At 34.2% G+C, this 70874-nt stretch overlaps 3 protein-coding genes across 3 annotated transcripts; 2 read left to right on the top strand and 1 right to left on the bottom strand.

Annotated features, from left to right (window-relative positions):
* Positions 1 to 15017: 15017 nt before the first annotated feature.
* LOC125837676 (ylmG homolog protein 2, chloroplastic) lies at positions 15018 to 17914 on the top strand. The gene is made up of 3 exons (XM_049516760.1): positions 15018 to 15391; positions 16514 to 16713; positions 17503 to 17914. The coding sequence occupies exons 1-3, from the start codon at positions 15107 to 15109 to the stop codon at positions 17771 to 17773; spliced, it is 756 nt and encodes a 251-aa protein (XP_049372717.1). The 5' UTR covers positions 15018 to 15106; the 3' UTR covers positions 17774 to 17914.
* Positions 17915 to 18226: 312 nt separating this feature from the next.
* On the top strand, positions 18227 to 19497 carry LOC125837684 (uncharacterized). The gene has a single exon (XM_049516765.1). The coding sequence runs from the start codon at positions 18583 to 18585 to the stop codon at positions 19108 to 19110; it is 528 nt and encodes a 175-aa protein (XP_049372722.1). The 5' UTR covers positions 18227 to 18582; the 3' UTR covers positions 19111 to 19497.
* Positions 19498 to 19666: 169 nt separating this feature from the next.
* LOC125837664 (uncharacterized) lies at positions 19667 to 32002 on the bottom strand. Its single transcript, XM_049516745.1, has 6 exons — positions 29335 to 32002; positions 26375 to 26808; positions 26099 to 26260; positions 21102 to 21177; positions 20658 to 20813; positions 19667 to 20121 (listed from the first exon to the last, which is right to left on the bottom strand). The coding sequence occupies exons 1-6, from the start codon at positions 31783 to 31785 to the stop codon at positions 19975 to 19977; spliced, it is 3426 nt and encodes a 1141-aa protein (XP_049372702.1). The 5' UTR covers positions 31786 to 32002; the 3' UTR covers positions 19667 to 19974.
* Positions 32003 to 70874: the final 38872 nt, after the last annotated feature.

Below are 70874 nucleotides of genomic sequence, written 5' to 3' on the forward strand. Positions count from 1 at the left end.
GGAACGTGAGGTAAAACGTTGTATCACCACTTAGTTTCATAGTGGTGGTTGTCTGTTAGAGAAATTCCCACAGCAGTAGAAAGTGCATGGTTGCTCGAGAAGTTCTGCTTAGTGTGGATGGGGGTATGAGACTTCATTCTTGCATTGCACAAGTAGACTTTGAGAGGAAACATGGTATTTTTATGATATTATAAATATGATTTTTAAGTCAAGTTTTAATAGTGTTACAAGCTTTATATCTTGCATATGTCTTATTGCTTTATATTGTGTTCAGTTATTCATGAGTTTGAACAGAGCCAAGGTAAGAGTTCCTTCGTACTCCTTCCGAGCTTAAGTTGTGGTTTAGCTTTCCAGCTCGCATACTCGTACATTCAATGTACTGATGCCAGTTGGCCTGCATCTTATTATGATGCAAACACAGGTACCCAGGGCCAGCATCCGGGTCTCCGTTGATCCAGCTGAGTACTTCAGAGTTAGTGGTGAGCTTCTTTGCATTTCGGAGGACTCAGTTATTTTGTTCTCTTAATTTTGTTTTATTAGGATGTCGTGGGGTATGTCCCAACATCCATCTCAGTATTTTAGAGGCTTTATAGACAGTCAATTAGTTAGTTTGGAGTCTCTCATCTATGTATATATGTAAATATTCTATTTGGGACTCGAGTTACCTTTTTGGCCAGATTTTATCCGCTAACTTGTTTTATGTCCTTGCATTGCATGGAGTTTTTGTTGAGTTAGGTTTTCGCTGAGTTAAGAAACCCAAGCCAAGGGTTCGCTTGGGGCCAACAATGGTCTTCGAGTGCCGGCCACGTCCAGGGTGTAGGCTCGGGGCGTGACAATGTAGATGTAATGATGTTGGACTCTCTTTGAACTCTCCAATTTTTGAAAATAAGAGCCTGCACTTTTATATATTCCTAGTCAGCTCATCGAGCCTTTACATGTTCTTGTCCAGCATATCTCCCTGAGCACTTGATTTCTTGTGATTATTGACTTGTTTGAATACTTTCAAGTGTAAATATAGATTAAAAATATATCTTTAGGAATAAATAAATGAAACATACAAACGTAGATTAAAAGCCTAAATTTGAGGATGTAATGATGAAGGGTGTGAAATGGTCATAAAAGAATATAAAAATTTGATCTCCTTCTAAAAAAGGATAATTAAACTAGGATATTAATGGTGAAAGATAGTAAGTAGGATGAACTTGATGAGTCTGAGATTTGGATTTATTTGAGGCTTTGTTTATATAGATTTAGTGTCCTCAAATGCTTAATTTGTGCCATAAACTGATGTTAAAGCCTTGATTTTCAGGTATACGGATTGAGGAACAAAGTAAGGACACTAACAGGCAAAAAAGAACAAAACAAACTGAAGAAGTGAAAAAAGGCGAGCCTGAGGATTGCCAAGAGCACTTGGCGTATCGCAGAGTGGCTACTTTGACCGCCTAAAGTTCCAATGTGCCAGCCATGAGGGAAGAAACCAAGTCGGTAATTAAAAAGGGGCAGTCGGCGAATCACCGAGCAATTTCACTATGCAAAGAGAGATCTCCCAAAGTTACAGGACTTGAGGATTCTAAATGTCAAGACAAAAAGGCGATACAAATGAGCATTGGGCGGTTCGCCGAGTGGTTCGACGAACCCAACTTACTTCGCCTAATGGCCCTTCGTGGCTTATTTTTGGCACCTATAAATTAGATTTTGAACAATTAATTTAGAAGGCTGACTTGAGCTGAATTAGTCTAGAACAATTTTCTCTTGAGTTTTTGATAGTTTCTTAGTAGACTTGACGACTTTTTGAGACTCAATTTGGAGATTTTGCAAGTGAGTTTCAAATTTTCTGCAAATGGAAGCATTGTAAAGACTAAATTACTCTTACCCAGTTGATGGCTAATCGATTTGGTACCCGTTTTCACTCTTTTATAATGTTTGGCTAAAACCCCAATTCTTGGGGTGTGATCATGTGATTATAGGTTGAATTACTTTATGGGTATTGTTAATTACTAGTTTAAATGTTATATTAAAGTGTGTTTAATCATTAGCTGAGGTTTAATTTATGAATTGTAGTTGCAAATGCAGTTCTAATTTTGTGTTCTTAGCTTGCTCGAGAGAGAGGTTTTAGAACCAAAGCTTTTGATTAATGGTTTGTAGGTATTGGGTTGATTTGGGTTCAGCTTGAGAGACTGAATCCTAAACCCAATCCTACCCATCTTGCTTGAGAGAGAAGATGTATTAATGTTATGGGTTGTTCTTAATTGCTATGTTTGTTGATCTTCGAGAGAAATCACTTGAAGCAAAATAGTTGTTCGAGAGAAAGCTATTTCAATTATAGTCTAGCCTACCCACTGATATTTAGCTATTTACTAGTAGTTTTAATTACCCATATATCGAAATTTACCTATAATCGATCACATCCCAAAAATTCCTCTCCTTATCGTTATTTCAAATTGTTTGTGACTGCGTTGTAGTTGATAATTGCAATCCAAAACCCCCATCTGACATTCGTGTCACCCCTTTTTATTTGTTTTATGTATTTTTTGATAATTTCTATTCCTATATCTAGTTAGATCACATTCGTACTTCTTGATTGAATTTGAACACGTACCGCTCCCTATGGGATTCGACCCCAACTCAATTGTTGGGTTATATATTGCTTAACAATCATTTATACCTAGAATTGGATTAGGTGTGCTTGAAACGTTATTAATCAAAGTGGCGCCGCTGCCCGAGAGTGGTGTTGTTTAAAATTCTTTTATTGAAGTTGAGTGATCTTTGTAGTTATAGTTGAATTTACTTATTTTAGTTTTTGGTTTTGTGTTGCTTGTGTTGAACAGATAAGGAGATGCGCATTAACGGAAGTAATGGTAGCCAAGTGGGCCACCAAGACGACATTGGGAACCTCAATGATGTCAATGACCCAAACGTCAATGACCTAAACCAAGTGGGTGGTGTTGGTGCCATTCGTTTACCTCCAGTGGAAGGAAACTCGTTTTTTCACATCACAAGCACAATTCTTCAGCTCCTACAATTGAAAGGATTGTTTGGGGGGTGGCTCATGAGGATCCCAATGAGCATATCACGAACTTCATGCATATTTGTGGGCCGTTCTCATTTAAGAGCATATCACAAGAATCGGTCCGTCTCAGGTAGTTTCCGTTCTCTTTGATGTTGAAGCTATTAAATGGTTGGCTGAGTTACCGTGGGACTCCATCACCTCATGGGATGAGCTGACCACAACATTTCAAGTGATATTCTTTCCCCTATAAAAAATGATGACTCTAAGGGATGGCATCCAAGGTTTCAAACGCTTGGAAGGTGAACCAATCCATGAGACATGGATGAGATTTAAGAAGTTGGTGCTTGAGTGCCTCACTCATAGACTTCCAGATAATATGCTTCTGCAATATTTCTATAGAAGCGTCGATTCGATAAACAAAGAAGTGGCCGATCAAATTTCTCGGGTGTTATAATGCAACAACCCTATGCAATAGCATCCCAACTCCTTGATTGCATGACCAAGATCAACAGGGCGTGGTACACTCGTGAAGACCAAGTCTCTCCATTCACATTCAAAATGACAAAAGAGCATATCGAAAAGGATAAAGAGAGAGACCAAAACATGGCGAAAATGATGATCCATCTGGATATATTGGCTAAAAATTTCATGGGTGCTAGTGTAAATAGTGTTAATGTTGTGGGTGTTGGTGGAGTGAATCCCGATGAAGCAAGGTTTGAAGTGATGTACAATGAGGAAGTGAACTTCCTAGCCAATCAAGGAGGAGGTTATCGTGCAAACTACCCAAGATCGGGTGGAAATCACGGATGGAATAGAGATGAGGGTTGGAGAGACCGTGACAGAGAATGACATGATCGTAACGCCACTTGGAAAGAAAGAGAGGGGGAGAAGGATAGGTATGTTCCTCCCCATGAGCATCAAAAGACCAAGGAATCTGAAGGTGGCCGGACATAAGATATACTCTCATGCATTCTTAACAAAGTTGAAGGGTCCGACAAAGTGTTGAAAGAGATGAAAAAGGATGTCTCGACTCTCAATCAGAAGGTGACCTCTCATTCAGTCTCTATTAAGCAGTTGGAGACCCAAATGGGTCAAATCTCTTCACATTTAAATCTAAGAAAACAAGGGGGGTTGCCTAGTGACACAATGGCAAACCCTAAAAATAAAGCTTCATTTGGTACTTTCGTCGTGCCACGACGTTAACTAAGGCTCTTCTTGGGTGGCAACCCAAGTTTGTAATGCTTTAGTTTTGCTTTTGAATAACGGGTGTTGATTGTGCAGATTGAAAAGTGAAGTATGTTTGAAAATATGAAGTTTGGCGAGCCGAAGGTCCAGCCGGTGACTTGCCAAAGAGGTCGGCGAGCTCGACTTGGACCGTCGTTGGACCTACAAAAACTAAAGTGGAAGTCTGTAAAACTCGGCGGGCCAATTGCTTAATCGGCCACTCGCTGAACAGGTCGGCGAGCTAGATTTTGTCCGCCGTTTGAACCCCCAAATTCCCTGGAGGTCTTGTAAAACTCGGCGAGGTAAAGTACCACTCGGCGCATCACCAAGAGGTTCGGCATGGACGACTTACTCCACCGAAAGGGCCGCGAACTTAAAAGTTTTAAAGGCCAAATGGTTTAAAATTTCAAAATATTTCATAATCTCTCATTCTAACCCTGTGCACTCTTACCCACACTTTAGATATTCCGTATTTTTGTTATTTTATTCGCTTTTGTGTGTGATCTTGAATTTGGAATACTTTGTCTCCTAGCTTTTCAATTTCTCAATTCGGCATACAAGTTGGTTTTTCGAACCCTGTAACTTAGTTTAGTGGTTAAAATCAAATGCAATCGGTAATTGGGTATTGATATGTGTTGGGTAATTGTTTAAATGGTCTTTTATCTGTCGGATTGTCCGTATTGTGTTCCAAATTGTTCCTAAATGCTTAAAAATATGATTTCTCGTGTTTTGTGCGATTGGTCTTAAATTGTTGGGTTGCGGTTATTTTGGGTTGGGTCTGGTTGGGTGAAGTCCGAGTAACCCTAAATAATGCCAAATGATGTACTTTTCTCAATGATGGATTGTTTGACGTCATTTTTAAGGGCAAAAGTTATCAAATGGCCAATTTTGACCAAATTGGGGGAAGTCTGAGTATCCCGAGGGCATGGGTCATACGGGTCTAGTACTAATTACATGGTGTGTGTGTTTGATTTTGAATTCGGGGGATGTGGGCTTGATTTTGGGAAATAGGGTTGAAATTTGGCACGTTGGGCCATTTGGCGAGCTGCGTCGAGCTCGCCGAATGGTTCGGCGGTTCGCCAACGTCCCCCTTTGATCGCCCTTAATTTCTTGATTTGGCTTAAATGAGTCTGTAACTTTTGGCGGGAAGCCTGAGCTCGCCGAGTTCACTCGGTGAAAGGTTCCTTTGATCTCCTTTTCTGCTCCCCTAACCCAAAAAATGCACTGTAATATTCGGCGGGCTAGTCTAAGCTCGCCGATTGGTGTTGGAAATTCGCCGAAGGGCCCTGAGCATCGCCGACATGCCTTAATTCTGGAAAATTTTCAAGCTGGTCCTTTCGGCGAACCCGATTTGGCTTGCCCAAGCGACTCGGTGACTCGTCGACTGGTTCAGTGAGTCTTTCTGCAACTTGATTTCTGCCACTTTCTTGAATTATTTCTAACACTTTTCGATGTGTTTTGCAGATATGGCTATAATCAATTTGGATGAAGTGGTATGCCGCCCCGAAAAAGGGAACGAGGTATTGTGATTAATGAGGAAGCAGTTGCTTCCACCACAAAGAGCAAGAAAGTACCTCCGAAGGGAGGCAAGGGCAAGAGAAAGGCGCCCGTAGATGAGAGACCGGAGTACAACTCAGGCAGTGATGGGGAGTCCTTCGATTCTCAGGCTTCATTCTCTGAGCTTGAGGATGATAAATTGCTCCAGACCCGGCGAGCAGAGATTCGTGCCAAAGCTCATCCAAATCCATCTAGGATTCCAGAGTTGACCCCTCCTGCTACAGATTCAGTGCCATCTCCAGCGCACGCGGTGGTTCCAGCACCACCAGTTTAGGGTCTTTCTCCCTGGTTACTTAACTGGTTAAAAGCCGAGGGATTGAGGACCATTCTAGAGAAAAAGAGGTTGTCCACGGATGGTGTAGTGAACAGATACCCACATGTGTGGGACACTCTCCGATTCCATAGGTTTGAGATCTTCACCAGACCCCGTGGCCCATACATTCTTACATGGGTCCGGGAGTTTTATACTACTTATAGTGACCTTGTACCAAAGGGAAAGAAGAAGGACAGTGCTTTTAGATCGGTAGAGTCTATGGTGGTCCGGGGGAGGACAGTACGATGCGACAACAATAAAATAAACACCGTATTTGATAGGGCCACATACATTGAGCACGTATATCAGAGTATGATCACTTCACAGACTCAAAGGTTATGAGTTGTTCTTAATTTCTAGCTCCCCTCATTTCTGGCACCATCCCGAGGTGGATTGAGGCATGAGCACCTATTGACAAGAAGGATCTGAACATAGCAACACGGTATTGGTTTGGGTTCATCAACACCTCAGTCATGCCGTCACAGAACGAGTCCATTCTCCGTCACCCAAAGGTTGCCTATCTCGAATCTATCATTGATAAGAATCGGCTGAATCTGGGGTTGATTATAGAGCATGAGATGACCATGAGGGCCAAACAGCGCCAGACGTCCCTTCCATTTCCCGTACTCATTACAGAATTATGTCGTCGGGCTGGAGTTCCTCATGACGAGAAGAAGGATTTTGAGGTTACACCCACATTCTCCACCGACATTCGGCGCATAGAGCCCGAGTACACGTGGGACGAGGCAGATAGGAGGAGAGTAGCTCCGGTGGATACATCTCTGGAGGTTGATATTGATTCTTTACCTGCAGATAGGAGGAGGACAAATGCAGTTCTAATTTTGTGTTCTTAGCTTGCTCGAGAGAGAGGTTTTAGAACCAAAGTTTTTGATTAATAGTTTGTAGGTATTGGGTTGATTTGGGTTCAGCTCGAGAGAGTGAATTCTAAACCCAATCCTACCCATCTTTCTCGAGAGAGAAGATGTATTAAGGTTATGGGTTGTTCTTAATTTCTATGCTTGTTGATGTTCGAGAGAAATCACTTAAAGCGGAATAGTTGTTCGAGAGAAAGCTATTTCAATTATAGTCTAGCCTACCCAATGATATTTAGCTATTTAATAGTAGTTTCAATTACCCATATATCAAAATTTGCCTATAATCGATCACATCCTGAGAATTCCTCTTCTTATTGTTATTTCAAATTGTTTGTGACTGCGTTGTAGTTGATAATTGCAATCCAAAACCCCCATCTGACATTCGTTTCACCCTTTTTTATTTATTTTATGTATTTTTCGATAATTTCTATTCTTATATCTAGTTAGATCACATTCGTACTTCTTAATTGAATTTGAACACGTACTGCTCCTTGTGGGATTCGACCCCAACTCAATTGTTGGGTTATATATTGCTTAACGATCGTTTACACCTAGAATTGGATGAGCTGTGGTTGAAACATTATTCATCACAACTAAAGCTAAATTGATAGAGGATATATTCCGAAGTAATCAAGTCAAATATTTTACATCTTTCATCATCCTTACCCACAAACCTTAGTTGATCCTGTGCCAAATAGTCTAAATTAGTTAAGAAATACATAATGAACAAGTTTATGATACTACATGTGCACATAAGAATATTCTTTCTGAGAGTGAGTATTTTGTTATGTATTTGATATCCCAAAGAATTATAATATTGTTGTGGGAGGAATTCTTTTCGTGAGTAGGCGCATTAGATTGAGCAGGATCAATTGTTAATATTGATTAGGTGTCATGAAATAAGATATGTCTTAATGTTGATAACTAAGTTTGATAATTTTCGTGTCATAAATTGTGGTGTCTATGATCCAACGTGGGTGTCAAATCAAGTTATGTGTTAAGTAAATGAATTAAGTCTGAGTCTTGCGATGTTGAAGTATTTGTATTGCTTGAGGGCAAACAATAGTTTAAATTTGGGAGTTTTCATAAGTGAGTAATCTACCTACTTATCTAGTCCCTAAGCTTTTATTATTGTGTGTTTTCAACTGAAGAAAGGCGAAAGTTATGGAGTTTTAGTCACAAAAGACACATTTGTATGAAGTAAAACAAGATTAAAAAAATACAAAAAAAACCCTGAAATTAAGCAAATAATTTATTGCCATAAATTGATGTTGATGCGCAAGAAGTAATGCGATCGCATGTCCACATGCGACGCTGCATCACTAGTTTATAGTCTGCAACCCAAAGTAGAATGATTGCTAAAAAAGTCAATTAAGATCGTATGTCATTTGTCACTCAATACAAATTGAACGTAAAGAATCATCGTGCTAAGCATTGTGTCAAGATTATTGTTTAGTACAATGATTCTTGACGCAATGCTTAGCACCTTAAACACAACTTCGCGTATGTGTTGCATTGATTGTAAGATGATAAGAAAACTAGGTCTTTTAAATTTTACTTTCTAGATTTTTTTTTAGAAATAAAGACCATTCATTCTAATTACACCTAATATTAAGGAAAACTACATAAATGGGTCATAAAATCCAAAATAATTACATGTTCATACCCAACCCAAAGTAATTCAAGAAATACCCATTCTCTCATAAATAATTACAACACATACCCTCTCCCTTCATTAAGACTGATAATTTTCTCTTAACTGATACTCAGTATCATATACTATATTGGTATCATTAAAACTGATAATTTTATTTAATTGATACTAAATCAGTATATATATAATGTATTAGTAACATTAAGGTTTCTTGTTCAGAAATTACTCATTAGTCAATGATACTATAAGAACATATGTATATTGTTGTGGTATCATTAAGGTTTCTTGTTCGAAAATTATTCATTAGTCAATGATACTATAAGAGTATATGTATATTGTTGTGGTAACATTAAGGTTTCTTGTTCAGAAATTTCTTATTAGTCAATGATACTATAAGAGTATAGTATATATATAATACTTATTTAGTACTCCCTCTATTTAAAAAAGAATGACCTAGTTTTCTTTTTAGTCTGTTTAAAAAAGAATGATCCATTTCCTTTTTTGGCAACACTTTAACTTCAATTTTCCACGTGGCATGTTTAAGGCCACAAGATTAAAGAACATTTTGGTACATTTGACATAACTTTAATTTAGAACCACAAGATTAAGAAGTCTTCTTTGTTTTCTTAAACTTCGTTCCAAGTCAAACTAGGTCATTCTTTTTAAACAGAGGGAGTATCAGTTAAGCAAAATTAGTTGGGGGTATATAGTGTAATTATTTAGTGGGATATGAATGTAAATTGGTATATGTTGGTAATTATTTTACTTTTATAGGGTATTTGCTTAGTTTTCCCCTAATATTAGTGGCGTAAAAAATGAGCCCAAATATAGGTAACCCGCCCATAATTTTAAGGGTTGAGCTCAAGATAATTTGAATTGGGTTCAATCTCAACTCATTCAAGTCTTAATCCATTTTAATAGAATCTTCAATTGAACCCAATTTAATCTCTAATTTCAACCCATTTTAAGACTCTTTATTTACATTGATGTAATGTATGTTCCTATATTGAAGATATGAATTACTATCTATTTTATATCTTATAGGATTTATCCATTCATTTGGAACTTTAAAAAAAATATTTTTGAGTTGAAATTTAAATTATGGATATAAAAGTTAAATAACAATATGTTAAAGTTATTGATATTAAGCGGGTCAAATTAGGCGGGTCTTGACCTAACCCGATTTTTAGCCTAAAGTAAATTTGGGCGGGTCAAGACCCAACCCAATTTCTATTTCAACCCATTTTAGTATCCCTAATTTCAATCCAACACGTCCATTTGACACCCCTGCCTAATAGTAATATTCTCGCCATATCTTTTTTTTAAATTCGACCCCAACCTTGTTGCTTTCTATATTTGAACAACGATTGCTTTACACTTCATTGAAAGGTGTAATTTGAGCGTATCAAATAGCAGTGAATGAGAGCAAATGTTTTGGGGCAAAGTGATTCAGGGTGAAGTAATATTATTGGCAAATAGTCGCACGTGTAAAACAAATTAATGCATTATCAAAATCCGATATAAAATTAAACAATCTATTCCCAAATTGATAACCCATTATTTATAAAATTTAAGGGAAAATTAGCAATCAAGTCATAATACCTAACATAATTAGTCAAAATAACAACACTTTAAAATATTTATATAAAATGTCAGAATGGCAATATTTTAGAAAATAATTTGTATTCAGATTTTATTATTTAAATTTCTTTTATTTATTAAAACAATCCTATATTGGATCAAATTATAAACCACTAACCGTTTAAAAAGAAAAAAAACAATTACACCACACCACTACCCATTACCCTTATTTCCCCACCTTTCAGGTTTTCTTTCCCCCACCTTTTACGTTTTCCAGCTTCTCTTTCTTCAAGGTTCTCACAAATTGTTCAACAAAATCTCTATTTTAATCAAGAAATTTCTCGATTGTTAAACTAAATCTCTATATTAATTCAAGAAATTTCTCGATTGGCAAAGGTAATTTCCATTATTTATTGAGATTTATTTTTTATTTGCTTTTTAAAATCACCGGTTATGGTGTATATTTCGGATTGTATATATTACGTATTTTCAATCAATTTTTTTGATTTTTCTGTGATTTTGTTTAGATATTCATCAAATATTTATGTATTTCAGATTTTTAGTCTTTTAAACAATTTTTTTTGTGATTTTGTTTTAATTTTTCAGATTTAGTAGAATCTAAAAAATCATTTATATGTTTATTTTGTTTGATTTTTAATACATTTATATTTGATAATATCGAAATTTACTTTTAGGGTTTTTGATTTTGGGGAAAGCATCTGATTGTCTACAATGACTGAATCAATCAGAATTACTAGAGGTATACCGAATAATAGAATTTCCCTCATTTGATTTGTGTATTACCCAAGTTTTGGAGAATTTCCCTCAAATTTTGGGGAATTTCCCTCATTACTGTATTAGTAAGACATTTTTTGTATTTTAATCATATCTGTATTAGTAAGATATTTTTTGTATTTGATTTTTTTGTAAGACATTTTTTGTATTCATGTGTATACTCTCTGCAGTTTTAATCATAAATGTATTAGGAAGACATATTTTTGTATTTTATTTTGTTAAAGCAATATAAGTTTGATGAAAACATTATATATAAAATTGTGATGAATACTTTATAAGAAGGGAAATACAAACTTATTTGGTATTCATTTGGCATTTGGAATACAAAATGATATTGAAATACATCCTAATTTTTGGAATACAAACTGATATTGATATACATCCTGATTTTTGGAATATAAACTGATCCAGAGAAATAGTAACTACAATTTTAAAGTGAAATAATAATAATAATAATAATATAACAGGACTGGATATAGAAATATAAATACCATTTAGTTTGAATAAAACTTATTCTATGTTTTATGTTTTCACCAAAAATGTATTTTCAATATCATTTTATTTTACTACTAATTTGTATTTTTTTTTTCTTAAACTAGAATGCCAAAAGAGTTGTATTCATTATAATTCTATACCAATAATTTTTTGTATTTTAAGTTATACATATCTTTAGGTATATAGAATGTATTTCATTTTTTATATAATTTAAATTTGTGACTCATATAATTTTTCAATTACACTTTAAAGTAATTACACGTTAAATACACAAAAAATAAAATAAATTCATAACATGAATATGAATACATTTCGGTTGAACACATATTCAAAGAATTCCAAACAAGTAAATATATAAGATATAAAATTCAAGAATCATTAACTAAACAATACGCGGTCCATTCCTACACGAACGCCTATTGTGCCCCTTAAACCCACAAGTATTGCAAGAATTCTTGCTCTTCTTCCCATATAGCTCGATGTACGCCCACGATACTTATTGGATGGCCTTCCAGGTAGCTAGCTTCAAAAGAAAAAATATCGAACACACACTCAATACATACTGATTTGTATTTACATACAAAGATTTCACCTTTTAGCTCAACTACAACAAATTGAATCCAATATTTAATTGTATCCAGAACTTACTACAAGACAACAAATATTGGTATACAATTCTTAATTACTTTATGATTTTTAATCCCTAGTTGTACTCTGTTCAGTATATCACATAATTTTTATGACTCTATCCCTATATTGTTGCTATTTACATTAACTTAATGGGATACAAAATACTCTATGCATTAAAAAAACAGCTTCCAAACTAAAAAAAAACAATTTCATTCGTTCTACATCATAATTTGGATACAAAACATCCAAAAAAATGGGATACGAAAATCTCATATTGTTACTGTTTACACTAACATAATGGGATACAAAAATATTGTATGCATTCAAATAAAAAGAAAACAGCTACGAAACAAAAAAAAATCACGCACTTTTAATCGTTCTACATCATAATTTGGATACAAAACATCCAAAAAAGCTGAAAATATCAAACCATACAGAGATTTCACCCATTTCATCAGAAAAAAAAAAATCAACCCACTATTATAGTCGAGATATACGAATATATCATCCAAGCAAATAAAATAATCGACAAAAACAAAAATACCTGATGTCGAAACTCCTTGAATTCAATGGAACTGATGAAATTATAGTCGTGAATTTTGAAAACCTCCGTTTCAAGAATATGTCAAATTCAACTCGAAGAAGCTTTGAAAATTATCAATTGAATGATTCGGAAGACAAAACTATTTTTTGCAATTTTTTTTTTTGGAATTCTTAAGAACAAGACAAAAAAATGCTCGAAAGAAAAAATGGCAACATATGCTCTTTTCAAAACATAACTGATTTATATTTAAAATCTTTTTTTCCTTTTTGAGATTTTCTGTTCCATGATTTTCTCTATTCTGTTATTAATTATTTGTATTCTTTCAAATTAATCAAAATAAAATAAATACATAACTCATCCCTTAACAAGCTAAAATGTTTTCATTTTAAATAAATAGTGAAACTATTGCTAAGGAGTCCCATTAAAAACTAAAATATTGTTGTTTTGAAAATTTTCCCAAAATTTAAGTCACTCTTAAACCGTATTCAATATGTGCAGACTACATAAATTTCACTAATTTAGGTCATAATTACTAGGATTCACGATAGTTTGAAATATTACTTCCTATACCATATTTCGGCCTTTGGATACATGTATCAATCCTCGCTAGATACATGTGTCCGTCAGTTTTAAAAGTCGAGATACATGATTTATAAATTTGAATTAAAGGGGTGTAACTTATTTTCTTAATTAAATGAGTAATTGATGATTAATTAACAACTCAAAAGGATTTACAACATTCTTTGCATATCCATTGGTACATGTTTACTTAAGCACGATAACTAAAATGCTTAATTTAAGGAGGATATCACTCTTTTAACAAAAGTGAACAACTTCTTTCAGAAATTAAATTTTGTTTCTTTGAATTTTGTGATTTGTTTCTTCTTCATTTTTTTCATTTTTAGAGAACAATGTGTATCTCGCACTATGTATCTGATTCATGCACCGAATTTCATTAAATGTATTTCATTAGATGTATCTTCTATATACGTATATATGATCCATAACATGTATTTGAAACTTGTTATGTAATTGAAGTATGTATCTAATCTTTTCAATGGAATTTGATTTGATAAATGTGCATTTTGGCTTTGGTGGGTTTTTATTATCGCTAACTGCGCCAACAATGAATTTATGATTGTCGTAATTCCATAAAAGTGTGATCTACAACGATCTCTTGAAGTATGACTAAATACATAACAAAACTGTCTCAGATACATGACAGAACCGTCTCAAATACACTAAAGAAAACACACTAGATCATGATAGAAAGATCTTAGATACATAGAATAACATTCTCATATACATGACATAAAACAACTCATATATATCTAATAGAAAATACATATATATATATATATATATATATATATATATATTTAATATATAAACAAATATATAGAATAAAGATATATACATAGAAGAAAGAGAGATACGTAGATGGAGGGCAAATACATAAAACATTTAGATATGTCTAACAAACATTGTATAAAACATTTAGTTATGTCTAACAAACATTGTATCTCTACAAACTCATCGTAAATTCACCAAGTCCGGAACTGAAATCTAGCGCTGATATGGCTCTGGATCTTGCCTTTCAACTTTTTTTTTTCCATTCTAACAACCTGTTTTTGATTTCGGTAGTTGTTGTACTATCCATCCCCGTTTCCGACGATGAAACACCATCGCCAGTTAAGATTGAATTGTTCCGTTTTCAATTCAATTTTTGATGGTTTAGTGAAGAAGATCTATGAGGGTGGAGGAAGTAAGAAAAAGAATGAGAAGATAAACTTGGCACAGGAGATTGAGGATGAAGGAAGAAAAATATGGTAAAGGTGATGGAGAATGTGGGGGTAGGGGAGATATACAGTTCATAAGAGTTTTGGGGGGGGGGAGAGGGGGGGAGCTGATGATATTATTGGACCATTAATTGGGGAAATGACTTAATAGATGTGAGAGAAAGTAGTTTAAATTGTTAAGATTCTTTTAATCAAGGAGTTTAAATTTTAAGATAACTATTCAATATTATATTTAATGAATTTGTGTATCTGATTTAACTTTTTCAAATATATGGTATAATTATTATAAAGTGATAATATGAGTAATATTTTTAAACTATATATGTATATATGATAGTTAAGTATGTTTAATTATGTAGTTTTTTCATTCAAGGGCATATCCCAATATCAATAATCCAATAATAATTTTTTGATTTGAATTATTAATTATGATTCAATTTTAGTCCATACGTAACCCCATAGGCCATATGTCACCTTGGGTGGATTTGTGATTTTAAAAAATAAATAACCGAGGAATAATTGAAAAAGAATAACAAAGTAAATAAATAAAACTAAAACAGCGTTTCTTATCTTGTTTCCTCTAAGCCTAGCACTGAAGATTAAAGAAGAAGAAGAAGCTGAGTTCAACAATGGTTGCTCAATCTTCATCGCAATCAATGGCTGAAACATCGAAGCAAAATTGTGTAGTGTCAAACTGTTTAATTTCACTACCTTTCTCATTCTCAACCCCTCCATTCTTCAAACAACTCCCAAAATCAAATCTACAGTTGGCACAAACTTCATCAAATGCCTTTCTTCATTTTCACAACTCCTTACTCTCCACAGCTGAGAAATGCTTCACCTTGCTGCATTCTTTTCTTGCCTCTCAACCCCTTTTCAACAAAATCATGAACTTCTCTTCACATTTCTCTCAGGTACCTACTCTTCTCTCTTATTTCAGTTTCTATCTCCAAATTTATTCAACTTTCATGTTATGATTTCTCTTTCAATTAACTTTTACTCAAATTTAATAGCGTGTGACCTAATCGTCATGTTCAAATCTCATTAGAGATAAAAAAAAATTCTAGGTGATTTGTTTTCGTCTGTTCTAGACTGATAAAAAAATGATATTTGTGATTTTGCTTTGTATATTTGTTGCAATGTGGGTACACTTGAAAATAATTATCCTATTCAAAATAGAGATATGATAGTACTTGATAATGTAACACTTACGGTAAAACAATTCAAAGTGTTTATCACAAAAGATGATATTTTTTGTAAATGTATTGGGTGATATTCCTCAAGGGATTGTAAGGAATTAATATTGTACTGTATAGACTCACTACTACTGTAAATGTTTTACATTTTTTTATAAAAGCATATTCTCAGTTTGGCAATAGGAACTAGGAGGAAAATTTTGTGAAATGTGCATTCTCTCAGTTGTTTTGTTGGCTTTGTTGGACATATCCGTCAGTTTCTCTGTCAAAGAAATTTCCAGTTCTTCTTTCCAAGTAAAAGAAGGTTATATAAAGGCTAGTGTGGATTCTGTATACATGAGAACCTCTTGATGAATGACACTCATTTCTCCAAGCATTGTTAGGACACACTCAGAAGTTCTTACCAGTAGCCAAATCTTAAAGGAGAAACAGTTAAAAATCACTGATACATAAGCTTTTAGCTGATCTGGCAACTTATTATTGTTTAACCCCAATTTTTAGAAAAACGAAATTGAATCTTGAAATACTCGACTCATTGCAAGTTCCCCTCAATTTGCAAATTCACAACTCCTGGCTGATTCCTCTTGTAAAAACGTGTGAGCTGTATCGTAAAGTCTCTAAGTTCTCTGATGAAACGTTATATTCATTGTTCTTGAAGTTTCTAAGTTTGTTTCATGCAAATATTCTAATTTCTTTATCTTCTCATGTCCCTTCCTTTACTTACATAACAATTTGACCTCTTGTTACTTGAGAAATGATAAGTTTCTCGGCTTGTTTTATTGCCTTATATGATTTTATCTGTGTAATAATTTGAGTATCCTCAACTGAATTTACTTCCAGGTACAGTGCAGGACTTACCAGAACTTGGGTAATCTGTCCCATCACAATTTTGCAGCTGTCTTGCCTGGTGACTCAGTTGCAGGAATTGTTGTTGCAAATGGAATTATAAATTTCTTGAACATCTACAATTCATTACTGGTTGTCAGACTTGTTTTAACCTGGTTCCCAAATGCTCCTCCTGCCATTGTCAGTCCCCTCAGGTATGCTTTATAGTTCAACAATGTCTATGATTCAAATGATGCTTTATTATAATCAATTAAAGCAATGACAACTTTGCATACTAGGGACATATATGCTGAGGAAATAAATTGATAAAGTTTTAAATAGTGATTCGTGACAATCCTCAAAATTCAAGCATCAAAATGGCATCCTCTTACTTCAATGAAACTGATGGCTAATTATCCATGAAGAAAACGGGAAAAGAAAAGACACTAATAACCAAATTTTTATTGGTAGCTCGAATGTGTTTTGCCTCACTCAATTCACAAATTCTTGTATTGTTTTTTATTTTACTTTTGAGACAATATCAGCACATTTTGTCTTCTGTTTGTGGCTTTGCATTGATGAATCAGATTGAAGGATTAGGAGTTTCAGTGTTATATAAATAGTCTTCCCAGGCCTTATTAAAAGAAAAACAATAATAGTAATCCTTGGGCAGATTGTGTGTACTTGTTGCTCAGTTGACCTGCTTCTTTGTTATAATATTATGGGTCAACATCATGCAAAGTATTTAGAAAAGCTGAGCTGTGTATTCTTCTCATTTGAGCATTCATAAACTGTGGATAGTGTAGTTTTCAGGACTTCCTTATTCTAAGTAATTTTTAACCACTTAGCGAGGCTGGTGTCAGTCAGGTGAGTATTCCAGAATCCCACTACTTTAATATCTGGCTCAATTGTGTGTGAAATGGATACATTGTTAAGAATAATGGCTCAATTTTGTGTGAAATCTGAAACGCGTACATTGTTAAAAATGTTGTATTCCTTGTCAGCACTCTATGTGACCCATACTTGAACATATTCCGTGGGATTATTCCACCACTTGGAGGGACTCTGGATCTTTCACCTATATTGGCATTTCTTGTTTTGAATGCCTTCACCAGCACTGCATCTGCACTTCCTGCTGAACTTCCATCCTCGACTGTGAGAGCATCATCAGATACTCCACACGGTGCACCGATATTTCATCTTACTACATCGCAGAAGAAATGGATGAGGAGACTTTCTGGAAACAAGTCAAAGACTTCCGATGATGAAAGTTAAGCTGGTTTCTGCTCATCATTCATGTATTCACCAAATGCTAAGCCATACTCTGTTGACACTACAATTTGACATTAAAATGTAAAAATGTACTACAAATTGGATTTATTTTTTTCATGTAAACCAGAAAGCTTTTCATCACTCTCATGTAAAGAATTTCGTCAGTTAAGTAGCTTTTATATCTTAAAGAGAGGTGATACTAATAATCTTTGGCTCTGTTCTCTTCTTTTTGGATAGGAGGTTATGTCACTATCAAGTGAATATGTTTTTGCTGGAGGCTCCGATAACCTAGTAGATGACTTGTCTAAAATCTTTCTCTTTAGTTCTGGTAGCTAATTTTCTGTAGGTTACATGCTTACAGCATCATCCCAATTCCTTTTATGGGAATCTAGTTCATAAACTGCAACTAGTATAGTTTTGCACTTATGTGCAACCTAAGGATGTGGCAATTGTCAATGAAGCTGGTGAAATCATGGGCTCAAAATAAACAAAAAGAAAAAGTTCCCCACTAATACTTTGTAAAAATAGAGAGATTCCAGGTTCATGCAGCCAGAATCAGATGCCAAACTACACAACACCACTTGTAGCTGCCTTATCTTCCAAAAGAATATCAACTTTTTCACTTTATGGAAATATCCTCAATCTAAAGGGTCACTCTTTTTTCTTCTAAAAGGGTTACTTTTGATGCAAGGATAACAAGGGATGGGAATTCACTAGAAAAAAAAAAGATTCTGAGAAATTAAAAACAATTTAATAACCAATGGCCCTATCAAAGGTCTAAGTTGAGGAAGCATTGGTGACTACTATATTCAATGGAGCAGGAATCTTTAAGCAGGAGAGGCAGGTTTCCTACAAATGATAAGAGGTTTTTGGCCATAGGCATTGGACTTGTGGCTGTCATCTCTCCTCTATACATTGACAGTAGAAAAAACACTACTGAACCCCAGCTTGAAGAACAAACCATCTTTCCCTATCTTCCACTGCTCTTCTTGATCACCCTCATCATGAGCATAAGTATTTCTCATCAATTGGCCCGGTTCTCATCCTATGATCATAGGCTTCTAGCCATAGGTCTTACACTTGTTGCCATACTCTCACCTCTGTACATCGACAGGAGAAAGTTAGTCGATCCAGAGCTTGAAGAGCAATCACTTGGCATATCTTCTTACTTGCCATTGCTCATGTTGTTTCTCATCATTGCCATTGCTATGTCATGCTACTTGGATCAGAGCTTTACCAGGTTCGATCCTTACTGGATTCACAGGGTTGGTGGTTCTTCCACTGGGATTCTCATATTTCTCCTTGTTCTTGCATTTGTTTTGAAGTTTAAAGCTCTCTAGCATGAATAAAAAAAGGGCTAAAATATGTGCCTTGTATGTTTAGTGTTCATGCGTGGTTTGGAAAAGGGGGCAAAAAGACTTTTCGGACTAAAGCATCAACAAAATTGAAGTAAAACCAACTCAACACTTGATTTCACCATTGTCGTTCTTGACCGTAAGGAATCAAGCAATCATGTATTTGATAGTTGCTACATCCATAGATAATTACTTCCTCTCTCCCAATTTGTGTAGGTGTTTGATCGGGTACAAAGTTAAAAATGTGAGGAAGACTTTTGAAATTTATGATCCACAATAAGCCATAGATATTTCTGTGGCTATAAATCTCTCATTAAGGTGTAAACTGACTAGTTTAAAATTAGACAGTTACTCGTTCTTTTTGTGACCGACCGACTAAAAAGACGAGTATCACATGAATTGGGGGACACAGGGAGTAAAATGTTACCCACCCCTTCAATATAGAACTGGTTAGTTCAGCAGCAGCCACAAATTCATAAGTTGAATCGAGAGATCTACAAAGACATAATGCATTTGGAAGTGAGCACCAAGCAAATCATGATGACTTGAAGAATGATTTAGCAATAAGGTGATAACTTTCATAGTAATCAACTCGATGTAATCTATTGTCAGAAAGAAACAAGCTATAACATCGAGGACAAGAGATGTATTGCTATAAGCCTATGTAGCCAGATTTTGGCAACCATTTGTAGTCTAGTGATCATGTATGACCTGTAAAGTAAGGAAGAACAGGCTGTTCCAAAGAAAAGATTACAACTAAAAAAAACAATTTCTATTTGTTCCAATAGGTGCAATGCTGTGCATTGAGGAATCTTTAGATGCATCGTCAATCATCATGTCAAGTGTCCTTCATGAATTAGAAGACATCACTACTGGTGAATATTTCAACAGAGCTTCCACGCCATCAAACCTGCTAATATCAAATATCTGGGTCATACCCAATCCAATGATCTGCACTACAGTGTTTGAGTGGCCATTTTTGAATACATCTGTTATCTGCAAGAAAAAGCAAGATTTTGCAAATTATCAAACACTCTGATTCTTAAATGCTACCCCAGTTCTAAGCTCAGTGAAACCTCAGAAAGAGATCGTAAATATGATAAGGACTTAAATCAGAAAGGACCAGACGACAGTGAAAACGGAGAATGCACAATAGAGAACTGGATGAGGTAAGAAATGATGGATGACAAGTTCCGCTCATAGAACTACCACCTTTCTTATCTGTTCCGTATCCCTTTCACTTTGTAGATCATAATTGCAAAAGTGACAGTTGGCCAACTGATGCTGACACCAACTAATTGGAACAGGAAACCCCAGCATAGAGAGCCAATAAATTTAGTGAATTCAGAAGGTGTGCCGCTAATTGAAAAGATCATTCCAGAACCATTTCTTGTGATATAGCTATAGCAGACAGTAGTGTAATACATGGATATGAGCCAAGAAAATGATAATGTGCATCAAATAGGTAAACACTTGAAAATGCCAAAAATGAAATTGAAAAACTTGTTAACTATTGGGTTGCCCAGGCATACCTGTGAACAGCCAAAGAGTTTGAGTAGCTTGAGCGACAAGCAGCTGTCTACAATCAGCCCTAGCTCGTTGTCACTTATTCTGCGACACCATGATAGGTCCAAATGCAGTAACTTTCTTGAAAGTTTGGCTAGTGACAAGGCAGTGCTAGTGCTAACCTGTCAAAGATCACCAGTCACTAACAAAGCAGGTAGTACCAAAAAGAAACCAACACTTTTTAGGAAAAGTTAACTATATGACTTTCCCCTGCTATTTACCAATTCCCAAGGAATTGATCTCTCTCTCTCTTTCTATTGTAAGAGAAGACCACACATGCAGGCCAACAGCTAAATCTTGTGTACAACTCAGGAATCTAAAACTATTCAGTAACTCTACACAGAAATATATTAAGAAACTAGCAATATCATTGGGCTTAATAAGCATATTTGAGAGTGGAATAAGTATACCTTAGAGCAATTATTCAGTGAAAGTTCCTCCAAACATGCTCCAGAAGCTTCCAAAAATGCAGCAATCCCTTCATCACTAACATGCAAAGTACATATTAGATCGCAACTTGCATAATAAGGAAACCAAAGATGATGGTGCGAACAAATTTTTGATTATCCTTAAAACTGCCACAATGCATATAAAATTACATTAAAAGCTCTCCTATGTCAGAAAATGTTGAATATTTGCTTTAGAATTGCAAGCTCTTTTTCTGCAGTAATCTTATTAAGATAGATCTAGTCAACTAATTAGACCTAGTATTTACTAGTTGATTTCTATTTGAATTTTGCATAAATAGCATTTTTAAGACTTAAGAAGTTTGTTATTTTCAACCGATTTTTTTTTGCTTATCTTTAGATTTTGAAGTTAGTATTCTATTATAAATTTGTATTATATTGCAGTAAAATAATATCGAACTTTCAACTTCATTTCATAAGTTCTTTTTTTTGTTGTTCTCCGTTCTTACTCTTTCGTTACTCCTAAATATTTTCCTGCAATTTCTTCTCTTTCAAAACAAACCATTGGTATCTAGAACTATTTTTCTTGAGGGACAAGTGAGTGACGAGATGGATTTTGAAAATAGTTTTTTCACAAATGGCTCCTCCTATTTCAACGGTGAAAATTATCAATTATGGGTTGTGCGAATGAAAACTTACTTGGAGGCCCTTGATCTTTGGGGACTCGTGGAAGAGAATTATGAAATTAATCCGCTACCAAATAATCCCACAATAGCCCAAATTAAGAGTGACAAGGAAAAAAAAAAACCCATGAAGTCCAAGACGAAAGCAACTCTGTTTGTTGCTGTTTCAACAACTATTTTCACGAGAATTATGTTTCTCACATCACTATAGGAAATTTGGGATTATCTAAAGAAAAAATAAGCTAGAGATGAATGAACACGTGGGATGCAAGTATTGAATTTAATAAGGGGATTCGAGTCCAGAGAATGAAAGATTCTCATACAACCAAAGAATACTCAAACATATCACTTGGCATTATTAACAAGGTAAGACTGCTAGGCACTAAATTTAAAGATTCACGATTTGTCGGAATTTTTTAATTTTGTAACAGTACCCGAATGATGAGTCATGTATAGACCTTGGGAAACACAAGATCTGTCCAAGATTACCTTGGCAAAGTTGATAAATTCTTTCCAGGCACAGGAGCAAAGGAGACTTATGAGGCAAGATAGAATGGTTGAAAGAGCCTTAGCCGACAGTCACAAAACTCAGAGCAGGGGTAAAATTTAAAAAATTACCCACCTTGTGAGCACTGGAAAAAATGGATCATCCACCACTCAGATGTTGGAAAAGGCCGAAAGGTGAAGTGCAACAAGTGCCATCAGCTTGGTCATGAAGCAATGATTTGCAAAAATAAATCTAAGAACCATGAAACAGATGCACGTGTCGCCAATCAAGAAGAAGAAGAAGACCATCTTTTTGTTGCAACATACATCTCAAGTAAGGTTTCAGCCAAAAAAAAAAAATGGTTAACTGATAGCGGTTGCACTAACCAAATGACTTACGACAAGAGTTTGTTCAAGGAACTAGCCTACTGAAATTCCAAAGTTTAGGATCGAAAATGGAGACCAAATTCTTGTTGAAGGAAAAGGAATTGTCATCATCAAAACAAGTTGATGTAATAAGACAATTTCAGATGTTCTATATGTAACCTCATATTGATCAGATTTGTTGAGTATTTGTCAGTTGGTAGATAAAGGATTCAAAGTATCCTTTGAGGATAAACATTGCTTCATCAGTGATGATACTGAAAAAGAAATGTTAAAAATTTAAGATGAAGAAAACATTTCTCATTTGATCCAATGGAAGATGTTCCTGTAGAACATGCAAAAGATCAAAGGCAGAAAAAAATTAGAAGATGATCTTCCAATTGAAAAAGCACAAGCAAAATGTGAACCTGCTAGGCTTAAAGAAGCTTTCAATGTTCCCAAAAGAATTGAAGCAACGGAGGAGTTGTCTATGTTCAGGAAAATAAAATGGATAAGTTTAACGTGAAGACGCTAACGGAGAAAGAAGACATGCCAAAAAGATTTAGTAGTCAAGGGTTGCATTCAAGTCGATAAGTGAATTTAGATCACTACAAGTCCAAAGAAGAATCTGCAGATTTAGCGACAAGGTCACTTTCGGTTATCAAGTGTGAAGATTTCAAGATTGAAGTTCAAAATTTTACAGTTGCTAGCAAGGAAGAGTGTTGAATAATTGCTTTAGAATTGCAAGCTCTTTTACTGTAGTAATATTATTAAGATAGACTTACTCCACTAGATAGACCTGGTATTTAAGAATATTAGTATTTCCTGCAATTCCTTATCTTCCAAAACCATTAGAAACAAAACCTTGTTGCTGTCTACTGGTACATCATGAAGATATAGGCAGCAACTCTTCAAGTAATCCATTGCAATAACGGATTAGATATAACATTATCATGATGACAAAATATATGACTTGGAATAGTCGTCATGCTAATTATTTAATACATACAGTTTCATTTATCCAGGAGTCAATTCACCAGCTATAACCATGATATCAGAGTGAAAAAACTGAAAGACTAGTTTACTCAAGGTATATGTTATTGAAAAAGGGGGAGCTAATAAAAAGTGGGAACAACATGCCAGTATAATCCACAAGTGGGGTCTGGGGAGGGTGGTGTGTACGCAACCTTACCTTTACCTTGTGAAGGTAGAGAGGTTGTTTCTGAAAGACCCTCAGCTCAAAAATCATAAATCAAGTATGTAAAGAAAATACAATAGGGAGAAGTCATGCAGAAAACAATTAAGAAGAGAATAAGTAGCAACAACAAATAATACGGTAACTAATGCAAAGGAAACAACATGTAGTACTAAAATCGAAGAGTAAGATAGGAGAGTAATAATAACAATACTAATGAAGGAACTAGACAATGCTCGACTACTTCCAAACCATTTACCCTAATCCTCGGCCTCTAGATCTTCCTATCTAGGGTCATGTCCTCGGTAAGATACATAAGGAACTAGACAGTGCTTGACAACCTCCAAACCTTTTACCCTAATTCTCGACCTCCGTATCTTCCTATCTAGGGTCATGTCCTCGGTAAGATACATGTGAGTCATGTCCTGTCTAATCACTGCTTCCCAAAACTATTTCAAAAAACCTCTCACACCTCCTCGTTGGGCATCTATGCATCTTTTGTTCACATACGTGAACCATATCAGCCTCCCTCCTTCATCTTGTCCACCATGGAGGCCACTCCCTCCTAGCCTCGAATAGCTTCATTCCTGATCCTATCTCTCCACGTATGTCCAAACATCCATCTCAACACCCTCATTTCTGCTACTCTGATCTTCAGGACGTGTGAGTTCTTGATCGGCCAATATTCCTTCTCATACAACATAGCTTGTATGGCTAATCTGACGATCACTTTATAAAACTTACCTTTAAGGCTTGTGGCACATTCTTATCACACAAGACACTGGATCAGGTTTTCATTTCATCCACCCCGATCCAATACGATGTGTAAGACCATCGTCAATTTCCCTATTTCCTTGGATTATTGACCCCAGATCTTGAAACTTCCTTTCTTGGAGATGACTTGTGTATCAATCCTTACTTCCACATCTACCCACGTGTGTTACGTCAATTAACTTGCACTCCAAGTATTTTGTCTTAGTCTTGTTGAACCTTAACCCTGACAGGGTCTGTCTCCAAACCTCCAGCCTATTGTTAAACCTTTATTAGACTTATAATATTAAGTGGTAATTCTTCTACTTTAGTTGGAAGATATGTCATTAAAACTGATGTGGAGGCATAATTTGATCGACTAATAACCAAGGCCAGGGACCACTCACTCGCACCTCTCTCATACACCCATTCTTTCCCACTGATAAATGATAAGTCTCTTTTCACCACTACATTGACTGAAAGAAAGTCTAAAAGCAATTGCTTAAAGTTAAACATAGGATAATAATGAGTTGTTCAACCTTAATTGTTTCACGTCTAACCCCATTTCCCAAGGGGGTGTCAAAACAAGGAACTACTACTAGGTTCCTGCCTGACTCCTAATTCTTCTAGTGCCTCTCCTTTTCTATTGATGACAACATGCACCAATAGAAATGATTCTTGTTGTCTCCCTTATTCTGGTTGTTTGTAAGGCTCCCGGAAGCTAATCTTACCTCTAGCACCTTTATTCACGTGAAAGGCACAACAGAATAATATATTGCGGGAGCCTGTGTAAAAGACCCCTCAAGAAGGCCCTACCTTATATGTTGAGACCTATGTTGCTCGGACTCTTAATTATGCTAATGGTGTGTGCCAACTCTTCAAAATTAGTGCATTTTAGACAATCCGACATGAGTGCGGCTACGTTTTTGGAGAGTCTAAGCAACATAGGGTGAAACCAATCTCTTCCTTCTCAGAGCTGAGCTCTCTTTCTGAGCTTCACTACCCTAAGGAATTAAGAGGCTTCTACCAATCATAATGCAAGTTAAATACGCAGGGTAGACATGTTCAATATATCATAGCGCTCGTCTGCAGGAAAAGTCTACGCATGCTGCAGCATGTCAAAGTATGGCCAATTCCAGGACACTGCTTTCTTCTTGGTTTTTTCCTTTAAAGTGCAGTCCAATTTCTCTGAAGAACTTTTTAAAGATGCTTCCAATATTGAGAAATGGAAAAGAACACTATCCACAAACAAGTAATTACAGAAGTAAATTGATCCGTACATAAAGTACTTTTTGTTTTGTTTTGTTCTGAGCTTATCTGGTATAGAAATACCATCTCAAAGTTGCTTCCCATATATATATGTCTATTCCTTTTAGGGGTATATGGACAGCGAAAACTTGATTTGTTCTGACTAAGGAAAATGCTTGGCGACAAAATCTCAGTGAAAGAGCCATCATTATTGCCATTAAATATAGTAGCATAACTGAACATTTCAAGAAGCAAACTGGATATCAGGACCAAACCTGAAATTATTACGACAAAATATGAGTTTCCGGATTGATCGACAACCATTCGCGAGAAACTGCAGTCCAACATCTGTCAATTCATTCAACTCTGAAATATTTAATGAATGCAAGTTAGCACATGCATCTCCAATAAACTTCAGGGATTGATCAGTCAGATTCCTGCATCCAGAACAGATGAGGTTAAAAGATTAAATTAAATCTAAATAATGTGAGTATTTAATCTTCACCAACTGTGTCATAGTAAATCGAGAAGTGGAAGTAATATTTACTTACGGGCAGCGGGAAATATCAAGCTCTTTTATATTTTGACCACGTGCTGTAAGTAACTCGCTTACAAACTGATCACATACACTATGAATTCCAGCTACCGACAACAGTTCCAAATGCTCCATCTTCTCCAGTGAAGGTAATATATGTATTGCATCTATGCTCTGGCAATCATCTATACAGAGCTCCTTGAGAATTGATCCCAATGAGTTGGCTGTGATACCAATACTAGCGTGGGTCAAAAGGGAGCACTGACTCAAATCAATGGATTGTAGAGAAGGTGCTGATGTAACAAGTATTTCCAGAGCTCTATCAGACATCCGACAAGCACCCCTCAGTGACAAGATGGCTAAATTAGGTAAGCTATTTGAAGCCGTAGCAATGGTTGTACCCAACACATGATCAAGTGTGGGTTGTCCGCATAGATCTAGTTGTAGCACCTGCTTCCAAGCCAGAAAGGTATAAGAATCATATCAGCTTACAGAATCATCAAAATAAAGTAATAGCAGTAGTAGTAACGACAACAATAACAATAATTGTATATCTAATATCAGCTCCCAACAACAAGGTAGAAAAAGAAGGTATAGAAAATTATGCAGTCTGATAAAACAACATTAGTGAAAATAAAGGCAATCTTAGAAATGCATGAGTCTACACTTCCAAATTTATCAGCAAGTAATGAGGACATCAACTTGAGAAAACGTCTATCAAATTCATGTGTATCAGCAGCGAGAAACAAAACAACCAAAGCCTGTTCTTGGGCTACATGTGTAGAAGTATATACATCAAGATGTTTTGCACTTCACTTTAGGGCTTAAGCGCGCATTTGAAAACAGTGATAGCACCAAATGCCTCCTCCACTAAAGGAGTTCATATCTTCATGGTGAGTTGTCAGCCAACTCTCTCAATTGAATTCAAATGATTTCTACCCATCCCACAAAGACTGCCTTCCTTTCTATTTGGTTGATAATGAAACTAGAGAAGTTAGATAACTTATTTATCTTTCACGCCACCATACACTAGGCTTAAAGTTACTTTGAGAATCAAATCACTAATTCTGCTATCAAAACTGTACATGAGAGGGTTTTCTGGCATAGTAAGTGAAATCTGTAATGGAAGGTGGTAATTCAGAGAAAGAAGATCTAATTTTGTTTTTTGGTAATGGATGTTTTAAGTAGAAGTCTGGAAGGATCAGTGAAATGAGAGAGGATTGGTCCATGAATGATCAGAAATGGTTTGGGGTGTGCCGAAATTCAAGAGAGATGTTATACATTCATTCTCTACCCAACTGGCTCCTAGCCTCCTACTAATTAAGCTTCTCAAACTTTCCCAAATAATTTCCTTACCATAATATGTTAATTCTATGTGCTACATTTTGATCTATCGTGTCATTCTCCTGAAAACCGAATCTAGGGTATCTAAATTGTCTGCTGCATTTAGGCATCAGAATCACATCCAATCTCACTAGACATTCGTTATTTTTATGAGAACTAAACTTATCATGCCATACTCTACTTATCCAAACACTCGTACACTTTAAGGTGCTTATTCATAGTTGCTACTTTTGATTAACAAACTGTAAAACAACATTAATGAAGTAAGGCTTACTTCGACATTGCATAACAGTTCACACTTCAAAAGTTACCAGAAAGAATGAGGACATCAACTGGAAAATTTCTAGCAAAATCATATCAGAAGCAAGTAACAAAAAACCCAAAAACCTGGGTTATATGCCAATGATTTTGGGTTACCATGAACTACACACAGGCTTTTCTCCATTTATCTCCTTTCAGGAAGTACTTTATGTAGTAATTCTTCTATCTACCTCCAAAAGGAACAATAAGGGAGTATAACAAGGTTAATTATTCAGATGAAAAACCACAGGGCCGACTCTTTTAGAGTCCACCAAAACATACAACTTCATAAGGTCCAACAAACCATTTCACCAAGAAGCTAACTACTTCACTGAAATTGTGCTACGGCTGTCCATGTTGCAAAAGGAATGTCGGATTGTTGGGAGAAGAAATTAACTTGACTAAAGCAACAGCCCTGTTTAGGGATAATGTTTAAATCCTTTAGCATTCTCAGGAGACGGGAGGAAGTCACAAATGATTTTTTCTAACAATATGTGTAAAGAACAAAGGCAATCTTGCCAGGACGAAAAGAAGATGATGAGAAAAGAATGTAGAAGTAGAGAAAAGTCACAGGATGGTGACCAGAAGTCAGGTTGAAATGTCCCCCTCCTTTCCCAAGAATAAAGGTATTAATATTATAACATATGCACCAAAAGTAGTACTCCATGAAGCATGACAAAACAACCTACTGAAAACACCCTCCCTAAAGGTCTGCTGCCCTCTTCTCTGTCATCCCCACACCTTGGAAAAAGTAGAATATATTTTGTAAATCTTTAGAATAACACAGTTTTTGAGACAACAGAATAGAGTAAGAACCATCCAAACAAAAGTATATACTGAACAGAGAACACAAATAAAGGAAAGTAAAGCTCGGCAAATGTTTTTAACAGATGACACTATTCTGTTGTCATTCTACTTACATGCTCTGTTATCTCTCTACCAACCTTTGTGCAAAACACGGGAAGAAAAGTTCATAAGAAACTCTCAACACTAAGAATTATCTTCTGTATCTTTTCTCCTGTGGTAGGAAACTTGTGTCATTCAAGAAGTAGAAAGAATAAATCTGTTGCTTGATAAGTATCCTTGCGTCCTTGACTGCTCTTTAGTTTTTCCCTAGCCTTATAGTGGTTGTAAGTAGCCCCACAAAGGTTTCTAAATGTATGCAACAATAAGATTACTCCAATTATCCAACTGTATAATACTACAAATCACACTTTAGCTCTACCTTCTAGTAACCTAATCATAATTTGGCAGAAACATTTCAGAGAATAATATATGCCACATTAACAAAAAACAATAAACTAAAGTTTAAAATGAAGAAGCATAGATTACCATCAAGTTTCTTCTATCAAAGTCTCTAAATGAGTTGCAAAACTGTTCTTCTGTTAACCATGAACAGTCCTTTATGCGAATTTGAGTTGGTGATCCTTGAACAAGAAGGTCCAACATATGAGCACTCATTTTCCTAGAATTGCATAGTATTTCAGTCAATCTTCCCCTCAAGATATCAGGGATACCTTTGAGAGAAACTATTGCTTCAGCATTTTCTGCAAGGGTTTTCAAGGAAAGATCTAGCAGTGAAGGAAACACACAAGAAAACTCTTTATTTTCAGGATGTTGAGATGCTTCCCATCTAACCACTTTCTCATCCTTTCGTTTAGGTATACGCTCCCTAATCCCCTTCAATGCAGTAGAAGCGAGATTGGGGTTGTTCCCTAGATCTTTAATAGTTTCCAAAGTTGGCAATTTTGTTTCCTGACTAGAAGAGCCTTCACGGGGAGCATCATAGCGTGCAAAGTGAATAGCTCTTTCCCTTAATGCATTTTTTTGTCTTAATGCATGGTCAGCATTCAAATTTTTTCTAAGTTCAACATTTTCAATTGGTAACACATCAACACTTTGTATACACTGGATGGATCCTAGCTGTGGCACTGTTGAAATAGCCTCGTGCTGCTGCTTGCTGTGTTGCAAGTCCAACTCCATTGGCAAAGTTGTAAGTGCTAACCAAGAGTTGTCAACCTTGGCCTTTCCCTTTTCTTCTCTGGTGTATCTCTCCTCACCGCCCAATGGACTACTTCCACCAATATCCTGGTCTTTGTTCATCACTCCCAACTCAAGATTGCAATTTCGGGCGACATAAGGTATTATTTCCTCAATTTGCTCCATCTTTCCCTTGCTCACTCTTTCTTCCCAGCGATCACTCACACCAGACCTAATTTCATTTAATTCAACAGTCCTCTGAGTATACTTCATCACACCAACTAAAGTACTTCCATTGGCCGCTTCCAGAACTGGAATATTAAAATCAAAACCCAGTTCACTGCCCCCATTAGCATTCCCTAAGTTCCAATTTGACAATTGAATAGCATTGTGACACTCTTCTGGTACCCTTAAAAGTCCACCTTCTTGACACCCAACAATGAATTCTCCGGCACCCACTGCCCCATTCTTGATCCCTCCCCCTTTTAAAATGTCCATTTTACCTACATGCCCAATACTTTTATCAAGTTTTTCAAAAACCATGACTTGACTTTTATTCTTTAGATGCTCATCCTTAACCTTTTCTAAAGCAACATTCTCATCAGTATATTTGTGAGAACCAAATATTTCATCATAAAACCTAACTTTTTTAACCACTGAGTCATCTTCCACTCCCTCACTAACCCTCTTCATCCCAATCCCCTCACTCAAATTCAAATCCTCCCCATTTCTTTGATTCATACTCCATGGCTCTATCCCAATCCCCTCACTAAAATTCAAACCTTCCCCATTTCTTTGATTCATACTCCATGACTCTATACCAATCCCCTCACTCAAATTCAAATCCTCCCCATTTCTTTGATTCATACTACATGACTCCATCCCAATCCCCCCACTCAAATTCAAACCCTCCCCATTTCTTTGATTCATACTCCATGGCTCCATCCCAATCCCCTCGCTCAAATTCAAACCCTCCCCATTTCTTTGACTCATACTCCATGGCTCCGTCCCAATCCACTCATTCAAATTCAAACCCTCCCCATTTCTTTGATTCCTACACCATGGCTCCATCCCAATCCCCTCGCTCAAATTCAAACCCGCCCCATTTCTTTGATTCATACTCCACGGCTCTATCCCAATCCCATCGCTCAAATTCAAACCCTCCCCATTTCCTTGATTCATACTCCATGGCTCCATCCCAATCCCATTACTCAAATTCAAACCCTCCCCATTTCTTTGACTCATACTCCATGGCTCCATCTCAATCCTCTCATTCAAATTCAAACCCTCCCCATTTCTTTGATTCCTACTCCATGGCTCCGCCCCAATCCCCTCACTCAAATTTAAACCCGCCCCATTCCTTTGATTCATATTCCATGGCTCCATCCGAATCCCCTCGATCAACTTCAAACCCTCCCCATTTATTTGATTCATACTCCATGGCTCCATCCCAGTCCCATCACTCAAATTCCTACTCCATGGATCCATCCCAATCCCCTCGCTCAAATTCAAACCCTCCCCATTTCTTTGATTCATACTCCATGGCTCCATCCTAATCCCCTGACTCAAATTCAAAACCTCCCCATTTCTTTGATTCCTACTCCGTAGCTCCATCCCAATCCCCTCACCCAAATTCAAAACCTCCCCATTTCTTTGATTCCTTCTCAATGGCTCCATCCCCATCTCCTCATTCAAATTAAAACCCTCCCCATTTCCTTGATTCCTACTTAATGGATCCATCCCAATCCTATCTCTCAAATTTAAACCCTCTCCATTTCTTTGATTCCTATCCAGTGGCTCCATTCTAAACCAACCCAGAAACTCAAAATTCTGAAATTCCAATCAAACCCAAAGCCCCATAAAGAATTCAAGGGTTTTGATCAGATAAAAGGTATCGGTATCAAAGAAACAAAAGTATCAGCAAAAATATCAACTATTTCAGTGAAATAAATCTCAATTCAAACTCACACAAAAGCATCAAGAAACAAGAGAGAATCAAGAAAATCATACAAAAAGGATGATAACTATGAACTCTCACAAGGGGTTGGAGGAAAGGGGTATTTATATAGTGGAGAAGTAGTTGAAGACTATTTACGTCGCATAATCTGTAGAATCTATCTATAATAATGGTCATTTGACGAAGACTATTGTTTTGCAATTGCATATAATTCTGGAAAAGCTTTCACACATGTAGCCCCACAACAAAGGAATCATAAAAGCACTTTTGCTTAAATGGATGAGTGTATGCTGAGTTGGTTATACTATGAAGTTGGACACTCCGTTTGTTTTTGTTTTTAAAGGAAAATCTTTAAATGATGTAAAATAAATAAAAATGTTTTTCCTTTATAGTTTTGTTCAAAAATGCTCTTATGGTCAATACTTTAGTAAAAATATATCTCTATTGTTATCAAATATGTCAAAAATCTCTTTTTCCAAATAACTATATATATTTTTTCTTTTAAAACACATTTTGTTCCTAATAAAATATTACTTTTTTTAAAAAAAACCTTACACTTAATTTCTTTTTTTTAAAATCACTTTGACTAATAAAAATGTAAGAAAAGATTTTTTTTTAGAGTAACTCCATACGCCCTTTTAATAGATAATAAATGTCATATGTATAAAATCATAGTGAATTCATCATTAATTTTTATTTAGATAAGGATAAAAAACAATTGTAATGGAACATGAAATATTTTTAATTTTTTGCATTGAAGTAGGATAAATATTTGCTAATAATAAAAAAATTATTAGAAGAGAATGTGTTTTAAAAGAAAATAAATAATATATTTATTTGAAAAAATATATTTTTGACTCATTAACAATTGGGAATACTTTTTTTTTAATTACAATTGGGAATACATTTTTAACATAATATAGATATATATTATTTTCAAGAAAAAATGATTGAGTTTTTATTGTTGCTCTAAAAGTGACTGAAGTAATTTTAGGGAAAAAAAAAAGAAAGAATTGTGAGCACTAATTTTAGGACCATGTAACTATGTATTTGTATAATGCACAAGACAATATTATGAGCGTGTAGTCATGTATAAATATTGCATTTAGAGATTTTCACTATAACATTGTATCTAATTAAGGAAAATACTGAAAGTTTGGAGTCAGGTTAAAATCACAGATTAGTTGGTGAAGTCAAATGAGAGAGGGTGTTTGAATCGGTTTAAAAGTTGGTCAAACCTGATTTTAAGTCAGTTTGGATCGGCTTAAAAGCTGGTCAAACCTGCTTTTTAAGTCAGTTTTAACTTCTAAAAGTGTTAGACAAAATTAAAATTACTTAAAATAAGTAAAAAATGACTTAAAACAAGTTAGGAAGTGTTTTGCAAGGTTAAAAATAACTTAAAATAAGTTAAAAACCAAAAGTAGACTTTCTCTGCTTTTTATTTTTTTACTTTAAAATCATCTAGTTTGATTTTTTATTTTTGACTGAAAAAACTACTTTTTTTTAGCCAATCCAAACATACTCTTAGTTTTGGTGTTACGTGTAACAACAATATGTATTACGTCATTATATGACCTCATTCTCATGAAGAAAACTTCTTTGCACTTATCATAGCTATCCATTAAGTAAATACGCTCGCATAACTTGGTCTTATTGAATTTTGTGTTGTGTTGCCATAGCAACTTAGAATGGCTTCTCAAAGACAATGGCCATCGAAAACACTGCTTCCTTAACAAAATAATTGTGTGGCAAAATGGAAAACATATTCAAGCTATTGTAATTATTATGTCTTAATTAGGATCAAATAAAGGATTCTATTTTAAAGTACTCATATGATATGATCAGTTCATGTGCGTAATATATGTAACATTGGATATGAGCAGTGTTGACTATTTCACATTTGACTCGGGATGTGACAAACTTGGTATCAGAGCGCAGAGTTCAAGAGTCCTAAGGTGTCTATGAAAACGTGTCTGTAGAATCTTTGTATCAGTGTAAAGCGCGTCACATCTATTAATTAAGAAGCTACAACATTTAGGAAACATTTCCCTTCCTTCTTACTCTTTTTCGTGCGATAGAGTTTAACTTTATAAAAGTTTCTTTCTAATTCGTGCTTGCACGCATCTTTTCAGATGTTCGAGGTCGTCCTGCTAGGAGAAATGTTGATCCCCAGGATCAAAGGGGTTCTCAATACACCATAAGTGCAACCCCCTCAAGGAGAGGTTACTAATGCTGAGTTCTGGGATGCAATACATATGTTGAGTCAAGTCGTGGTCAATCAAGTTGGTCAGCAAAGAGGGGTTCGTCAGGATGTGGCTGATACATCTAGGATCTGTGAGTTCTTGAGGATGAATCCCTTAAAATTCACAGGGTCAAATGTCACTAAGGATCCGGAGAACTTTGTGGAGAAGCTGCAAAAAGTGTTTGAGGTTATGCATGTTGCTGATGCTAAGCGAGTGGAGTTATCTGCATACCAACTCAAGGGTATTTCTAGGATTTGGTACGACCAATGGAAGAAGAGCAGGGCTGAAGGAGCACCAATTGTGAGTTGGGCTGTGTTTGAAAGTGCCTTCATAGGGCGTTTCTTTCCCCGTGAGCTGAGAGAGACAAAGGTAAGATAACTTCTCACTCTTAAGCAGGAGTCCATGAGTGTGCATGAGTATAGCCTTAAGTTCACCTAACTGTCCGGTTATGCTTCGGAGATGGTTGCTGATATGATGAGCAAAATGAGTCTATTTGTGTCTGGACTGTCCCGCTTGTCAAACAATGAGGGTAAGGCTGCAATGTTGATAAGTGGCATGGACATAGAAAGACTCATGATCCATGTCCAACAGGTTGAGGAGGACAAGTTGAAAGATAGGGAAAAGTTCCGCAACAAGAAGGCTAAGACAACAGGTAATGAGTCCGGACAACAGAAGGCTGGTAATGCGAATCGGTCATCTTTTCAGCAAAGGCCAACTGGACCTGCACAATCATCTGCCAGTGCACCTACACCAAAGAACAGAGGTGAGTTCAAGAATCAGAATTCACAGAACTTTAAAGCTCGACCTTTAGGGTAGTGTGGCACAAAGGACCAATTGGATTCCTGCATGTGCTGATTGTGGTAGAAACCACCCAAGAGCGTGTTGTGATGGCTCCACTAGCTACTTCAAGTGTGGTCCGACATGCCACTTTATAAGAGAGTACCCTAAGAACCTGCAAGGTAATGGTAATAGGGAAATAGAGCCTAATCTTCTTCAGCGGCTCTGACAGACAGATCTGTACCTAGAGGATCTATTTCACGGACAAGTGGAGGAGTAAACCATGTATGCTATCACCACTCGTCAGGAGCAGGAGAATTCACTAGATATTGTCACTAGTTTGATCAAAGTCTTTACTTTGATGTATATGCATTACTTGATCCAGGTGTGAGTTTATCTTTTGTGACTCTGTACATTGCTATAAGGTTTGATATTCTTCCCGAATGACTTCTTGAGCCCTTCAGTGTTTCCACACCGGTTGGTGAGTCTATTCTAGCTGAGAGAGTTTATTGTGATTGTACTATCTCTGTCAATCACAAGGACACCATGGCCGACTTAGTCGAGTTAGACATGGTGGACTTGTTATGCCTCAATTGATTGTAGAACTAAGTAGTTAAGTTCCAGTTTCCTAATGAGCATGTTATAAAGTGGAAGAGTAGTTCAGCAATGCCTAAGAGTCGTTTCATTTCATACCTTAAGGCCAGGAAGTTAGTTTCTAAGAGGTGCATTTATAACTTAGTCCGAGTTAATGACTCTAGTGTTGAGACAGCACCTATTCAGTTAGTTCCAGTTGTGAGTGAGTTTCCAGAGGTCTTTCCAGATGATCTTCCCAGAGTCCCTCCTGAGAGATAAATTAACTTCGGTATATATATATATTTTTTGATACTCAACCTATTTTTATTCTGCCATATAAAATGGCTCCAGATGAGTTAAAAGAGTTAAAAGAGCAGTTGAAATATCTTCTTGATAAAGGTTTTATTCGACCTGGTATCTCACCGTGGGGCGCTCCAGTCTTATTTGTGAGGAAGAAATATAGTTCTCTTAGGATGTGTATTGATTACCGTCTATTGAACAAGGTTACTATAAAGAATAAGTATCCTATTCCGAGAATTGATGATATTTTCAATCAAATCTAGGCTGCCACTTGCTTTTCTAAGATAAACCTTAGATCTAGCTATCATCAGTTGAGAGTAAGAGAAAGTGACATCCCGAAGACAACATTCAGGACCCATTATGGTCATTATGAGTTTCTTGTTATGTCTTTTGGCTAGACTAATGCTCCTGCAACTTTCATGGATCGCATGAACAAAGTGTTTAAGCCATATCTTGACATATTTGTTATTGTGTTTATTAATGACATTCTGATTTATTCGAGGAATGAGGAGGATCATGCTAGTCATCTCAGAATACTTAACCAAACTCCCAAAGATAGAGAGTTGTATGCCAAATTTTCTAAGTGTGAGTTTTGGCTTGAATTTGCGGCGTTCTTAGACCACATTGTATCTGGAGAAGGGATTCGAGTTGACGCTCAGAAGATTGAAGCAGTGCAGAACTGGCCTAGACCCACATCTCCAACTGATATAAGAAGTTTCTTGGATTTGGCTGGTTAATATAAGAGGTTTGTCGAGAGGTTTTCATCTATTTCTTCCCCATTGACTAAGTTGACTCAGAAAACAGTTAAGTTTCAATAGTCTGAATTTTGTGAGAAAAGCTTTCAAGAATTGAAAGCCCAGTTAACTACTGCCCCAATGTTAACCTTACCGGAGGGTACACAATGCTTTGTTGTGTATTGTGATGCATCCAAAGTTGAACTTGGTTGTGTATTGATGCAGAATGGTAAGGTTATAGCCTATGCCTCCAGACAACTTAAGATTCACCGTAAAAATTACCCAACTCATGATCTAGAGTTGGATGTTGTAGTGTTTGCTTTAAAAATATGACGTCACTATCTCTATAGTGTTCTTGTAGATGTGTTCATCGATCATAAGAGTCTCCAGTATGTTTTCCAGACACAGTAGGTGGTTAAAGTTACTCAAGGATTACGACATGAGTATCCTCTATCACCCATGTAAGGCTAATATTGTTGCTGACACTTTGAGCAGGTTATCTATGGATAATACTTCCTATATTGAGGAAGGCAAGATAGAACTAGCCAGATATGTGCATAGACTTGCATGATTGAGAGTCCTGCTGCTGGATTCCAATGAAGGTGGAATGGTGGTGATGAATGGGGCTGAATGATTTCTAGTGTCTGAAGTGAAAGAGAAACAATACGAAGACCCTGTTTTGCTTGAATTGAAGGCAAATGTTCATAAGCAGAAAGTGAAGGCTTTTGAATAAGGGGGAGACGGTGTGTTGAGGTATCAAGGTAGATTGTGTGTACCAAAGGTGGATGAACTCCAAGAAAGGATCATGGAGAAAGCTCATAGTTCCAGATATTCAATCCATCCTGGTTCCACAAAGATGTATCATGACTTGAGGGAAGTCTATTGGTGGAGTAGTATGAAAAGGTTTATTGCAGAGTTCGTTGCCAAGTGCCTGAATGGCCAACAAGTCAACGTAGAGAACCAAAGGCCCAGTGGTATGGCTCAGAATATAAATCTTCCAAAATGGAAGTGGGAGATGATAAATATAGATTTCATCACTGGATTACCGCGATCTTACATGTATCATGACTCGATTTGGGTGATTGTAGATCGGATGACTAAATCAACCCACTTCTTACCGGTAAAGACTACCTATTCAATAGAAGATTATGCCAGATTATATATTCAAGAGATAGTTATACTTTATGGAGTTTATGTGTCCGTCATTTCAGATAGAGGTGCACAATTTTGGAAGTCTTTGTAGAAAGGTTTGGGTTCGAATGTAAATTTGAGTATTGCTTTCCATCCTCGGATTGATGGTCAAGCAAAGCGTACGGTTCAGACTTTAGAGGATATGTTGAGCACTTGTGTGATCGATTTCAAAGGTAATTGGTATGATCACTTACTTCTCATAGAGTTTGCTTACAACAACAATTATCACTCTAGTATCCAGATGGCTCCTTCTGCAGCTCTTTATGGGCGAAGATGTAGATCGCCTATTGGTTGGTTTGAAGTTAGTGAAGTGGGGTTGATATGACTAGAGTTGGTTCATTAAGCCATGAAGAAAGAAAAGATTATTCAAGAAAGGTTAAAAACAACACAAAGTTGTCAGAAATCCTATACAGATGTTAGGAGAAGAGACTTGGAGATTTAGGTTGATGATTGGGTTTACTTGAAGGTTTCACCCATGAAGGGTGTTATGATATTTGGAAAGAAGGGGAAACTCAGTCCCCAATATATTGGTCCTTACAGGATATCCAAGAGAATTGACAATGTAGCTTATGAGTTGGAGCTACCGTTAGAGTTAACCGCAATCTACCCGGTATTCCGCATCTCTATGTTGAAGAAGTGTATGGGTGATCCTTCACTTATTATACCTACTGAGAATATTGGTATTAAGGACATCCTATCTTATGAGGAGATACCCATTCAGATTCTTGATCGACATGTTTGCAAGCTGAGAACCAAGGAGGTTGCATCAGTCAAGGTCTTATGGATAAATCAGTTTGTTGAGGAAACTACTTGGGAGACTAAGGAAGATATGAAGAAGATATACCCACATCTCTTTACCTCTAGAGAAGTTCCAAACTAAGATACTGACTCTTTTCTTGGTACTATTTAAGTTATTATGCTAAATTATGTGAATTACATGTTGGATGTTTGAGTTGGGTGTTAGATGTTTCCCCACACCTATCCTAATTAGAGTGATCTCATTTGAGGACGAACTTTCCCAAGGTGGAGATATTGTAACACCTTGGACTTTGAAAGAGCTAAATTGAGAATTCTACAAGTTACTTTTAAATTGTGAGTTTTGGGTCAACTTCAAACGACCATAACTCTCAACACATGATGAGTTAGGTGGCCTATGAGTTATCAAATCAAAGGTCTTCGATTCCTCTTTCCAACGTTGCCAAGTTTGCTAAATTTTGAGTTCGGATGAAGGAGATACACCTGTTTGAGTGCAGCTTGTCTAGTTAAGACATTTCAATCCGTTTTAAGGAGGGGTATTTTGGTCTTTTTCTTACCCCACTAGAATTAAACATTTTTTTCACCCTCTTAGGGGTCTAAACTGATTGGAATCAGTTTTAGTCATTCCAAAAACGTTTGAAGGGTTAGGGCAAAGTTTAAAAGGAGAAAAAGGGAGAAAGTTTTAAGCGTTCATCAAATTGGAGGATTTTTGCCAAAAAACTTAGTTCTTTTGAGGTACGTAAGTTTTCATAGTGTTGGGTATGTTCACCCTCACACCAATCATGAGTTTCTAATTTCGAATTCATCCATGAGATTGGCTATATTGTGATTCTTGTTGAGTTCTTGAGGTTTTGTGCTTCATTCTTTAACAATGAAGTTTTGTTGAGTTCTTGAGGTGAGGGTCTTATGATTGGGTGTTTTTTCTTGAGGGATTTTGAGTGGGTTTTACAATAATTTATGTTGGATTTATGAATATAAACGAGTTTGGGAGGAAATCATTCGATTCCAGATGAGTTAGGCCTTGATTGAGCAAAACAATTCATCAAAAATCTAGGTAGAGAGTGGGGCGCCGCGCCAGCATAGCACCCAAACTATTGTTCAATAGTTTGGGCTTGGCACACCACTCCACTAAGTGTGCCCCAGCTATTGTTCAGTAGTTTTAGGGTTGGCTCCTCACGCCACTCAGTGCGCCAGGGTCGCCCGATCCCCTACCCTTCCATCCTTCTTTCTGTGAGAGTTCCCTCGAATCGTACCTATGTTCTCTACTTGATTTCCACATTTAAAATATTCATTAATCATTGAGAGATCCTATATATCCAAGTCATAACTCTTGAATTCACATTCCAAATTTACGGTAAGTTAAGAGCAAAGTTCAAGAAACCCTTTTGAGTCATTTTGAAAAGTCTTTTACAAATTTTAAAACTTGTTTTAAGACATGAGTAAATGAGTATGAGTATGAGGATGAGGATGAGGATGAGGATGAGGATGAGGAGAGTTGAGTTTCATTACTTAGAATGAGTATAAGGGAACTAAGTATTCCTAAGTGTAAATATTTTTACATTTAAAATGAGAGGAAACCTTGAATTCTAAACGAATTCATGAGGAGTTTTGAGTGTTATCTCTTTTAAGAGAATCTTTTGAGCAATTATGTCAAATTGAGGAGGAGTTATGTTTTTAAACATATGAGCATGAGTTATATATTATTGGGAGTAGTATTGAGCACCGATATGTGGATGAGTTCAGACAACTCAAAATCCTCATAAACCATGTACACCAACATGGAAAAAGGATCATACTTTTTAGATAATTCCTTATTGATTTTAAGCATATCTTATTGGATCCTCTTAGTTGAGGATGTCCTATACTCCGGCAAGGTACATGACAGTTCTAGTAGCGTGGGCGAGATGTTATATCATCACGTAGCTCATAGTGATGATTGTCGGTTAGAGAATCTCCCAAATAAGAGTAAAAAGTTTATAATTGTATTTTTATACATTTTTAGTTCTTGTCTATTATTTACAAAGCTTTATATATTGTATCTTATGATCATTTTTTTCTCTTAAGTTGAGTTGAGTATCTTTGAGTAGTATCATTGAGTTGAGTTTAGTGTTCTTGAGTTGAGTTGAGTTGAGACGAGGTGAGTATGTCTTTCTTTTTATCAGATCAAGCTTATGTTATGTTTTAGTGTTCCCCTTGCATGCTCGTACAATGTATTGATGACATTTGGCCTACATCTTTTCATGATGCAGATACAGGTGTTCAGGGTCATCAGCAGGCGCTCCATTGATACCACTAGTTCCAACTAGCTTGGTGAGCCTCCTTAATTTGCGGATGGCGTCACATTATGGTTTTACTTTATTAGGATGTCATGGGTCTTGTCCCGACTTCCATCTTAGTATAGTATTAGAGACTTCGTAGACAGTAGGAGTTGAGAAGTCTTTCTTTCATTTCCCTTGTTGTTGTTTTAAAAACTTTGAGTGGAACACTTACGTTCATTTGAGTATTTCTAATTTAAACCATTATCATTTATGATATCCTTATGAGTTGAGTTTATATTGAGTTCCTATATTGATGAGTAAGTCTTCCGCTGAGTATTGAGCTAGGCCAAAGGTTCGCTTGGGGACCAATGATGGTTCTTGAGTGCCAGCGATGTCCAAGGTGGAGGCTCGGGGTGTGACATAATGCATTCCAATCTATCTCCTTTTTCAGCTGCTTATTTTCTCCCCCTAATGTTGGATATGCTGATTTGTCAAAATGACAATAAAAAAATCTTGCCTTAAATAAATTTACAGTCATAGGTTCCAAATATTTTATAATAGAAGGAGATTAATACCCACTATATATCCACAACCTTCTTTGGAGATTCATCTTTGTACGTTGTGGTGGTGCAATTGGAACATATACCACACATCCAAATATTCTAAGATGAGATATGTTCGAATCCTGACTAAAATCCTTGTAATGGGGAGAATTTATGATGACTTGTGGGTAGGGTTGGGCATTCAGTAATTTGGTTCGGTTTCGGTTTATTTTTTTTTGGTTTTTTCGGTTGTTGGTTCTTGTACAATGTGTACCGAACACCTAACTGAATTATTTCGGTTCGGTTTGGTTTTTTTTAGTTCAGTTCGGTTTATGTTATTTCGGTTCGGTTTTTGTTAGTTCAATTTTTTTATGGACCTGCTTAGTGAACTTTTTAAAATTTTACAATTTTACAATTTTTTTGTTTGATTTTTCAGCTTAATGGGCTAAAAATAGTTACATTGCTATGTCATATCAGTTGCAATATTTTGTAAAATAATACCAAAGAAGATACCATAAGTCCATACTGCCAATCTGCCATTAGGCATTAACACCAAAGAAGCTCACATCTATGTAGTAAATTAAAATAACACCAAAGAAGCTCACATCAAAAGTCAAAACAAAGTGCCATACTGTCAATATTTCATTAGGCATTAACACAACAAAAATTTAATTCACAATGTCACTAAAACACACATATTTTTAATTAACATTGTTACTAAAACAAAAGTGCATTGTAGTTAATGTCTTCACAAATACAATGATCAATACCTGATTGTGGTCGCTGGTCAGCTGCTTGGTGATGCTGGTCACTGCTGCGTGATAATTGCTGCCTGCGTGGTGCGTGCTGACTTGCTGCGTTCTGGTTGGCCGGTCGTTGCTAATCGGCCGATCGCTGAAAGACGTGGGAAGTATCGAAGGGCGAAATGGAAAAGAGTCAAAGACTGAAGACTGATGTGCGGCTGAGGGCTGAGGTGTGAGAGCTGCTATGCTAAGAAAAGCTGAAAAGTTAAAGTTGGACCTAATTTTACCTATTTTTTATTTAATATTAATAAAATATTAATAATATTATAAATATAGTATAATATATTTCGGTACACCAAAATACCGAATTATGCAACATTACATACCGAAAACAGAATAAAAATACCAAAAAATACAAAAATATATATCGAATACCGAATCAAAAACTAAAATACCAAAACTGAAATACCAAAATAATTAGGTTTGATTTGGTGTTTCGGTTTCTCGGTGTTTATGCCCAGCCCTACTTGTGGGTCTAATCCGCACAAGACTTTCTACATGCAAAATAGCATGACCCCATAATAAAATGGAAAGTTTTGTTCTCATAATCATTGGTTTAGGAATTAATTGAAGGCGTTTAATTAATGATTCCGCTAGACCATTTTGATTTCGAACATGAGCAACCAGATGCTCAACTATTATCCCAATTGATATTCAATAATCATTATTAGCTTGTGATGTAAACTCACCAGCATTATCAAGACGAATATCTGAATTGCATAATCTGAAAATTATGCTCTTAATTTTATTATACGAGCAAGTAATCTCGCAAACGCCACATTGCAAGTTGATAATAAACACACATGTGACCATCTTGTAGATGTATCTATTGAAACTGTATAATATTTAAATGGTTCACATAATGGGTGAATGAGCCCATATATATCATCCTGTATATGTTCCAGAAATGTTGGAGATTCAATTCTCACTTTGATTACTGATGGTCTAGTAATCAACTTGCCTTGAGAATACACTGAACAAGAGAATTTCTTAAATTGAAGAATCTTTTGGTTCTTCAAAGAGTGTCCATGTGAACTCTCAATTATTTAACGTATCATATTAGAATCGAAATGGCTCAACCGGTCATGCCAAATAATAAAATCATATGAGTTAGTAAATCTTTGATTTACTATGTCATGTGTTTCAAGCATGCTAATACTTGTGTAGTATAAGCCGAATGAAAGAGTGGGTAACTTTTCAAGTATAAATCTTTTACCCGACTTCACTGTAGTAATATAAAGATATTTGTTATTTTCATCATTTGTAGTCTCAATATGATAGTCATTTGATGAATGTCTTTGAAACTTAATAAATTTATTTGAGACTACTATAGTATAAAGTTTCATCAACTATCAAATTTTTACCTCTGGTAAGTACTAAGTTAGCCTTTTCGGAGACTTCAATTAATTTCTTACTACCGGGTATTGTATTAACATTAGCTTTCTTCATAATTAAAGAAGAGAAATATTTCTTATCTCTTAAAATAGTGTGTTTTATGGCACTCTCTATAAGACATATATCATCATAATCTATTTTGGATCCAATTGATGACTCGAGAATTTCTATATTCTTCGTAAAAATAAAATATATATTATAAGAATATGAGAAACTAGAAATATAAGAATTTTTAAGAGGTTGCACTAAATATGTAGAAATTAGCAAGACATAATATTTTAGGAAAGCAGAACAACATAGTTGCAAACATAAAAGAAATTAATAATTATTTTTATAATCTTATTCCCCAATAAGATGATCAGTTCTTCAATCTATACTCTCATAAAAGTTTTCTACTTTCAATGAGTAATATTTGGGTGACCTTCAAAGTAATCATCTTTTTTGCCTCAAAATCATCACATTTATTTGAGGGAGCTGCTTTATTATCATCATCCTGAAAGATTAAGTGTGCCTCCACATTGTTATCTTTTATTTTGAGAGAGGCTTGATAAAGATTTATAAAATGACCGGGTGTAAGACATTCACGTGCCCAATGACCTTTCATACCACATCGGTGACAACTATTTGCTCTACCTCGAGAAGGATTATTTTGAGAAACTTTATTGTTCTCATCTTTATTTCCACCATAATTAAGATAATTATTTCGTCCTCTACCACGTCTTCGTCCACGTCTAAAACCATGAACACGACTACGATCACAATAATTATTTTGTCTTGATCTAGACTAATTATGTGTTGCTACAACATTCGCTTCAGGGAATGGAGCAGACCCAATGGGACGGGCATCATTATTTCTCATTAATAAATATTATTCTGCTCAGCCACAAGTAGACATGTATTAATTCAGAATATTTTTTTAACTCCTTTCCACAATATTGTTGTTGTAACAACATATTTGAAGCATGAAAAAGGGAAACAATTTTCTCAAGTAAGTCATCATCAGTGATAGTATCTCCACATAATTTTAATATGAAACTTACTTTATGAATAACATAATTATACTCAGTTACAATTTTAAAATCTTGAAATCGATGGTGTATCCACTCATATCGATCTTTTGGTAATACTATAAGCTTTATGTGGTCATCTCGATCTTTTAAATTAATCCATAATTCAAGTGTATCTTTCATAGTCAAATATTTAGTTTTTAATCCTTCATGGAGATGATGGTGAAGAAAATTATGACTTTCGCTTTATCTTAAATTGATGTTTTATTTCTTATTTAATAGTATCTCCAAGACCTTTAGTGTCAAGGTAGATTTCAGCATCAAGTACCACAAGCTTTGATAAATTTAACATGATGAAAACTAAAGAAAAAAATACAAAGATAACTAGTACTAAAGTTTTGAATAAAATAAATTTAAGTAGATCCTTAAGATATACTCATATAAAAGAAGTTGGTTATTAATTAATGTAACCATAAAAATAATGATAATACATGATACTAACATTTGATTTAAACTATAGTCTTATTACAAGGTACATAAAATTAGTTATATAAATAAAAATTTAAGTAGTATCATAAGATGTTCAAGAAATATATTATGGTGACATTATTATTATTATTATTATTATTAGTTCCGATCGAGCACTCTCTTTTCTTTGTCCAATTCCGTCTTACCAAACAAGACAGACTTCTTACCAACCCGCGAAGGGAATTTGGTGCTCAACTTATTAATTTATCTGAAGATTTTGCAGATGAGATAGAAACCACTTTTGATGTTAAAAATCAAGTTCAACAATATTTTTACCCTTGTTATTAGCAGACTAAATTTATCTCGTGAGGTAGCCCCGTTATACGAAAGGCTAAAAAAGGATCATAAAACAATCCGTTAACCAGATATCTCTGGAATATCTTCCAGGGCTCTTTAAAGTTTCAAGATGATCTATATAATCAAATTTTTTAAATAAAAACTGATGCTCAATCTGTAACGTAAATGTTTAAAAGGATCTCCCCCGCAAACTAAAGGGAAAAGATCACGTGTGAAGTTGATCTTCAACAAGTAAAAGTCACTATCAACAGTAGATACACTGTTGAACAACAGTAGAAAAACTGTTACTGTACATATGGGACCCAGTGATAAGTGACCCACAATCACTGTAGATCTATTGTAGATCACTGTAGCTAGATTCCTTTATCTTCTATAAATAAGTTCTTTTGTAGTTGGAGAAAGGCAGGTTTTTAGAAACCCTCTCTCTCTTTTGTTCTCTCCCTTGCTCTCTTCTATTATATTGTAAGTTGTTAGTTTGCCGGAGACTTACCGGAGTTTGTTAATAAAGCATAGTTCTCATATAGGCCCTAGTGTTGGCCAAAAGGTACTTTCTTTTATTCTTCCTTTTCCTTACGTTCTCTACTTCTCCGATTTAAGCCGTAACTATGTCGGATAACTAACTTCACTTTTATATCTACCATGAAAGATCTTGACTTTATCTAAATATAAATAAATTTATATATAATTTCTTGACTTGGTTCCGAGATGGTGGTACAGTCAGATTCAATACAACAAGTTAGTGGCTTTGTCTTAGTGACTCCGTCTAGCCAGCCGTGGTCTCAGTCCAATATGGATTTAAAAGGGCACCTTATACCCGGTTAGAACTGCTAGATAGATGGGCTCACTAACAATACATATTTGAATCATGACAGACCCTTAGCCTGAGTAAAATGATCAGATCCTTCCATAGAGTCATTAAACTATATAAAAATTTGTATATATTTCAATTCAGATTTATTCTTATTCCTTGAATTTGAATGTTAACAAGCTAGATTGAAGATGACTGCGCGAATTACCGCCCCTCTTCTGAGATCTTGGTTTCGGTGGTATTAGAGCTTAAGAACTTTCATGGTAAATATGTGATTGATGTGAAGTATTTTAGCATAGATATATTCTCTTAATCATGGATTTAGGAGATACTAGAACTAAAAGTACTCGATTGGAAGACGTAGATATACCTCAAAACCTTGATTTGTTAAACAAATGGACTATTCTGAAAGTTGATATAAAAACCATTTATGATTATGGTTGATTTGATAAGATCTCTAATAAACAGTTGATAAAAACTACTGAGCAATCTTTGGCGTTGAATTCATCTAAACAAACTATTCGTTTGTTAAATAAGCGCGATATTGAATTATATAAATCTCAATATAAATTCTTGCATATTGGCATGGTACAAATCGCTTTTAAGCCGTTAACTCTTAAAGGGTTACTAGAAACATTTTTAGCTACTCTTCGTGATGCTTGAAATTTAAATTTTCGACAATCTTTGATGGGTTTGATTGAATCTACGGTAGCTTATGGCCCAGCATATTTCAATCCTCAACCTAACTTGCAGTTATCTTTGAATGATTCTAATATTCTCGATGCTTTGACTTTAAATGTTAAAACACATGGTTATAATTATGCGCCTGGATCTGAATTGATTTGTTTATCTTATAGAATCTATTTTAAACTGCTTGCTTCGTTAAACCCAAGATGTAAGTTATATGATACATCTGATCAAACAATAATAGTTGTAACTAATTTTGCTAAATCCAAGGTCACTACTAGAAGACCTATAAAATGGGAAGAGATTAATTTTCCTATTACTTGGACTTTAGACTCTGTTATGCCTCCTGAACAGCTGACTGATGTTGTCACTAATTTTGAATATGCTCATATTACTCAAAATGCTAATGGTAAGATTTGTATTCAGTTTGATGAAAAAAGTGTTCCTTATAATAAACATTAATTTTCTTTTGATAAAAGATTACTTGCCATCCAACACATCTCGCTGATTGACCCTGGTTATGGTCCAACTCGAAATCGTGCTACTTCTTTGCATACATTATCTTCTGTCATATCTGCTGATAAAAATAAAATTAAAATTGATCCTCGATTAAATATTGTTCAAGAAAATGATAAATCATCTGATATTTCTGATAAGGATATTCCTTCTGCATCCGAAATGGATTTTAATCTTAATGATACTTAATGATGAATGGACATCAAATTGATTTTAGTCCAGGTTCATTGGCAAGAAAATCTATTTAAAATGAATTTGCAAATGATAAATGGAGCCAGTTAAAAACTTGGTTTTTCCACACATACAGTTCGATGGATTTGCATAATATTTCTCAAGAATTTTATGAGACTTGTGCTTTACATAATCATATTATGTTTTTCGTACCCTGATTTATAACCACTTATTTGCCTTTATTCATCAATGTTCTTGAATGATCCTATAAAGATGAATCAAGTAATATTATCAAAGCTATTTATCCTCCTCAGACACCGTTTATACTACCTAATAATACATGTATTACTTTCACTGCTTTTAAGAAGTTTATTGAAAATGATATGGCAACGGTAAGCATTAACGAGATTAATAATATCATTTCTCAAAACAACTATTTAGGACTTTATGTGAAAGTTTTCGGTGAACATATTAATTCTCTTGATAAAAAGTTAGATGATTTGATGACTTTAATTGTTCAGATTAGAATTGATTTAAAATCTTCTAAATAGGCTTCTACGTCAAAACAGCCGGATGTTCTTCCTACGCATATTCTGAGACCTCCTGAAATTCATGATTTTGTTTTTAAACCCCTATATGATCTTGAAAAACTTCTTGATAAAAAGTTTTCGAAATTTGGTGCTCAACCTATTAATTTATCTGAAGATTTGCAGATGAGATGGAAACCACTTTTGATTTTAAAAATCAATTTGATTTGGAAATTAATAAACTTCATGGTTATCCCAAGAATAATAGTGGTAATACTAAATATGCTCATCAACCTAATATGCAAACTTATTATTATCCCAAACCGACCTCTCAAGATGTTTTGATAGAGGAACGTGGTTGGAACCAAACTAATACTTCTTATAGTGGAAGTGAGATATATGAATGGAATCTCGACGGTTTAACTGATAGGCAATTAACTATACTTGTTCATAGAATGCTTATGTATGCTACTATTTGTAAGAGTGTTAATAACATCGATAGAACTATTTGCAAGATGATAATTGCAGGTTTTACTGGTCAACTAAGAGACTGGTGGGATAATTATATGAGCCTTGAGGCGAAGGCCGTTGTACTTAATGCTAAGGTTGTTAATGATGGTGTTGATAACTTAGGTTTTGCCTTAGTAAAAAATAGAGAAGACATAGTTTATACCCTAGTCTTGACTATTCTCGAACATTTTAATGGTAGATTTACCAATCAATATGAAATTGTTTGTTGTTTGTTAAATGGTCTTCGATGTAGACATTTAAGCGAATTCCGATGGTATAAAGATACTTATCTAAGTCGGGTGATGGACCTGATGGAAAACGGTCTTGAGCATTGGAAAGCCAAGTTTATCGATGGCTTACCTCTATTATTTGCAGAAAGAGTTAAAGAAAACTCTACGAAAATCGCAAGGTGCTATTCCTTATGGCGCTTATACTTATGGTAAGCTTATAGGAGCCTGCACTCAAGAAGGTATTAATTTGTGCAATGAATTAAAGCTCTCTAGGCAACTTAAGATTGATAAGCTTAGAGAAAGATCTCAGCTAAGAGACTTTTGTACCCAGTTTGGATTACTTGATATTACCGCAAAAGGTACCAAACATAGAGATTCTAATAAATACGATCTAGATAGATCTCATCGGAAAAGAGATCTAGACGAAGGTCTAGGGAAGAACGAGAAGAACGAAATTAGATTTACAAAAAATAGGTCTAGGTGAGATCTCGCAAAGATTAAGTGCTACAAGTGTGAAAAATTTGGGCATATAGCACTAAATTGTAGGCTTGAAAAGCTTAAAACTCTAGAGTTAGAGGAAGATATGCACGATAAGATCTATAGTTTCTTGTACACCTCTGGTTCTGAGTTAGATTATGATGATGACAATTATTCTGAATCAGGTTCTAAAACTGATAAACCTGAAACATCTGGTAATACTTAGTCAGCAATTATAGATGCTTGTAAATGTAGAGGTGATATGTGATGTATTTTATAAATTACAATCATTTCCATGTAAAGATCATTTACTTCCCGAGTACGTTCACCCACTCCGCCAAATTCCTATTCTTACTAACCTTTTTGCCTAGCGTCTTTCCGATATATTAAATTATCATCCCTAATCTAAGATAGCGTGATGCCACTTAATACTATTACTTCCGATAATGTGATAGAGCTTTTAAAAGAAGTTACGGATAACACGTTGCGTGAAAATATTATTTATCTTGCTTCTAATAATAAGGCTAGCTCATCTAATGTTGTTGAAAAATCAAAAAATGAGTTTGAATATTCTGCTCCTTATTCTTTATCTGAAATCAATAATAAACTTTCTAAACAACATGTTATTCATGATACTTCTTTTGATGACCTAAAAGGAGAAATTGAACAGTTGAAACAAGAGATTAAATCTCTTAAACAAGATCAGATTATTTGTGATCACCGCCCTACTCAGATTGAATTTGCTAATAACAAGGGTAAAAATATTGTTGAAGAAAATACTCTTGCAAAATCTATTAATATTGATCCTAAACAAAATATGTTTTTAGGAATGATGCAGATTGTTACAGTTCATAAATGGTATGTTAAATGTACTATATTAATTGATAATAGTTTTTCTATAACTGATGTTGCTATGATAGATAGTGGAGCTGATGTTAGTTGTATTCAAGAAGGTCTTGTACCTACCAAATATTTTGAAAAAACTACTCATATGGTCAAATTTGCTTCTGGACATGCTTTAGATATAAAGTATAAATTACCTAATACGCGTATTTGCCAAAATAAAGTCTGCATTCCGCATTTCTTCTTTTTGATTAAAAATCAGTTATACCCTCCGATTATACTTGGAACTCCATTTATAAATGCTATTTATCCTTTCACCAACATCACATCTAAGGGTTTTTTCTGCTACTTATAAAGATAGAGATATTAGTTATACTTTTATCACTGATTCTATTTGTCGTGATATTAATGCTTTGATTAATATGAAACAAAAGCATGTTGATTCTTTACAACTTGAAATATTTAGTATGAATATATTCGACACTTTAAAACCACTAAAGTGCAGGAAAAAATTAAATTAATTTCCGAACAAATGGCCATTGATATTTGTGCTGATCAGCCTAGTGCTTTCTGGAATAAAAAAAAGCATATTGTGACTCTTCCATATGAAGATAATTTCTTTGAGGATGATATTCCTAGCCAGATGAACACCGAATTGGTTGAATTCTGCAAGAAGGAAATTGATAATTTATTACAAAAGGGTTTGGTAAAACCTTCTAAATCTCCTTGGTCTTGTACTGCATTTTATGCCAATAATGCAGCTGAAAAAGAACGCGGTGTTTCCAGGTTAGTTATAAATTATAAACCTTTGAACAAATATTTGAAATGGAGTAGGTATCCTATCCCAAATAAAAAGGATTTATTGTCAAGATTATATGACGCCAATATATTTCTAAATTTAATTTAAAATAAGGTTATTGACAGATCCAAATATTTAAAGAGCACTCTTATAGAACTGCTTTTAATGTCCCATTTGGACAATATGAATGGAATGTTATGCTATTTGGTTTGATAAATGCTCCTTCTGAATTACAAAAAAATATGAATGATATTTTTAACCCATATTTGGATTTTATCATTGTTTATATTGATGATATTTTGGTTTATTCAAAAACTCTTGAAATACATATTAAACATTTAGACATCTTCAAGAAAATAGTTATACAAAATGGTTTGGTATTTTCTAAACCAAAATTGAGTTTATTTCAAACTGAAGTCAGATTTTTAGGACATCTTATTTCAGGGGAAGGTTACCCCTATTTAACGATTGATTGATTTTGCATCAAAGTTTCCTGATGTTATTACAGATAGGATGCAATTACAGAGATTCTTGGGAAGTTTAAATTATATTTCCCCCTTTTACAAAAAATTATCTCGTGATGTAGCCCAATTATACGAAAGGCTAAAAAAGGATCATAAAACACCTTGGACTGATAGTCTCACCAATTTGGTAAAAAATATTAAACTTCGTGTTAAATCTTTACCTTGTTTAACTCTAGCTAACCCAGCCTGATAGAAGATTGTAGAGACAGATGCGTCTAACATTGGCTATGGAGGAATATTAAAACGAATCAATCCTCATGATAAAAATAAATATCTAATTCGATTTCATTCTGGAAAATGGAGCGATGCTCAGAAGAAATATGCTACAGTGGCGCCTGAAATGTTAACCGTTGTTAAATGCGTTTTAAAATTTCAAGATGATCTATATAATCAAAAGTTTTAATAAAAACTGATGCTCAATCTGTAAAGTATATGTTTAATAAAGATTTTAAACATGATGCGTCAAAATTGATTTTTGCTAGATGGCAAGCACAACTAGCACCTTTTGATTTTGAAATCCATTATAAAAACGGAAGTGATAACTCTCTTCCAAATTTCTTATCTGGAGAATATTTATCGTCATAATGAGCTTTCTTTCTCCCTTATTTAAAGAAAAAACCTTAATTACTATATTAAAGGCAATCCCTCTCAATAGAGATGTACATGAATTGATTATATGGAAAATCATAGATGGGATGGTAATAGACATCATCTCTGATATTCTTAGTTGCGAAGAGATCGTCGAATTTGATGACGAAATTTATTATCACCATAATTATTACTATGATGTATTCGAATAAAACGAAGTGTTTTGTTTGCAGAATGGACCCTCCTTGGGTAACCAAGGCTAGAGGAAGGGGAAAGTTATACTCGCGGAAGGGGATGATCATCCTCAAAATCATTCGAATCGTCATATGGATCCTCGTCCAGCTCTCCAAATATACAAAGGGGAGGAATGAGCTTGGTAAAACTAACAAGCCCTTCAAAAGAAGCTGCATCTTCGATACATCTGGACGATATTCCAGAAAATAATCCATTATATGCACAATTGCAAGCGTATTTGTCCCAAAAGCAAAGTGATACTTTTGCATCGGTAGCTAAAGAAGAGGTTGATGATATCAAATCTTACGAAAAGGTATCAAAGAAAGAAATGATATTTCTTTTAGAAAATTCTGATATTCAGAGAAAAGAAGAGCCCTAGAAGATATTCCAGAGATATCTGGTTAATGGATTATATTTTCCAGGAGAGTCATACAAAACCCGATCTTATTATAAGACTATTTGAATGAGCACATGTAGCGTTGAATTTCAACACTTTTCAGGCTACAACACTAGTGAGAATGTTTATAACTTCTCCAAAATGATAATTAAACAAATTATATCGGTTAAAGATTGGAGTATCTCCACAATGAAAGAAAGACATATAAGTCTAAATAAAGTCTCGATGAATTTTACATATTGAGACTATATTCATGCTTTTGATAAGGTCCTCATCTACAATAATGAGAGACACAAGCATACATGGTTCATAAAGGTTTGTGTAAAAATATTTGCAGAACCAATCCCTAATTGGTTCTTAAATTGGTGGTCATACCACGACCCAACAACTAAGATTTTACCAGATCCATTTCTTAAGTTATACAACGAATGGGTAAAAATCTCACCAAATCTTAACGAATTATATCATACAGATCATAATGATCTGTTATATTGAAAGGATCGAACAAATCTATTTCTTTATTGAATTTTCGATCTCATGGATTTACAAATGGACTCCGAAGGTGGGATTCACCGACTTACAAATTCCTTGTCTATACAGGACATTTTATAATAATTTTTGGGATAAATTAATGAAACAATATCCCAAGACAAAATAGTTATACGAACAGGAATTATTGGATCTTATTAAACAAAGAATTCAAGAATATTGTCTTGTTCCTCAAAAGGGAAATATACAGGATAGCTCCGTCCGACATATTACTCGAAAGATCTCTATTAAGGATGGAAATAAAGAAGTGATGATTAATAATTATCTCGACGAAGTAAGAAAAAACATACTTCTCAATATTACCCAATACGAGAAGTTAGACACTTCAATGCGAAGTGAAACAAGTGATGACGTTGCAACTATTCAAGAGGCTCAATTATGTGAACCTACCACAGAGGATGTGCTTGAAAAAGTAGAAGATCTCCTCCGCAAACTAAAGGGAAAAGATCACATGTGAAGTGGATCTTCAACAAGTAAAAGTCACTATCAACAGTAGATACACTGTTGAACAACAGTAGAAAAACTGTTACGGTACATATGGGACCCAGTGATAAGGGACCCACAATCACTATAGATCTACTGTAGATCACTGTAGCTAGATTCCTTTTTCTTCTATAAATAAGTTCTTTTGTAGTTGGAGAAGGGTAGGTTTTTAGAAACCCTCTCTCTCTTTTGTTCTCTCTTGCTTATTATATTGTAAGTTGTGAGTTTGCCGGAGACTTACCGGAGTTTGTTAATAAAGCATAGTTCTCATATAGGACTTGGTGTTGGCCAAAAGGTACTTTCTTTTATTCTTCCTTTTTCTTACTTTCTCTACTTCTCCGATTTAAGTCGTGACTATCTCCGGCTAAAAAATTATATCTATATTAGATAACTAACTTCACTTTTATATCTACCATGAAAGATCTAGACTTTATTTAAATATGATAAATTTATATATAGTTTCTTGACTTGGTTCCTAGGCGGTGGTACAACCAGATTCAATACAACAAGTTAGTGGCTTTGTCTTAGTGACTCCGTCTAGCCAGTCGTGGTCTCAGCCCAATATGGAGTTAAAAGGGAGCCTTATACCCAGTTAAAACTGCTAGATAGATGGGCTCACTAACAATACATATTTGAATCATGACAGACCCTTTGCCTGGGTAAAAGGATCAGATCCTTCCATACCGTCATTAAACTATATAACAATTTGTATATATTTCGATTCAGATTTATTCTTATTCCTTGAATTCGGATGTTAACAAGCTACGTTGAAAATGACCGCGCAGACTACCGCACGTCTTTTGAGATCCTGGTTTCGTATTATTATTATTATTATTATTATTACTACTATTACTATTACTATTACTATTACTATTACTATTACTACTACTTTTACTATTATTATTATTATTATTACTATTACTATTACTATTACTATTACTATTACTATTACTATTATTATTATTATTTTTATTATCATTATTATTATTATAAAGGTTCCTACTCATATTCTTCGTTTTGCTAATGGTAGCAAAATGAATATTGAATTTAAATTGCCTAAAGCTTTTATCTGTAAAGGAAAAAATTGTGTTCCTCAAAGCTTTGTTTATCAATCAAATTATTTTGGGTGTCCCTTTTATAAATGATATTTTCCCACTCACTCATTGGGATAATAATAAAATTATTGATACTTGGAACAATAAACCTTTTATACTTGAATTTGTGACTAAACCATTTACTAGAATGATAAATAATTTAACTAAAAGATTAATTTCAAAAAATAAGCAAATTAATTTTATAAAACAAGAAATTAATAGTATTGAAGTGGATCATATTTTACAAAATCCTAAATTACAGGAAAAGATTGCTATTTTATCTAATCAGTTCTCTCTTGATATTTGCGGAGATCACCCTAATGATTTTTGGAGTAGGAAAAAACATGTAGTCAGCCTTCCATATGAGGATTACTTTGATGAGAATAATATTCCGATCAAGGCAAGGCCTTGTAAGATGAACTCAGAATATTTAGAGTTATGCAAGAAGGAAATAAGTTCCTTACTTCAAAAGGGCTTAATAAGGTAGTCCAAATCACCTTGGTCGTGCACCGCTTTCTATGTTAATAAACATGCTGAGCAAGAAAGAGGAGCACCTCGACTGGTAATAAATTATAAACTGCTTAATAAAGAGTTAAGATGGATAAGGTATCCCATTCCTAATAAAAAGGATTTATTAGATAGAATTTTTGATGCTATCATATTTTCTAAATTTGATCTGAAATCAGGTTATTGGCAGATTCAGATACCTTAGTCGGATAGGTTCAAAACAACTTTTAATGTGCTAATTGGTCAATTTGAATGGGATGTTATGCCTTTTGGTTAAAAAAATGCCCTTTCTAAATTTCAGAAAATAATGAATGATATTTCCATACCATACAGTAATTTCATAATAGTCTATATAGATGATATCTTAGTATTTTCCAAATATGTGGAAACCCATTTTATACATCTTAAATTATTTTAAAAAATAATTATACAAAATGGCTTGATTTTATCACAACCCAAGATGGCTTTGTTTAAAACAAATGTCAGGTTTCTTGGTCATAATATTGAAAGAGGAAATATCAGTCCTATCAATAGTAGTATTGAATTTGCTTCTAAATTTTTGAATGTTATTACTAACAACACTTAGTTGCAGAGATTTGTTGCGAGTCTTAGTTATGTTGCTCCTTTTATAAAGGATTTAGCAAAAGATACTGTTGTTTTATATGACAGGTTAAGAAATAATTCTAAGGCTTTGTCAAATGATCATACTGAAGCACTCAAAAGGATTAAACAGAAAGTTAAAAACCTTCCTTGTTTAACCTTGGCCAATCTAAATTGGGCAAAAATAGTAGAAACAAATGCTTCAGATAAAGTATATGGTGGAGTATTAACTCAGTATTGTCCTGATAATAAACATCATTGCATCATTCAATTTTATTCTGGCAAATGGAATACAACCCAGAAAAATTATGTCACTATAGCTAAAGAAATTTTGGCTATTGTGAAATGTGTTCTTAAATTTCAAGGTGTTCTTTATAATCAGACGTTTTTAATAAGAAATGATTGCCAAGCAACTAAGTTTATGTTTAACAAAGATTGTAAACATGACGTTTCTAAACAAATGTTTGCAAGATGGCAAGCCCTTTTAGCTCCTTTTGATTTTGAAATACAATATAAAAAAGGCGAAGATAACAGTCTTCCAGACTTTCTTACTAGAGAATATCTAAACTAATGATAATTCTTTGCCTTTTCAGGATGAGACCCTCATGGCCCCCTCCAAGAAGGGGAAGAGGACGTGGCACAGCAGGAACAACTGAAAGGGGAGATCATATCCTTGCCCAAGTAGGAAATAAGCAATTAATATCAACAAATATTGCTTTATCAAGCAGCAGTGGTAGTGGTATTAATGCATACCACCCAATGTACAAAGAATTTATGGATTTTATAAAATCCAAGCAAGGATCGGAAAATAATCCTCTGACCTATTCCTCAACCTTAATACAGGAAGAGACGACAGAAGTATTTGACCAAAATGATAAAAAGGAATTTATACTTCTTTTAAAATATAATGATTTACGAGGGAAGCATGATCCATGGCAGCTAATGGCTAGGTATTTAGACTCAGTCTGTTATACTACGACTGTGTATAAATACAAAATGCATTATGAGATTAAAATCTCATCAACAGGGTCAACAGAATTTCAGCATTTTTACCCTACTACTACTAGAAAATTTTATAAATTTTCCAAAATCATTATAAAAAAGGTTATTACTCTTGAAGAATGGGGAGTGAGCCCATTAAAGGAAATGGATTATATCCATCCGGAGCAGAAAGTCGCGGTTAAATATAATTACTGGGATTACATGGACAACTTTAATAAAGCGTTATTTTATGAAAATGCCAATAAAAACATTCTTGATTTATAAAGATTTGTTCTAATGTATTTACTCAACTAATTCCAAATTGGTTCTGTAAATGGTGGACTTTATACGGTCATTCAACAAAAATTTTACCGGATCAATACAAGAATTATATGTAGAATGTGTAGACATATCTCCAAAATTCATGAGTATGGCGCAAGATAATATATTCTTCGTAGGAATGGCGGTAATGTACTTTTTTTATAAAATTCTCTATTATATGGATTATGAAGTGGAATGTCGAAGTTAATAATACTTCTGAAGGATTCCCTTTCTTGCAACGAACTTTTTATACAAAGTTTTGGAGTAAACTAATCAACAAGGACCTTGATGGCAAAGTCCATGGTCAAGAAATTTTGGATCTAATAAATGACAAAATTGATTCTCTTAGCCCCTTTAAGCAGATCTCAAGAAAACTGCACATGAAAAAGGGAATTGTTTATAGATCAGAGGCTATAGCATTATACATGGAAGAAGTTAAAAAAGATTTAATGGAAAATCTAGATATTGATATTAAGGATGATATCTCAATGGCATCAGCAAGTCATACCAATGGTGAAGATGATGCCACATGCCTAGTTGGAGAAGGCCAAGATATTGATGAAGAAGTAGATTTAGACGCTCTCTTCAGCAGATTTCAACAACAGGTGGAAGAATCTTCCAACACATCTACAACTGTCAAAGGAAAAGCCAAAGAATAAGGGCCCCTTAAACAAAATAATGAAGGCTTTAATAAAGCAAGAAAAAGTTTGTCAGCCACATGTAATAATCCAAAACTTTTAAAAGTTAGTGGAGCTCGCCACTGTGTATGAAGAAAAGGCCACATTATATTGTCGGTCTGATCATTTTTTTTATTGGCCATTAGAAAAAGTATTGGACATCTTTTTATTCGATTTTAGTTTTCTACCTCTATATAAGAGGACTTAAGTTTTAGTAATGAGACAGGTTTTAGAACCCCCTCTCTCTATCTATCTCTCTCTCTTTGTAATATTTTCTCAATAGTTTCCATTTTTTCGCTGAAAATCCTTAGCGATCCTGGCTCTAGCTGGGGAACCTGGACTAAAATCTATAATTTTGTCAGTCATTAAAAATCATATTACGAATCTAGTCCATCAGAAAAATTCATTTCAGATTCAGTTATATCTAAATCCGAGTTAGGTCTGGGGACATGTCTAGCAATATTATCCTTATCAATTTTTATATTATCACATTTATAAGTTTCTCTAATTTTAGAGGTAGATGCACGAGAAGGACTCTGAACAATATAATCGATAGGAGATATATAAGAAGAATTAGATTTAATTATTCTAGAGGATATGCTATGATTATCAATTTGAATGCTAGTCGGTTTTGAAAATCTAATCTTAACATTTCCATCATTCAACTGTTTAATCTCAGAAATATCTGTAATAATATTATTTCTAGGTTGGGTAGCATTCTCAATAGCCCACTCTTGTGGAAAATCAATTTCTTCCCACTTGATAGGTCTTCTTGTGACTACCTTAGATTTATCAAAATTAGTTTCAATTAAAATAGTTACATTTTTAAAATCAATTACTATGCACATATGATTCAAAGTATGTAATAATTTATAATAAATTCTATAGCAAATACAATCAATTTCAGTGCCAGGTATATAATCATAACCTTGAAGTTTAGCATTTAACATAAGAGAACTTAATGAGTTCTCATCCTGCAAGGAAATCTGCAAGATAGGATAAACATTAAAATAAACTGGTCCATATAATAGACTAGTTTAAATTGTCCCTATGAGAGATTTCTTTCAATTATGATTTCTACCATCCCGTAGTGCTGCTATAAAACTTTCTGGTAGACCACGCAAAGTAAGGGGCTTGAAAGCCACTTGTACTAAACCTATATGCATAAATCGATAAATATCCCTATAAGGGGCTAAGTCATTATCAGATAATAATCTGGAAGTCTGATTATCACTATCAATAAGAATAATTTCTTCACTAGTTTTTACTACTTTCTTGAGACCAATTTCTCAAAAGTACCCATTTGATATATGATTCTAGGGGAAATCTTTGGAATAATCCACTTATTAAGTAGATCTAAATGCTGCGGTATATCATATTCCTCTTTTCTACTATTTTTAACTGTAGACTACTTCTTTATGATATTCATTTTAACAAACTGTGTTGAATTATAACACCTATAGTTACTATAAGTCCATGACTCTGATACCACTTTGTAACGGATTGCACAGTCAGACTATGAGGAACCTTTATAAACATACCACTTTGTAACCTATCGCACAGTCAGACTATGATGAACCTTTATAAACATAGTTTTTAATCCTGACAATAGTATATGAAAGTCCCTACTATTCGGGTCCGCCCTCCACATGGGTAATCCAACGGATTCCTTCGGCGACCTTTCATAAATCGGCCTAGGTTAAACTATGTCTGACCTTAATCTAACTATTTAATCTGTCAACATAATAGACACAACGCCACCTTATAGTAACTTAGTATGCTATGGCTCAACACAAATAGTTTAGCCTATCATCGGGCTTAACACATAAAGAAATGCGAAATAATAGAAATAATAGTACCTTATGAAGAACTCCCAAAATAGCAACCAAATTGCAAAATTTTTATTTAAACTTTAAAAACTGAGAAAATATTACAAAGAGAGAGAGATAGATAGAGAGAGAGTGTTTTAAAACCTGCCTCATTACTAAAACTTAAGTTCTCTTATATAGAGGTAGAAAACTAAAACCGAATAAAAAGATGGTCCACACTTTTTTGAAAATAGTTTTTCAAGAATTTTAATAAAGAAGAACTGTATGAATTCCAAGAAGAATCTTATAAAGATCTTGTTGATTCAAAAATTAATAAATTAGTTCCATCTGTTCCATGGTTTATGTGTAAACATGTTCATAACTATATCTCTATGCTAGAAAGAGATTTTGTTTTAAGTAGTGGAGAAATTACTAAATCTGTTTTCCCTCCATTACAATCTTTTAAGATTAATAAAAATGATAAAATTGCTAGTTTTAATGCTTTTTCAAAATTATTTGAAAATGATACTGCTTTAGTTACTACTCAGCATGTTAATGTCATGATCAAGTAAATAATTATGCCAATATTTATATGAGTATTTTGGGTGATCATATCATTTCTTTACATGATAAAGTAGTCAAAAAATTCACTTTATTACCTACCAAAAATAAGGGTAAAGAGAAGATAGCTCATCGCAGTTTGCAGCCTCTGCCATAAATTGAAGATTTTAAGATCAAGGATTATTAAGATCTTGAGAATTTCTTAGAAAAGAAATTCAAAGGTGGTGGAATACAACCTATTAATGCTGAGAATTTCTCAGAAGGAGAACCTAGTCATAACAATTAATTTTTTGATGATATTAATAAAATCTCAGAAAGATATGCAAGAAATCCAGTCCAAAGGATGTACTACTATCCTAGACCCACTCCACAAGATGTTTTGTTGGAAGAACATGAACACATTATAACTAATAGTTATAATGGTAAGGAAATCTATGAGTTGAACATTGATGGTTATACTGATAGACAGATTTATACAACTGTCCATAGAATGCTTATGTACAGTACTATCTGTAAAACCAACAAAAATAGTGATAAGATTATTGCTAATATGATAACAATAGGTTTTACTGGCCAATTGAAGGGCTGGTGGGATAATTATCTCGATCAGGATCAAAGAGATAAAGTTCTCATGGTAGTAAAACAAGAAGGAGAACAATTTACCCAGAATGCAGTTTATACACTGGTTCTAAATATTATAGAACATTTTTCGTGAAGATGGTCAGATAATAGTGAGACCATCAGGACTCTACTCCAAATCTTGAGATGTAAGATTCTTACATCATTCATGTATTATAAGAATGTGTTCTTATGTAGAGTTATGGATTTACGAGAGTGTAATAACACTCATTGGAAATCCAAGTTTATAGATGGGTTGCCAACTCTCTTTGCAGAATGGGTCAGGAAGGCCATTAGAGGAGAGAATCATAGTATTAATTATGATGAATATACCTATGTAAAGCTTATAAGTGCTTGCATACATGAATGACTTACCTTGTGTAATGAAATTAAGCTAAATCAGCAAATTAAGCGACATCGCTTAAATGAGAGAAAGCAATTAGGAGAATTTTGCGAACAATTCACATTTGATATTCCTGAGCAAAAATCTAAAGAAAAGGAATATACTCCTAAAAAGAAAAAATCTTCCAAAAAGGATTATGAAAAATAGAAGAAAAAGAGAATTGAAAAGAAGCTTAGAAGGGCTGAGGAAGGAAAATGAGACTCTTCTAAAAAAAGTATCAACAGAATTATAACAAGTTAGATACTTGTCACAAATGTGGGAGATTTGGTCATTATGCCAAAGATTGTCGAGTCAAGGAAAAGATTAAAAGCCTTGACATAGATGATAACATAAAGGACTCTCTTTATAAAATCATTCTCAATTCTGATTCAGAAAAATCAGAATCAGAAGGTAGCAGTAGCGGATCCTCAACAAGTGAAGATCTTAAAGCTCTTCAACAAGAAGATTATATGACCTCGGAAAATGAGTGTTCACCCTACCAACAAGGAATGGCATTTGAAAAGGATGATGATGAAGATGATCTTTATAAGATCTAATCTCAATTCAATGAATTGAGTATAAATGTTATTAATAATGACAAGGTATTAGAGCTCTTACAGAGTATTAAAGATCTGGAAATAAGAGCTCAAATTATTGATAAAATTATTAATACTTGTACAAGTAAAGACAAAGATCATACTCCTGAGGAAATCCCTACTAAAGAAGGTTCATATACAATGGCAGAGGTTAAGAATTTCTTTCTGGAAAGAAGGAATTCAATAAGTTCTCCTACTACTATCAGTGATTTAAAGAAGGAGATTGATAATCTCAAGGAGGATATTGTCCGGCTAAAAGAAAAAAATGTGGTTATAGAAGTTAGATTGGATGCTTTCCAAACCCGTCAGGATTTAGAAAATGTTTCTGAATCATCATCCTCTATTGAAGGAGAAAATAATAGTCTTGATTTTATGAAAAATCTTTGTTTAAAAAATTATAAATCAGTCTTTTTATACAGTCCTAAAGCTTTTACTTCACCTAAGGTTTATACTAAAATTACTGTTTTAATAGATTATAATTATAAAAAAGAATTTATTGCTCTCATTGATAGTGGAGCTGATTTAAATTGTATTCAAGAAGGACTTATACCTTCAAGATATTTTCATAAAACTACTCATAGTCTTCGTTCTGCTAATGGTAGTAAAATAAATATTGAATTTAAATTATCTAAAGCTTTTATCTGTAAAGGAAAAAATTGTGTTCCTCAAAACTTTGTGATAGTAAAAAATATCACCAATCAAATTATTTTGGGTGTCCTTTTTATAAATGATATTTTCCAACTCCCTCATAGGGATAATAATAAAATTATTGGTACTTGGAACAATAAATCTTTTATACTTGAATTTGTGACTATACCATTTACTAGAATAATAAATGATTTAACTAAAAGATTAATTTCAAAAAATAAGCAAGTTAATTTTTTTTAAAAAAGAAATTAATAGTATTGAAGTGGATCATATTTTACAAAATCCTAAATTACAGGAAAAGATTGCTATTTTATCTAATCATTTCTCTCTTGATATTTGCGGAGATCACCCTAATGCTTTTTGGAGTAGGAAAAAGCATGTAGTCAGCCTTCTATATGAGGATGACTTTGATGAGAATAATATTCCGACCAAGGCAAGGCCTTGTCAGATGAACTTGGAATATTTGGTGTTACGCAAGAAGGGTAAGTTCCTTACTTCAAAAGGGCTTAATAAGGAAGTCCAAATCACCTTGGTCGTGCACCGCTTTCTATATTAATAAACATGCTGGGCAAGAAAGAGGAGCACCTCGACTGGTAATAAATTATAAATCGCTTAATAAAGTGTTAAGATGGATAAGGTATCCCATTCCTAGTAAAAAGGATTTATTAGATAGAGTTTATGATGCTATCATATTTTTTAAATTTGATTTGAACTCAGGTTATTGGCAGATTCAGATAGCTGAGTCGGATTGGTTCAAAACAACTTTTAATGTGCCAATAGGTCAATTCGAATGGAATGTTATGCCTTTTGATTTAAAAAATCCACCTTTTGAATTTCAGAAAATAATGAATGATATTTTCATACCATATAGTAATTTCATAATAGTCTATATGGATGATATCTTAGTATTTTCCAAAAATGTGGAAACCCATTTTAGACATCTTGAATTATTTTAAAAAATAATTATACAAAATGGCTTGGTTTTATCACAGCCCAAGATGGTTTTGTTTAAAACAAATGTCAGGTTTTCTTGGTCATAATATTGAAAGAAGAAATATCAGTCCTATTAATAGAAGTGTTGAATTTACTTCTAAATTTTCGGATGTTATTACTAACAAGACTCAGTTGCAGAGATTTCTTGGGAGTCCTAATTATGTTTCTCCTTTTATAAAGGATTTAGCAAAAGATACTGTTGTTTTTTATGACAGGTTAAAAAATAATCATAAGGCTTGGTCAAATGATCATACTGAAGCAGTCAAAAGGATTAAAGAGAAGGTTAAAAACCTTCCTTGTTTAACCTTGGCCAGTCCAAATTGGGCAAAAATAGTAGAAATATATGCTTCAGATATAAAATATGGTGGAGTATTAACTCAGTATTGTCCTGATAATAAATGTCATTATATCATTCAATTTTATACTGGCAAATGAAATACAGCCCCGAAAAATTATGGCATTATAGCTAAAGAAATTTTGGCTATTGTGAAATGTGCTCTTAAATTTCAAGGTGATCTTTATAATCAGAAGTTTTTAATAAAAAATGATTGCCAAGCAACTAAGTTTATGTTTAACAAAGATTGTAAACATGACGTTTCTAAACAAATGTTTGCAAGATGGCAAGCCCTTTTAGCTCCTTTTGATTTTGAAATACAATATAAAATAGGCGAAGATTATAGTCTTCCAGATTTTCTTACTAAAAAATAACTAAACTAATTATAATTCTTTGCCTTTTCAAGATGAGACCCTCATGCCCCCCTCCAAAAAGAGGAAGAGGAACAACTGGAAGGGAAAGTCATATCCTTGCCCAAGTAGAAAATAAGCAATTAATATCAGCAAATATTGCTTCATCAGGTAGCAGTGGTAGTGGTATTAATGCTGACCACCCAATGTACAAAGAATTTATGGATTTTATGAAATCCAAGCAAGGATCGAAAAATAATTCACCGACCTATTCCTCAGCCTTAATAGAGGAAGAGATGACAGAAGTATTTGACCAAAATGATAAAAAGGAAGTTATACTTCTTTTAGAATATAATAATTTACAATGGAAGCATGATCTATGACAACTAATGGATAGGTATTTAGACTCAGGCTATTATACTACGACTGCGCATAAATACATAATGCATTATGAGATTATACTCTCATCAACAGGGTCAACAAAATTTCAGTATTTTTACCCAACTACTTCCAGAAAAGTTAATAACTTTTCCAAAATCATTATAAAAAAGGTTATTACTCCTAAAGACTGGGGAATGAGCCCATTAAAGGAATGGGATTATATCCATCCGGAGAAGAAAGTCGCGGTTAAATATAAATACTGAGATTACGTGGACAACTTTAATAAAGCGTTATTATATAAAAAGGCCAATAAAAAACATTCTTGATTTATAAAGATTTGTTCTAATGTCTTTACTCAAAAATTGGTTCTGTAATTGGTGGACTTTATACGGTCATTCAACAAAAAATTTATCGCATCAATACAAGAATTTATATGTAGAATGGGTAGACATATCTCCCAGACTCATGAGTATGTCGCAAGATAGTATCTTCTTCGAAGGAATGGAGGTAATGTAATTTTTTTTTTTATAGAATTCTCTTTTTCATGGATTATGAAGTGGAATGTCGAAGTTAATAATACTTTTGAAGGATTCCCTTGCTTCCAACGACTCTTTATACAAAGTTTTGGAGTAAACTAATCAACAAGGACTTTGATGGCAAAGTCCATGGTCAAGAAATTTTGGATCTAATAAATGAAAAAATTAATAATTATCATGTTCAAGAAATATTCGAACTACAAAAGGATTCTCTTATTCCCTTTAAGCAGATCTCAAGATAACTCCACATGAAAAAGGGAATTGTTTCTAGTTCAGAGGCTATAACATTATACATGGGAGAAATTAAAACAAATTTAATGAAAAATCTAAATATTGATATTAAGGATGATATCTCCATGGCATCAGCAAGTCATACCAACAATGAAGATGATGCCACATGCCTAGCTGCAGAAGGCCAAGATATTGATGAAGAAGTAGATTTAGACGCTCTCTTCAGCAGTTTTCAACAACAGGTGGAAGAATCTTCCAGCACTTCTACAACTGTCAAAGGAAAAGACAAAGAATAAGGGTCCCTTAGGCAAAAGAATGAAGGCTTTAATAAAGTAAGAAAAAGTTTGTCGGCCACATGTAATAATCCAAAACTTTTTAAAGTTAGTGGAGCTGGCCACAACGTATGAAGAAAAGGCCACATTATATTGTCGGTCTTATCGTTTTTTTCATTGGTCGCTAGAAAAAGTGTGGGCCATCTTTTTATTCGATTTTGGATTTCTACCTCTATATAAGAGGACTTAAGTTTTAGTAATGAGACAGGTTTTAGAACCCCCTCTCTCTATCTATCTCTCTCTCTTTGTAATATTTTCTCAGTTTTTAAAGTTTAAATAAAAAGTTTGCAATTTGGTTGCTATTTTGGGAGTTCTTGATAAGGTACTATTCTTTCTATTGTTTCGCATTTCTTTATGTGTTAAGCCCCATGATGGGCTAAACTGTTTGTGTTGAGCCATAGCATACTAAGTTACTATAAGGTGGCGTTGTGTTTATTATGTTGACAAATTAAATAGTTAAATTAAGGTCAGACATAGTTTAACCCAGGCTGATTTATGAAAGGCCACTGAAGGAATCTGTTAGATTACCCATGTGGAGGGCGGACCTGAGCGGACCCGGATAGTAGGGGCTTTCATACACTGTTGCCAGGATTAAAAACTATGTTTATAAAGGTTCCTCATAGTCTGACTGTGCGATCCGTTACATAGTGGTATCAAAGCCATGGACTTATAGTTACTATAGGTGTTATAGTTCAACACAGTTTGTTAAAATGAATATTATAAAGAAGAAGTCTACTGTTAAAAATAGTAGAAAAGAGGAATATGATATACTGCAACATTTAGTTCTACTTAATAAGTGGACTATTCCAAAGATTTCCCCTAGAATCATATATCAAATGGGTACTTTTGAGAAACTTGGTCTCAACCAAGTAGTAAAAACTACTAAAGAAACTATTACTATTGATAGTGATAATCAGACATTCAGATTATTATCAGATAATGAGTTAGCCCCTTATAGGGATATTTATCGATTTATGCATATCGGTTTAGTACAAGTGGATTTCAAGCCCCTTACTTTGCGTGGTCTACTAGAAAGTTTTATAGCAGCTCTACGGAATGGTAGAAATCATAATTGGAAGAAGTCTCTCCTAGGGACAATTCAAACTAGTCTAGCATATGGACCAATTTATTTTAATGCTTATCCTAACTAGCAGATTTCCTTGTAGGATGAGAACTCATTAAGTTCTCTTATGTTAAATGTTAAACTTCATGGTAATGATTATATGCCTGGCACTGAAGTTGTTTGTATTTGCTATAGAATTTATTATAAATTATTACATACTTTGAATTTTGTGTGCAAAGTAATTGATTTTAAAAATGAAACTATTTTAATTGAAACTAATTTTGATAAATCTAAGGTAGTCACAAGAAGACCTATAAAGTGGGAAGAAATTGATTTTCCACAAGAGTGGGTTATTGAGAATGCTACCCAACCTAGAAATAATATTAATACAGATATTTCTGAGATTGAACAGTTGAATGATGGAGCTGTTAAGATTAGATTTTCAGAACCGACTAGCATGCAAATTTATAATCATAGCATGTCCTCTAGAATAACTAGATCTAATTCTTCTTTTATATCTCCTGTCAATTATATTGTTTAGATTCCTTCTCGTGCATCTACCTCTCAAATTAGAGAAACTTATAGATGTGATAATATAAAAAGAGATAAGGATAATATTGCTAGACATGTCCCTAGACCTAGCTCAAATTTAGATATAATTGAATCTGAAATGAATTTTCCTGATGGACTAGATTCGTAATATAATTTTAATGACTGAAAAATTTATAAATTTTAGTCCGAGTTCCCCGGGAAGATCCAGGATCGTTAAGGATTTTCAGCGAAAAGAATGGAAATTATTTAGAAAATGTTTTTTCAAGAATTTTAATAAAGAAGAACATTATGAATTCCAAGAAGAATTTTATAAAGATCTTGTTGATTCAAAAATTAATAAATTAGTTCCATTCGTTCCATGGTTTATGTGTAAACATGTTCATAACTATATCTCTATGATAGAAAGAGATTTTGTTTTAAATAGTGGAGAAATTAGTAAATCTATTTTTCCTCCATTACAATCTTTTCAGATTAATAAAAATGATAAAATTGCTAATTTTAATGCCTTTTCAAAATTATTTGAAAATGATACTGCTTTAGATACTGTTCAGCATGTTAATGTCATGATCAAGCAAAATAATAATGCCAATATTTATATGAGTATTTTTGGTGATCATATCATTTCTTTACATGATAAAGTAGAAAAAATCATCTCTTTATCACCTACCAAAAATAAGGGTAAAGAGAAGATAGCTTATAGCAGTTTGCAGCCTCCGACTTAAATTGAAGATTTTAAGATCAAGGATTATTCAGATCTTGAGAATTTATTAGAAAAGAAATTCAAAGGTGGTGGAATACAACCTGTTAATGCTGAGAATTTCTCAGAATGAGAACTTAGTCATAACAATAAATTTTCTGATGATATTAATAAAATCTCAGAAAGATATGCAAGAAAGCCAGTCCAAAAGATGTACTACTATCCTAGATCCACTCCACAAGATATTCTGTTGGAAGAACATGAACACATTATAACTAATAGTTATAATGGTAAGGAAATCTATGAGTTGAACATTGATGGTTATACTGATAGACAGATATATACAACTGTCCATAGAATGCTTATGTACAGTACTATCTGTAAAACCAACAAAAACAGTGATAAGACTATTGCTGATATGATAACAACAGGTTTTACTGGCCAATTGAAGGGTTGGTGAGATAATTATCTCAATCAGAATGAAAGAGATAAAGTTCTTATGGCAGTAAAACAAGAAGGAGAACAATTTACCCAAAATGCAGTTCATACACTGGTTCTAAATATTATAGAACATTTTTCGGAAAGATGGTCAGATAATAGTGAGACCATCAGGACTCTACTCCAAAACTTGAGATGTAAGACTCTTACATCATTCAGGTATTATAAGGATGCGTTCTTATGTAGAGTTATGGATTTACGAGAGTGTAATAACACTCATTGGAAATCCAAGTTTATAGATGGGTTGCCAACTCTCTTTGCAGAAAAGGTAAGGAAGGTCATTAGAGGAGAAAATCATAGTATTAATTATTTTGGGTGTCCCTTTTATAAATGATATTTTCCCACTCACTCATTGGGATAATCATAAAATTATTGGTACTTGGAACAATAAACCTTTATACTTGAATTTGTGACTAAACCATTTACTAGAATGATAAATGATTTAACTAAAAGATTAATTTCAAAAAATAAGCAAATTAATTTTATAAAACAAGAAATTAATAGTATTGAAGTGGATCATATTTTACAAAATCCTAAATTACAGGAAAAGATTGCTATTTTATCTAATCAGTTCTCTCTTGATATTTGCGGAGATCACCCTAATGATTTTTGGAGTAGGAAAAAACATGTAGTCAGCCTTCCATATGAGGATGACTTTGATGAGAATAATATTCCGATCAAGGCAATGCCTTGTAAGATGAACTCAGAATATTTAGAGTTATGCAAGAAGGAAATAAGTTCCTTACTTCAAAAGGGCTTAATAAGGCAGTCCAAATCACCTTGGTCGTGCACCGCTTTCTATGTTAATAAACATGCTGAGCAAGAAAGAGGAGCACCTCGACTGGTAATAAATTATAAACCGCTTAATAAAGAGTTAAGATGGATAAGGTATCCCATTCCTAATAAAAAGGATTTATTAGATAGAATTTTTGATGCTATCATATTTTCTAAATTTGATCTGAAATCAGGTTATTGGCAGATTCAGATACCTTAGTCGGATAGGTTCAAAACAACTTTTAATGTGCTAATTGGTCAATTTGAATGGAATGTTATGCCTTTTGGTTAAAAAAATGCCCTTTCTAAATTTCAGAAAATAATGAATGATATTTCCATACCATACAGTAATTTCATAATAGTCTATATAAATGATATCTTAGTATTTTCCAAATATGTGGAAACCCATTTTATACATCTTAAATTATTTTAAAAAATAATTATACAAAATGGCTTGATTTTATCACAACCCAAGATGGCTTTGTTTAAAACAAATGTCAGGTTTCTTGGTCATAATATTGAAAGAGGAAATATCAGTCCTATTAATAAAAGTATTGAATTTGCTTCTAAATTTCCGGATGTAATTACTAACAAGACTTAGTTGTAGACATTTCTTAGGAGTCTTAATTATGTTGCTCCTTTTATAAAGGATTTAGCAAAAGATACTGTTGTTTTATATGACAGGTTAAGAAATAATCCTAAGGCTTGGTCAAATGATCATACTGAAGCAGTCAAAAGGATTAAAGAGAAGGTTAAGAACATTCCTTGTTTAACCTTGGCCAATCCAAATTGGGCAAAAATAGTAGAAACATATGCTTCAGAGATAGGATATGGTGGAGTATTAACTCAGTATTGTATTGATAATAAACGTCATTATATCATTCAATTTTATTCTGGCAAATGGAATAAAGCCCAGAAAAATTATGCCACTATAGCTAAAGAAATTTTGGCTATTGTGAAATGTGTTCTTAAATTTCAAGGTGATCTTTATAATCAGAAGTTTTTAATAAAAACTGATTGCCAATCAGTTAATTTTATGTTTAACAAAGATTGTAAACATGACGTTTCTAAATAAATGTTTGCAAGATGGCAAGCCCTTTTAACTCCTTTTGATTTTGAAATACAATATAAAAAATGCGAAGATAATAGTCTTGCAGACTTTTTTACTACAGAATATCTAAACTAATTATAATTCTTTGCCTTTTCAGTATGAGACCCTCATGGCCCCCTCCAAGAAGGGGAAGAAGACGCGGGACAGCAGGAACAACTGGAAGGGGAGGTCATATCCTTGCCCAAGTAGGAAATAAGCAATTAATATCAGCAAATATTGCTTCATCAACCAGCAGTGGTAGTGGTATTAATGCAGACCACCCAATGTACAAAGAATTTATGGATTTTTATGAAATCCAAGCAAGGATCGGAAAATAATCCTCCGACCTATTCCTCAGCCTTAATAAAGGAAGAGATGACAAAAGTATTTGACCAAAATGATAAAAAGGAAGTTATACTTCTTTTAGAATATAATGATTTACGATGGAAGAATGATCCAAGACAGCTACTGGCTAGGTATTTTGACTCAGTCTGTTATACTAGGACCGTGTATAAATACATAATGCATTATGAGATCGTACTCTCATCAATAGGGTCAGTAGAA

This window comes from Solanum verrucosum, unplaced genomic scaffold (genome assembly GCF_900185275.1).
Source record: "Solanum verrucosum unplaced genomic scaffold, falcon-dt-bn FXZP01000133.1, whole genome shotgun sequence".
Taxonomy (NCBI): Eukaryota; Viridiplantae; Streptophyta; class Magnoliopsida; order Solanales; family Solanaceae; genus Solanum; species Solanum verrucosum.

Excerpts from the sequence above, each read along its gene's own strand:
- LOC125837676 (XM_049516760.1), top strand. The coding sequence starts at position 15,107 with ATGGTTGCTCAATCTTCATCGCAATCAATGGCTGAAACATCGAAGCAA. Across the intron at positions 15,392-16,513 it reads TCTCTTCACATTTCTCTCAG|GTACAGTGCAGGACTTACCA; the intron begins GTACCTACTCTT and ends ATTTACTTCCAG. Across the intron at positions 16,714-17,502 it reads GCCATTGTCAGTCCCCTCAG|CACTCTATGTGACCCATACT; the intron begins GTATGCTTTATA and ends ATTCCTTGTCAG.
- LOC125837684 (XM_049516765.1), top strand. The coding sequence starts at position 18,583 with ATGGAGCAGGAATCTTTAAGCAGGAGAGGCAGGTTTCCTACAAATGAT.
- LOC125837664 (XM_049516745.1), bottom strand. The coding sequence starts at position 31,785 with ATGGAGCCACTGGATAGGAATCAAAGAAATGGAGAGGGTTTAAATTTG. Across the intron at positions 26,261-26,374 it reads CTTGATATTTCCCGCTGCCC|GAATCTGACTGATCAATCCC; the intron begins GTAAGTAAATAT and ends TTCTGGATGCAG. Across the intron at positions 20,122-20,657 it reads AACTCTTTGGCTGTTCACAG|ATAACAGATGTATTCAAAAA; the intron begins GTATGCCTGGGC and ends TTTTTCTTGCAG.